The 66,037-nt window shown below is 34.6% G+C and overlaps 3 protein-coding genes, 3 long non-coding RNA genes and 1 pseudogene across 10 annotated transcripts; 3 read left to right on the plus strand and 4 right to left on the minus strand.

Annotated features, from left to right (window-relative positions):
* Positions 1-20,478: 20,478 nt before the first annotated feature.
* LOC145801453 (uncharacterized) lies at positions 20,479-23,015 on the plus strand. The gene is made up of 3 exons (XR_014342997.1): positions 20,479-20,770; positions 22,428-22,579; positions 22,665-23,015. It is a non-coding gene; the product is annotated as an uncharacterized LOC145801453 (long non-coding RNA).
* Positions 23,016-23,465: 450 nt separating this feature from the next.
* LOC114312549 (uncharacterized) lies at positions 23,466-24,693 on the minus strand. Of its 3 annotated transcripts, none has more exons than XR_014342996.1 (2): positions 24,424-24,693; positions 23,466-23,624 (listed from the first exon to the last, which is right to left on the minus strand). It is a non-coding gene; the product is annotated as an uncharacterized LOC114312549 (long non-coding RNA). The 3 variants fall into 3 exon arrangements; XR_014342995.1 differs by having other exon boundaries at positions 23,466-23,657; XR_003646876.2 differs by lacking the exon at positions 23,466-23,624 and adding an exon at positions 23,730-24,288.
* Positions 24,694-26,675: 1,982 nt separating this feature from the next.
* LOC145800912 (protein FAR1-RELATED SEQUENCE 5-like) lies at positions 26,676-29,406 on the minus strand. Its single transcript, XM_082890664.1, has 3 exons — positions 27,076-29,406; positions 26,858-26,989; positions 26,676-26,750 (listed from the first exon to the last, which is right to left on the minus strand). The coding sequence occupies exons 1-3, from the start codon at positions 29,404-29,406 to the stop codon at positions 26,676-26,678; spliced, it is 2,538 nt and encodes an 845-aa protein (XP_082746790.1).
* Positions 29,407-33,650: 4,244 nt separating this feature from the next.
* On the plus strand, positions 33,651-37,697 carry LOC114312550 (putative arabinosyltransferase ARAD1). 2 transcript variants are annotated; one of them, XM_082892945.1, is made up of 4 exons: positions 33,651-34,373; positions 35,972-36,268; positions 36,358-36,453; positions 37,070-37,697. In XM_082892945.1, exons 1-4 carry the CDS (start codon positions 33,873-33,875, stop codon positions 37,493-37,495), a joined length of 1,320 nt encoding a protein of 439 aa, XP_082749071.1. In that variant the 5' UTR covers positions 33,651-33,872; the 3' UTR covers positions 37,496-37,697. The 2 variants fall into 2 exon arrangements, with proteins under 2 accessions (XP_082749071.1, XP_082749072.1); XM_082892946.1 differs by having other exon boundaries at positions 33,692-34,373; positions 37,116-37,697.
* Positions 37,698-38,150: 453 nt separating this feature from the next.
* On the minus strand, positions 38,151-39,037 carry LOC114312688 (sulfite oxidase-like). Its single transcript, XM_082892959.1, has 3 exons — positions 38,831-39,037; positions 38,689-38,789; positions 38,151-38,467 (listed from the first exon to the last, which is right to left on the minus strand). The coding sequence occupies exons 1-3, from the start codon at positions 38,901-38,903 to the stop codon at positions 38,357-38,359; spliced, it is 285 nt and encodes a 94-aa protein (XP_082749085.1). The 5' UTR covers positions 38,904-39,037; the 3' UTR covers positions 38,151-38,356.
* Positions 39,038-43,597: 4,560 nt separating this feature from the next.
* Positions 43,598-47,786, plus strand: LOC145801455 (uncharacterized). Its single transcript, XR_014343000.1, has 2 exons — positions 43,598-43,814; positions 47,506-47,786. It is a non-coding gene; the product is annotated as an uncharacterized LOC145801455 (long non-coding RNA).
* A 538-nt stretch (positions 47,787-48,324) lies between these two features.
* Positions 48,325-52,883, minus strand: LOC114312659 (sulfite oxidase-like; annotated as a pseudogene). The gene is made up of 12 exons (XR_014342992.1): positions 52,232-52,883; positions 51,736-51,851; positions 51,160-51,222; positions 50,911-50,947; positions 50,577-50,658; positions 50,302-50,420; positions 50,115-50,210; positions 49,811-49,921; positions 49,607-49,708; positions 49,164-49,211; positions 48,783-49,007; positions 48,325-48,561 (listed from the first exon to the last, which is right to left on the minus strand). The product of XR_014342992.1 is annotated as a sulfite oxidase-like (transcript).
* Between the last annotated feature and the right edge of the window lie 13,154 nt (positions 52,884-66,037).

The following is a 66,037-nucleotide window of genomic DNA, read 5'->3' on the forward strand; positions in this document are numbered from 1 at the left end:
GACTTGGTCTTAGACTTAGCCTTCGTTTGGAAAGAACTAATTTAGTATGGTTTTTTAATTTTTTGACTAACTTGGTTAAATTAGCTATGTTTGAAGAAAAAAAAAATTGGCTTATTTTGATTTAATGTAATAATTATGAGAGAAAAAGTAAAATAATTATAATTTAAATGTAATATTTTATCTTATTCATTAAAGGGAGATTTATTAGAAAATCTTTTTTCAAGTGTTTGTTTCTAAATTAGTCCATAAGATATTCTTGTATTCTAATAAATCTTATTATTTAAACATTTGATTTATCTACCAAATCTTAATTCTCATATTTAAAGTTTTTGATGGATATTTCTACTCTTACAAATATTTTTTGAACGGTTAACAATTTAGTGATGTGAACATTCACATTGTAAATGTAAATATTATTAGGGATATTTTGATAATTATGTCATTTATAAGACTTATTAAAATATTAGAAAATAATATAAACTAAATAAAATATAAATAGGTAAAAAAGAATTTATGAAAAAATATTCCTTAATTAAATTAATTAATTTTATGTTTTAATACTAATTTAACTACTTTAGCCTTCCCAAACAAGGCCTTCAACTTGATGTAATCAGTATATCTACTTAGTTGACCGTAGACTTACAATTGATCTAGCACGAATTGAAATATGTGTTGATTTGACAAGCTTTTGAAAATACAATGCGCATTATGGCTTAAATTTGGTTCACTGGTCTGTAACTTATTTGAAGCCCGCTTGCGGCTTGGTGCCGTCGTGCGGTCTAATTTGACTAAGCTCTTTTAAGTGTGAGTCTAAGTCTAACTCAAGACCTTAGACTTGGGCCGTCTAGCCTACTGACCCTAAGCCTGGTCTATCGATCCGCTCAAGGCTCTGTCCGTTCGAGATCTAATGTCATTTTTAGTGAAAAAAATAAATTAAAATAAACAAATGGTTAGGTTCGAACTGGGTCTACTGGCCCAGTTCGCTCGAGTAACCTTTGGGTCTGGGCCTAATTTTCTGACCCGTGACAGCTCGACTCGATTTTTAGCTAGAACTTGTGCGGTTGACAATGAGCCGGCCTGAGCTTGGGCCTGGGTGGGCAAGGCACAATTTGCACCCCTAAATGCACTCAAACAAGAGTTTTCATACAAATAAGGAATAAGATGTATACAAAAATCTTTTGAACGTGGAAATCTTTTATGTAGATTTCCACTTACTTCAGTTTATTTCAATGAAAAATATTTTTAAATTTTTTTTGGTGTTTAGTATGAGGGAAAGCAAAAGTTAACGAATAACATTTTCTATTGTCAACAGAAAACAAGTTTATTTGAGCGAAAAATGTTTTCTATTATTAAAAGGTTGAAAACATTTTCTGAACTAAACTTTTACCAATGCCACCATATTGTCACCACCACCATCACTTCCACCATGCCGGCACCACCACAATCACTGTCGTTGTTGCCATCATCTCTACATCACCATCACTACTATCATTTCCACTTTATCACTATGACCACCACCACCAATTACCACCGCCGTCGGCACTATTATCGCCCCCTCCACCACCTCCATCTCCCCAATCACCTCCTTCTCCTACATCTTATCACTGTTACTACTACCGTCATTAATGTAACTATTAATGCATTAATTTCAAAAATAAAACCAAAAATAGAAAATAAAAAATAAAAATTATTTTTGGTCAAAACAAACGGAGCGTTAATATCTTTATTTCCAACATGTTGAAAAGTTATTTTCTAGGATATATAATTTGATAAGGGTAAGGTATCATATTTTGGGGTTATAATCCTATAAGATAATGATTTGTGATAAAAAAAACTTTGCAGAACATAAACTAAAAACCATTAAAGATTCAATTCTATACATGAAAACTATATGAATTTCTACTATACAAATAAGTGTATACATACCTTGATCTATGATAGTATGAAAACCTCTTTTGAGAAAAAAAAAAACCTTGAATAGAAGACCTTGATCTTCAAATTTTTTATTTGTTTAAGATTTTCAAACCACTTCTCTCTCTTTAAGCGATAGGAGCCTTCTTGTGGTGACAACTTGAGTTTTTTGTGATGGAGAGTGTGGTTTGGGATCTTACACTATTTATACTAGTATTCTTCCCATCAAAGAATCCATTCATTCAATGAACTTCATTAAATAGATTAATGTATCTTTTATATTCATGATACATAATGCATCTTCTATATTAATGAACTCATTAGATAGATTAATGTATTTTCTACATTCATAATAGATACATAATGCATCTCTAAGATTCATTCATAATGAATCTATCACATTCAATGTATTGATACTATCTCCATTAGTCTTCTATACATTATGTATATATAGGTGTATTCATCAATGATTAGTCACCATCTAATTGATGTACATGTATCTTATTTAATGAGATGAATCAAGTATAATCATGTATAAGCCACATTAAGCCATATTTAGGAAAAATTCTTATAATCTCCCACTTGGCTTGCATGATTATATTATGTCACTAGATTATCATAATATGGCCAACGTTCTCCTAATAGAAGATTGCACCAGCACCATTAGATTCTGTTCAATGAAATTATTAGCACCAAATCATTGCAGTCAGTGATTTACACATTGATCAAGACTGTACAATGGTTATAGTGTTAATATTTTCCATCAATATGAATAAGTGAATCTTAAATCACAGAGATGAAATTAGCAACATAATGGTGATTAATGCTAATTCATCTATAACAGTCCCATTGTTTACATCTTTTTCTAAATTGTGCACAAGTATGAAGAATGAAAACAACAAACATAATCATTACTAACATAAGATGATTATAACATAACATTTATCACGAACATAATACACTCATTTTAAGTCTAAACATGATAAGCTTTCTATTAAGCCCATGCATGCAACATGTTCTTTAAAGAGCTTAGGTGCATGTGAGACCTTTAGTTAAAGGATCTGCTAACATGAGTGTAATGCCAATATGAGAGATGGAAACAGTCTGATTCAGAACCCTTTCTTTAACAACTAGATATTTGATATTGTAGACACCCCATTTTTTATCGTCCTCAAGACTAGGATGTCACTGTTTGAATGCTCGGTGATCATCCCTGTTCGTGTTTGTTTTGAGTTCCCGGAGGTCTCGGCTACGCGCCTTGCTTTAGGATCTCTCGATTTGCTTGTTCTGTGCTTGGTTTTGCACCAAGGACTTGTGTGTTTTTGTGCCTGAGGGTAGAGAGTAGCTTGTTAGCTACCCCTGACCCCCACCTGCCTTGGCTTGAGGCCACCGGCCGTGTATTCTTGCTACCGGCCATTGGTGAAATATACCATTGGCAGGTCGGCCCTTGGTGTGGTCGGCCGACCATCTGTTTGACTGATGGCCTCTTTCACTGGACAGTGCCACCTTTTTGCCTTTTACAGACATAATGCATGCCAACTGTGCCAGCTGGAATGCACGGACCCTCCTCCCCATGCACGAGTGTGGCTGTTTTGCCCCTTTTGCACCTTTTTGGTCTAGTTTCTTGAGGAAGCTTGGACCTTTGTCTTAGCTTGAACCCTGTCCTAGCTTCCTCAAGAAACCTTGGCTCCTTTGCCTTGCTTCTTTAAGAAGCCTTGGTCCCTTTTGTTTGATTCTCTTGGAAGTTTAACACTTTTGTTGGTCTATATAAGAGCCCCATCCTCCTCCTTTGTGGAGGTTGAGAAAAACCAGAGCAAAATACATATATATATATATTTGATATACACTTTCTCTTTATATCTCCCTCTCTCTCTTCATTTGTGTCGGTTTGCGGGCCTAAAAGGGTGATTTGTTCTTACTTTTGCACTAAGACACACACCATTACACCATACTTCGACTTTGGGAGGTGTTGAGGGTTTATCCTTGAGATTTTGAGCTGGTTTTGATCAGAAGGAGGTGGCTGGACTTGCTGTTCTTGAGGTGTTCTTCAAGGGTAACACTTTTGCTTTAGATTCCCCAATCTTGCACTAGCTTTTGACCTGCTTTGCATACTGATTTGAGCTTCGTGTATAACTGAAAAAATTCTTGTATTTGCATGCTTAAGATACTTCATTAAGGTCATTTTGTTGTTTGGGGTCGATCTCCCCCTCTTAGGCCTTGTTTGGCCCTTTTTGTACTCTCTTTGTTAAGTTTTGGAACCCCTTGTGTATTGGCCTTCTCACCACTGAAATCCCGTGGATTTTCAGTGGTGAAGAAGGGGTTTTGAGGTCTTGCATAGGGGAGGGACACCCCTCTCCCTTTGTCTCTCTTTTGTCATTGTTTTTGGCTCATAAGGGTAGCATGCATGATTAGTTGTTCTTGGGTTCATTTCAGAGTTTTTTGGGTGTTGTTGGGTCATATTATGCCTCTGTTTTTGGTCGGATTAATGGCCCCTTTCATGTTTAATATACTTGCTTTGCATTCCTCTCTTTGGCCTAGAAGTGCATCATGAATTTAACCTACCATGCTCTCATGTTTTGGCCTAACTTTGTGAAGTTCTTAGCCATATCTTACTATGCTTGAGGCCTGTTGGGTGCTGTTTTGATCATATTTGCCATGTTTGGTATAGTCTCTTTGCATTTTGGCTTGCGAGCCTTGAGGGTGTGAGCCATGAGCATGCTTGAGTTGGGTTGTTTCAATGGTTTGGAGTCATTTCCCATGTTATTTCAGTCCATAACCCATGCTCGTATGATTGCATTTGTCATCCCTTTCATGCCTTGAAGAGTTGTTTTGTTGTGCCTTGAAATGAGCATTGTGCATGCTTAAGTGTTTAAGTTTTTGGGGCTGCCATATCAGTGGATTTTGGGGACTCATTTTGCATGTTGAAGCTCTGTTTTTGGTTGTTTAATTCGTACCATGTGTGGTCATGATAGTGGTGGTAGAATGCTCTTTTTTTGTGCCTTAGTCTTAGGCTTATTGCTGTGCATGTTTGCATGAACATTTGTCCACCCTTTACACCATCTTTGGCCACTGTTTTGGAGAGGGCTGAGGCCTTCTCATTTTAGTATAAGTCCATCCTCGCATACTTTACATGTTTGGCATGTTACGTTGTATTGGTTGCATGCTTACATTGCATTACATTTGCATGTTTGCATGTTGTTTAGCTAGTTACATTGCATGTTTGGCCATTGCATGCTTGCATGATAGATTGCATTGCACTTGACATGTTTTGCATCTTAGCCCTAGGTTACATAACTTGAGCCATGTTTGTATACATGCATTGCATTGCTTGGTTTGTGGTGTCAAACCAAGCACGAAGGATGAGGTGTGTTCGTACTCAAAGTGACGAAACACGTCTCAACCCGTGGGTCGCCAATGCTCTTGACCTCAATATGATAGGGTGTTGGCATTCATTCGTTTGTTCCATGCATTTACATTAAGAGGCAAACTTGGTCTCTTAGGCCATCACGCATCAAAATGCATAATTGATGGCCCGAGGGTCGAGGGTCATGCTCCCTTGAGTCCATTGCGTGATAGGGAGTGTGGTCATGCTCACATTTGCTTGCGAATTCTATGCCATACACTGCTTGTCCTTTGTTGCTGTCAACTGCAGGATTCTGCAGGAAGAAATAGCCGGCTGGCTACTTGGAGTGCCGACCGACCAAATACAATTAGCCGATGGCTCAACCGATGGTCGATGACCATTCCCTTCGGCCGGTGGTGTTCCCACTTGGTCGGTGATGCTCCCCAGTGTTCAGAGAAGCATCATTGGGACTGGCGCAAATTTTCAGAGGAACAAGGCAGTGTAAACAGAGGCAACAGTGGCATGGTACGGGTTTCCGGGCGAGACGAGTCAAACATGCATCATTCGCGCATTCCGAGGCAGGGCTGCGGCCATCTTCCTTCTATATTTAATTCATTAATTAATTAGAAGTTCTGTAATAATTAATTTAGCAGTATTCATTTGGTTGTGTAATATTCTTTTGGTCCCTCCGGGCGAGGGCGAATTTGTAATAAGTGTGGGTGACTGTGTGTATGTCTTTTAACCCCCACTTCTTTCTCCCTTTTATTTACCTGCTTTCAATGGGTACTCGGTCATATTTAAATTAGCATACCTTATGCTTTGCATGCGTGCGTCCATACATTTGTCTTGCATGCACCAGGCTCGGCGCATTAAACTAACTGTATTGTATTTCAATTCCAAGTTGAATACGTGTTAATTGTAGTATCATCATATGCCATCTTAAAAATAGCCGAGCCTATTGTAATTGTATCTTGCCTGTGTTGCATTAGCCATCTTAACATGAACTAGGATCATGCGTTTGATTAATTAACTAGTTTCTGTTTTGGCTTGGAGTACTAGGTAAGCATTTACGCTTTAGCATCCTTGCATGAGTGTGAGTGTTGCCATGATAGCATGCTTACCATGAGGCTATGTGCTTACGTGTTATAACTGCCTGAATGCCTGTGGGTAAAGGTTGAGTTACTTAAATTGGAACAATGCATTGAATGCATTGAATGCGAGTTTTAAGCCCACTTGAGAGTGGTAAAACCATATTTTTTAAGTCCACTTGAGGGTGAAAAAATTCATGTCTTAGCCTACTTGCGGGTAGCACCATCAAACCATTTTCAAACAAACAAACATGAAATGCTTTGTTCCAATTTAGGCGACTTAGTCTATACTTGTTTGCTGTGCGCATCACGTAGTAAATCTAGGCTAATAACCGGAATAAGAACGCATAATGTTTTCAAAACAAGATATCATGGTTAGTAGATGCCGATCTTTGATCGGGCGAGCGAGGGTGCTCATAGCTGACCTTCCCCAATCGTACCCAAGTTCCTGAGCCGAGGCAACTTTGGTGATGACGGACACGTGGCCTTAGGCAAACGAGTCAGGGTTTCCTAAATTTTTCCAAAATAAAACATTTAGGTGGCGACTTTGTATCTGGCAAAGCAGTCCATGTTTGACACTTCTTTCTCAAAAAACCTATTTTTTTTCAAATTTTTTTTTTGCCAGACTTGGACTCTTCGGTGATTTATCAATCTCACATTGCACATCGTGAGATCAGATTAAGAACCGACACAAAGGGAGTCCGAACTGTAGCATGAGGCCCACGGGCGCGTCTACAGATATTAATATACTTTGATTCTCCTGAAGTTTTGTTATTATTGGAGAACCGAACAACAACATCATTATTATAGTAAATCTATAAAGGCCTCGAAATTAAATCGACAAGTTGTAATCCAGAAATGAAATTCTTTAGCCATAATGCATGACATGTGGCTTCATAATATGCTATGAACTCTGCCTTCATAGTGGAAGAGGCTGTCAGAGACTGCTTATGACTCTTCCATGAAATGGGTCCATTAGCAAGTATAAAAATGTACCCAGAAGTGGTTTTTTGAGTGTTTTTACATCCAGCATAATCAGCATCTAATAACCAATTACTTCAAGGCTGTCTGCTCTTTGATAAGTGAGCATGTAATCCTTAATGCCTTGTAAATATCGCAACACTTTCTTAACTGCTTTCCAATGATCAAGTCTGGGATTGCTTTGGTATCGACCAAGTATACCAACTACAAATGCTATGTCAGGTCGTATACAAACTTGAGCATACATAATGCTCCTAACTGCAGAGGCATAAGGAATTTCTTTTATTTGTTCCCTTTCTAAATTATTTTTGGGACACTGAAATTCAGTAAATTTATCACCTTTAACTATAGGGGCAACACTACTTGAACAGTTCTGCATGTTGAATCTTTTAAGAACCTTTTCGATATAAGCTCTTTGGGACAATCCTAAAATACCGCGAGACTTATCTCGATGAATTTCTATTACAATGACAAAAGAGGCTTCGCCAATATTTTTCATTTCAAAATTCCTCGAAAGGAATTACTTTGTCTCATGTATCATTCCAAACTTATTGCTAACAAGAAATATATCATCAATATACAAAACTATAATGCAAATATTTCTCTCACTGATTTGAAGGTAGACACATTGATCAACCACATTATCCTTAAAATCATATTTGGTGAGAACTTCACGACATTTAAGATACCATTGTCGAGATGTCTGCTTTAGACCATATATGGACTTCGTAAGCCTACAAACCATATTTTCCTTGCTTTCATCCTGAAAGCCTTCAGGTTGGTCTATGTAGACCACTTCATGCAAGTTACCATTCAAAAAACCTGTTTCAACGTCCATTTGATGTAACTCTAAATCATAATAAACTACTAAGGCCATGACTATTTTCAAGGAATCCTTATTAGAAATAGGAGAATAAGTTTCCTTATAGTCCATCCCTTCTCTTTGAGTGTATCTTTTAGCAACTAATCTGGCCTTGTATCTTTTGACATTGCCCTTAGGATCACACTTGGTTTTCAAAATCCATTTGCATCCAACAGTTTTGGCTCCCTTAGGCAATTCTACAAGATCCCAAACATTGTTGTCTTTTATAGATTTTAACTCATCTTTCATGGCATTTAACCATTGAATTGCATTTCCATTTTTCATGGCTTGGGTATAAGAAACAGGATCGTTCTTCAAGCCTATATCACACTCATTTTGATAAACCTGATAGTCATCTGATATGTCTTGTTTCTTTTCTCTTTGTGATCTGCGTAAAGATTGTTCTACAACTGGGACAACTTTTTTTTCAATGTGAGAAATCTCTTGAGTACCAACATTATCCATAATAGGTTTAGGCACTTCATTTTCTTGGATAATCGTGAAAGGCGTAAAAACACGATTTTCCTCCAAAAAAAATATTTTTGAGATTCATATTCCTACTAATGTTTTCATCCTCTGAGAACACAGCATTTCTAATTTCAACAATTCTTGTGCTATGAGTGGGACAATAGAATCTAAAACCCTTTGATCTCTCAGGATATCCAATGAAATAACAACTTATAGTTCTAGGGTCTAATTTCTTTATTTGTGGATTAAAATTTTTTGCTTCAGCCGGACAACCCCATACATGTAAATAATTCAAATTAGGTTTTCTACCAACCCATAACTCATAAGGAGTTACAGGCGCAGCCTTACTAGGAACCCTATTAAGAACATGTACAACAGTTTTTAAAGCTTCACCTCACAAGTAATCTGGCAAAGAAGAGTTACTTATCATGCTTCTCATCATGTCCAAAAGAGTACAGTTTCGTTGCTCAGCTACACACCATTTTGCTCAGGTGTACCGGGCATTGTGTAGTTAGAAATAATACCATTCTCAGCTAAAAATAAAGCAAAAACATTTGGATTTTGACTCGACTCAGTGAATGTACCATAATATTTACCGTCTCTATAAGATCTTATACTTTTAATCCGTCTATCATAAAACTTATTGCTATATTTATTATACTAATCATCTCGGTTGTTCAAACATACATAGTGTTGAACCTCCGTTGGGCTTATCAACAATGTTTCAACTCATAAGGTGTGCAACAAAACATTATAAGTGCATAAGACATTATCTTAATTACCACTTGTTCAATAATTTTCAATTTTTATTTTAATATCAATAGAATAAAAGATTGGCCAAAAATAAAAATAAAATTGGACAAGTGTAAATCAAGGATATGCACTTGTTACACAAAACATCATCATAAAATGAAATTCACACTTATACGTTTCATGCATCAGAATTGAGAACCATGGCTCTGATACCAATTAATAGAAAACGTTGCGGAACATAAACTAAAAATCATTAAGGATTCAATTCTATACATGAAAACTATATGAATTTCTACTATATAAATAAGTATATACATACTTTGATCCATGATAGTATGAAAATCTCTTTTGAGAAAAAGAAATCTTGAATAAAAGACTTTCAAGTTCTTTATTTGTCTAAGATTTTCAAACCACTTCTCTCTCTCTCTAGGCGATGAGAGCCTTCTTGTGGTGACAACTTGAGTTTTTTGTGATGGAGAGTATGGTTTGGGACCTTACACTAGTTATATTAGTATTTTTCCATCAAAGAATCCATTTATTCAATGAACTTCATTAAATAGATTAATGTATCTTTTACATTCATGATACATAATGCATCTTCTATATTAATGAACTCATTAGATAGATTAATGTATCTTCTACATTCATAATAGATACATAATGCATCTCTAAGATTCATTCATAATGAATCTATCACATTCAATGTATTGACACTATTTCCATTAGTCTTTTATACATTATGTATATATAGGTATATTTATCAATGATTAGTCACCATTTAATTGACGTACATATATCTTACTTAATTTGATGAATTAAGTATAATCATATATAAGCCACATTAAATCATGTTTAAGAAAAATTCTTACAATTTGCACTAGTCTTACTTTCATCCATTAATAAATCAGTTCAATTTCTCTTTCTAAATCAGATTCAATCTTAACGTAGAGCACACTTGATCCTGCATCTCTTCTCGTATTATCGAGTAATAAAAGCCTCTTACATAACTTTCATACTTCAATTACTATTTTTTTATTTTTTTTGGTGCAAAAATCCTCTTTATGATTTCTGAGAAATGACAACAAAAGAATAGAAGAAAAAAAACTCAAAAAGACAAGACTTCATGAAAAGTTTTCAGGAAAACTACTGGGAAGAATCTTGATAATAATCTAGTATGGTAAGGTCATAACACGACAAATTTTCTAGTCCCTTAGGTTTTCATAAATAGCAAAGTAGCCCAAAGTTAATAATTATTCATAGTCAAAATTAAGTTTTTCTTATAAGACTTTGTGAGACCTACAACTTGCTATCAAAACTTAGAAATCAGGGGTATAAATTGGGCCCTGCCCAGTCCATGTTGGGCCTCCTGGGCTCCCGTCAAAATTTGAGCCAGACCGGCCCGATCCATAGATTAGAAAATTAGGCCTAGGCTCAGGGGTATTCAGGCCTTAGGTGGGTCGGGTCTGTAACCCTAGGCTTGGGTTTGAATAGTTTTTTTATATTTATTTTATATTTTTTTTTATCAAAATTTTATTCTTTTTCACTAAAAATGACAATTGGCTTAGGACGGGTTGAGCCTCTAATCGGGTTTTGAGTAGGCCTTGATCGGACCGATGGACCGAGCCCACAGGTCAAGTTGAGCTTCAAAATGATGACCCAGACTAAAGCCCAAAGTCATAGGCTGGGCTTGGGTCTGAACCTAACCGGGTCGGGACCACCTCGAGCCCCTGGTGAGCTGTAGGCCACCTAACCACTTTTATATCCCTAGAAATCGAATATAGGAATAAATCTAAACATGAAAACTCAATATTTTGATATAACAAATGTAAGAAATCTTATGCATTTTGATCACGAAAATAGTAAAACTGGAATTACAAGATTGGTAAAGTTGATTTTGTATTATAGTGTTTAATAATTGGCTGATTGTAACTGTTAACACCATAAATTTGCAATTTTTATTATTATTTATTATTTATATAATTGCAGGACACATGGCATCCTCTTATTCATTTGGAAGTTAAAAGAAGTTATAGAGATAATGGAGAATATGAAGGATAAAGTGGGTGAGTGGGAGGACAAAGTGGATGAGTGGAATGACACATGGCAAGACAAGAATGAAGATGGAAGAAATGGGTAGTTACTAAGTAGTTATTGCTGTATTTTTTCTTCTATAAATAGCCATTAATGGCTACATTGTAAGGGGCAGAACATAAATCAAAGACAATTGATTTCAATATTTCTTGTCATTTTCTTTATCTTAGGAGTAGTTTAACATAGATTTATATTTCGAAGCATTTATTTTCAGTATTTCCATTTCGAAGCATTTTATGCACTTTCTTTTCGAAGCATAGGAGTAGAGGTAAGTAATTATTACTTCGATTGTTCACTCAATCGTCTTTCTCTGTTCCCCATTCTTCTTTTAATTTTTCTTTTCTTTACACTTGGCAATCTTGAAGTCCTCTTCGTTGAGGCAAAAGAACCGTCAACACAATCGTTTGATAATTGGCTTGAATTTAATCTGTAAGGATTTTTCAATCCTTACTGACACGCTCGCATTTATGATATTTTCCTTCGTAGGAAAAATAAGCCAACAATAACCTATCACTTGTGCACACAATAAAATACCAAAAACTCAACTTGTGACTCGGATTGCTTGTGAAGAAATTCCTGGAGCTTGTCTCGTGAAACTTAGCACTACTGAAAAAAGTTTAAAAATGGTAGGTCACGCAGGTTGCCTTAGGTCCCAATTCATCTAGAGTTTCTCAATCAACTAACTCAACTTTTTTTTTTTTTTTTGAGAAAGATGCAGCTACTCTTTATATAAAAAATTACCAGTCTAGCCCTTCAAATCAAAACAGTGTGTTGACAGATTAGTTGATCTTATCACTGTAACTTGACTGTAGATCACTCTCGTCCAAAACGTCCATAGGGTAGGCAGTGGCTTGCCTCCAGTCTGACACGCTGGGTTTATTTTTGTATTTTTTTTTTATAATTTAAATTGTTTATATTTTAACGTTTGTTAGGTACATTATCTTTGTAAAAAATCATATCGCTCGAATAACGAATATTATGTATTCAAATTATTTTTTTATGAACCGTTAATTTTCTGACCGATATTTTTTTTAGACAAAAATTATGTGAATACATAGTATTCGTTATCCAATTGATGTGTTTTTTTACAGGTATAATGTATTCAATAGATTCTAAAATATGAATGATTTGAATTATTAAAAATGAACCTAAAAGTAAGCCCAATAAGCCGAACTAAACTAAACTATCCCAGATTTAAACTGGAGACTGTCGAGGCCCCATAGGATAAATAGGTATGCCTTAATGTATGATAACTATTAATAGTTGAATATTAATGAGACTTTCATATTCACTACAATAATTTTGATAGGCGTTACACGATATTATTGTTTGAAAAATGTTATGGATTCTAAATAAATTATCAAATTTTTTATTAAACTTCTTATATAGGTGTGGGACCCACACAAATCACATGTGTGTGGATTCCAGACCCATGTGAGAAGTTTGGTGAAAAATTTGATAATTTATTTGGAATTCCTAACATAACTCTTATTGTTTTATGAGTTAATTATTTAAAAGTCTTATTTTACAAATATTATGATAGTTCAGGTCATATTTAAGATTTTTTAAATCAACAAGTCATTAAAGTAAAGCTGAGAATATTAGCAGTTTTTCCTAATTTTTAAAATTAAGAATATTATCTTATTTATATAGTAATATCCCAGATAATTGTTTCACTAATTGATTTAAAAAAAAAAACAGAATATGAGATTAAACGATTTTGCCCTTCTATTTATTAATTTGATTCAACTATCTAATCAAACTGAGAATATTAACAATTTTTTTAGTTTTAAAATAGAGAACATTATCAAATTTTTTATAATTTTTTTTTTCAGTTTTGCACATCAATGTTCTATTATCATGCTTCTTTATAAACACAAAATTTTCAATTTTGCACAAAAAATAATCCAGTTTTTCCAATTTTTTTCAAAAAAAAAAAAAACATTCAGCGTGTTTGGTTTCAGTTTTCTAAATTCAATTTTTTAAAAATTGAGTATTTTGTTTTTCGTGTTTTTTGTTTTTTGTTTTCATTGAATATTTTTAAAATTTTAAACAATTTTTTTATTTTTTACTTTTTTATATGCACCTTACTTAGATGTATCTAAATAGTAAAATATTTCTGAAAAAATATTTTAAATACACAAAAATATGAAAAACGCATTGAATTTTTACATTTTTTTTTGTATTTTTGGTATTTAGTGAATTTTTTAATTTTTTTTACAAATATTATTTTTTAAGTATATTTATGTTAGGTGTGTCTAAAAATTAAAAAACTTACTTAAAATATTAAAAAAATTCAGTGAAAATAGAAAAATATGGAAAACAAAAAAGTAGAATTTTCTAAAAAGTAAACCTAAAAACTGAAACCAAACAGAGTTATTTTTTTTCTTTTTTATTTTATTTTTACACATAATTTTTTTTTTAATTTTTTCAATTTGAATGTTGATGTTTTAAAGTTTTGAAAATCAAAATAAATGTTAAATTATCATATTCCTTTCTAGATAATCATAAATAATGAATAATTATTTTTTAACGGACAATTCTAACTATTAAAAATTTAATGAGACTTGAAAGTCTAAAAAATTTTAATTAAAACTTAATGGAATATAAATTTATAAATTATGACTTGTGTATGAATATCCCTAATTAATATATCAATTAACACATTAATTAATTTATTACATATATACTCGTCCAAGTGAATAGGATTGGGGGTTACGCATGACGAGATATCGGAACACTTTGTGCCCACCACATGCGTTTTGGTTGGTTCCCAAATAAAACAGTTATTTTTTTGAGCATTGACAGAGATCCCCTTTAATCATCACCCCCACCACCCCACACACACGTGGTAGGTGGTGATTGGAGGAGAAGGAAAAGAAAAAAAATAGAAAAAAAAAAATTGACCAATGGGAGAGAAAGGGAGTCAAAGGGGGTGGAAGGGAAAAGGAGTTTCAAACATTTTTATATTTTTTTAGTGAAAATTACATTTCCGTGGTTGAGTGAATAAATATTTATAGTGGTATAAGTTTTTTTTATTATTTTTTTGTATGTGGTGTAAATTTTTTTTTGTGTGTCAAAGTTATACTACAAAAGATTTTATTTATAGTGCAATTACTTTGTTATTATTCTACTAATTTGCTATTTTTCTTATTTTTTATGCCTATAAAAATCAATTACAAAGTCAATATAATTTTTTTTTGTCTTAAATAAATAATTCAAATAGTGTTATTTCAGTCCGTGAGGCTCATTACGGATTAACTTTAATTATTCAAATTATTTATTTTTTAATTCTTTAAAAAAATTAGATCGATTCAATAACCATAATCTTGATCCCCCACCTCTCAAAAAAAAAAAAAAAAGAAATTTGGGGGTCAATAGATAGGAGAATAATTACAATCATGCAAAATATTTATATATTACCCACAATAACTAGAAAGTCTAACAATCAAAACTCTTTACATAATCGAACAGACTACTAGTTATGGGTGCAACTCGGTCGGGTTCGGTCAGGTTAGGAGTTTGCCCAAGCCCAGCCAGAATTGTGTTTGACAGCGCCCAAACCCGCCCAAGCTCGACCGTCAACCCGAGTATGGTTGCCTAAGCTCGAACCAAGCTTTATAATTTGAACTCGGGTTAGCCTAAACTGCCTGAATTACACAAGTCCATTAGTCATAAACTTTCAAATCTGGTGCATAAATGCTAGACATGCTAGAAATACTAGACCAGCCACAAACAAACACTGGTACATATAAAACTTCAACAAATTTAAAAGTTTCTTCAATTGCAATGTTTTCTTTTTAGATTTCTAATGGTCTAAATAAAAGATGTTAATCCAAGGGTGAAAGACTAGCCAAAAATAAAAAAATAAAAAAATGACAGCTATTTAATTTAATTTATACATATATTATATAATTTATAAAATATATTAAATGCAATTCGGGTTCGGATTGCTCGAGTTAGCCATTAATTCTGCCCAGGCCCAGCCCGAATTACAATTCGAGCATAAAAAATTTGCCCAGGCCTGCCCAGATTACAAGATATCGTTGCCCAAGCCCTAAAAAAACTCGGGCTGGGTGCGAGTTGCTCAGGTTGAGCCCGCTCGAGTTGCACCCCTACTACTAGTTCACAATAACTATAAAAGGTTGTTTTGATAAAGGTCTTATAAGTTGGGTTTTTCACTTATTACGAAAAAAAAGATATAAAAAATAGAGAAATGATATAACTTAAATAAGTCAATAAACTGACGTATAAGCTTATTTCCAAAATGGCCCAAAGTCTAACAACCAATAATTGTAACCACATTAATTTATGAAATTTATTTACAAAAAAAAAAAAAAAAATTGGAACGGTAAATATTATTTAAAAATGAATTAATTCCCTAAAAATTATATTTACAAATGTTATGGTACCTCAAGTCCTATTTAAGATTTTTTGAACCAATAAGTTCTATTTAGTAAAATTGAGAATATTATCATTTTTTTTTCAATTTTTAAAATTAATAATATTATCAATTTTGCATAGTAATGTTTTAGATAATTGTTTCACTAACTAATAATAATAAAAAGAATATGAGATTAAACTTTTTTGCCTTTCGACTTATTGATTTGATTCAACTATTCAATAAAATCGAGAACATTAAGGTGGTGTTTGTTTGGAATGATTCAAGTATGGGATAGGACTAATAGTCTAGCATAGGATAGGACTAATAGTCCATCTGAACTAATAATCTATTGTTTAATTCAAAATTTTTGTACCAGACTATGAATTCCATATCTATGGGATTGTTCTATCCCATGGAGGGTGGGTGGGTGGGTGGGTGGGACACAATCCATAAGATAACTCATCCCATGGGATTAGGTAGTAAAATTACATTTTTAACCCTCTACTATTTAATATCTTTTTAAAAATAAAATTTATTTATTAAATTATTTAGACTTTATTAAATTATTTATTTTGATAATCATATGGTCTTAATTATTCTTAGTAAAGTAAAATAAAATTTAAAAATCTCAACTATAAATTAAAATAAATTTATGTAATTTTTATTAATATTCTATTTATTTAAAATTTTTTAAAAGTTCTAGTAAAAAATTAAATAAAATTTATAATTCAGATTTAATATTCCTATTATTTAGTAAATAATTCAAAAGGGAAAAATAGTTTGTTTAACATTTATCTTTTTCCATAATATTCCAAACAAACATATAGTCCAATCTAGACATCTATCTCATGACTAAACAAACATACGATACAAATCCAGTTCAACCAAATAGTCCGAGGACAATCTATATCCTAAGACTAACAGTCCGGTGGATTACATCCCCCTTGTCCAGTCCGTCCAAACAATGTATCCCCGGACTAACAGTTTTTTGCAATTTTAAAATTGAGAACATTATCAATTTTTTCATTTTTAATTTTTTTTCCAGTTTTGTACATTAATATTCCATCATCATACTCCTTTATAAATACAAAATTTTAGTTTTGCAACAAAAAAAAAAAAAATTCAGTTTTTTCAATAAATTAGCTTGCTTGTTTTTTGTTTTCTAAAAAACTTTTCAGAAAATTCTACTTTCTTGTTTTCCTTGTTTTTTTGTTTTTACTTATTTTTTTTCAACATTTTAAGCAATTTTTTTTAATTTTTAGACACACCTAACATAAATACACATAAAAGTATAATTTTTGTGAAAAAAATCTTTTAAAAATTCACTAAATACTAAAAATATAAAAAAAATGTGAGAATTCAATAAATTTTTTGTATTTTTATATATTTATTAATTCTTTAAAATATTTTTTTACAAATTTTTTACTTTTTAGATACATCTAAATAAGGTGCATCTAAAAGAGTAAAAAAAAAATACTTAAAAATTTAAAAATTTAAAAATATTCACTTAAAACAAAAAAAAAATGTGAAAAACAAAAAATTTAATTTTTAAAAAACTTAATTAAAAAAACTCAAATCAAACACACATTCAATCTATCTAGTATTATGTGTGTTTCATTTGAGTTTTTTTTTTTTTTTTTTTTTTGACAAACACACACAATACTACTTGCAGTGAGTGTAAGAATTCAACAAGATTTTATAAGATTTGTGAATAAAGTCCACTTTTCATCGTAGCATTTCCTAGTTGAAAGTAATGTTGTCATCATTCTCAAGTCTCCTGTGTCGACTGGGCTAGGCGATTGGCATCGGGTGACTTTTTTTTTTTGTTATTTTGGAAACATGCCAAGTAGATGATTGGCTACAAATGGTTTAAATTGATAGTAATTTGTCCATCCTCTTTTTTCTACTCGTGAATAAGAAAGGCACGGATATGGATTGAATGTAACAACTTAAAAAAAATTAGAATACCAATAGGGAAAAGACATGATAAATATAAATAAGTTTTACATTTTTATTTGTTGTAGATATAAATTTAAAGTACGAAGATATAAAAAGTATCAATAGATATAAGATTTATGATAGACCTAACATAACCATCAAGTTCAAAATTTAAATTTTAAAGAAATTTATTCTAATAATGGCCCTATTTGGCAAGTGAGTTTTTGTCTTTTTTTATTTTAAACTAAAATATATAAAAATATAAATATGGTAAAATAGTTAATAAGACAAAATATCACATCAAATCTATAATCATTTCACTTTTTTCTTTCATAAACATCGCATCTAACTATAAAAAAATCTAATCATTTTCTGAAACATAAAATTTTTACTAAAATAGTCAAAAACTAAAATAGCTAATTTCTCAAACGAAGCCAAATAAATTTTAAAGAAATTTATTCTAATAATGGCCTTATTTGGCAAGTGAGTTTTTGTCTTTTTTTTTTAAACTAAAATATATAAAAATATAAATATGTTAAAATAGTTAATAAGACAAAATATCACATCAAATCTATAATCATTTCACTTTTTCTCTCATAAACATCACATCTAACTATAAAAAAATCTAATCATTTTCTGAAACATAAAATTTTTACTAAAATAGTCAAAAACTAAAATAACTAATTTATCAAACGAAGCCAATATATATCAAATTATTCGACTTAAATATCCACCCCTAGTCTAGACAATGTTTATTCCGATAGACCCATCACTCAAAATTCAAAATCATATGGTCAACTCTGGTCCCACTAAGACGGACGTAGTAATGTAGAAATTTTAAGTGCAAGCCAAGCACCATATGCAGGTTATTGCGATCTAAAATTGGAATTATTGACCTTAGTTTCTACATATGTTTGGAATTTGATTTATGGTCCTAGCTCACTTCCTTTTGACCCCAATTCCACATGTTAAAAGGAACCAAACAAAGTTATGATGGAATCACACATAGGTAGACAATGTTCACTCCGATAGACCCGTCACTCAAAATTCAAAATCATATGGTCAACTCTAATCCCACTAAGGCGTGTCTAGTAATGTAGAAATTTTAAGTGCAAGCCAAGCACCATATGTTGCGACCTAAAATTAGAATTATTGACCTTAGTTTCTACATATGTTTGGAATTTAATTTATGGTCCTAGCTCACTTCCTTTCGACCCTCATTCCACACGTTGAAAGGAACCAAAATTAGGATGGAATCACACAGACCTTTTGGGAAAAGGTTAAAAGCTATTTTTTAGCTTTTAATCTATTTTGTGTCACATTATCTCTCTATTTTTTTACACATTTTTTTTTAAAATAATAAAAAAATTAATTTTTAACCTACTTCCCAAAACAACTCATAATAATGTTTAAACTGATTAATTTTATTGAAAGTATTTTTACGTTATTATAATTTGTAAAATATTACACTAAATGGGACCTAATGAGATAATCAAAAGGGTAATTTGGTCTTACTACACTGAATGAGACCTAATGGGATAATCAAAAATGGTTTGGGTTTTATGGTATAAAAGTCTTAGAAACGGGTTTTATGAAAAAAGCTTCCTCATTTATTAGATAATTATTATTATGGAAAATGCTATAAATCCCAAATAATTTACCTATAGCATCACTCTACTATTATTAACCTAGAAGTATTTACATAATTATAAAATATTATTTAGTCAAGGCTTAAACTTCCTATTGATTTTTCTCATATTTTTAAAATTTGTCTCTACAAATAATGTTTTGGTGATTGAGGGGGTCTCAATCACTTCTCTTTGCAACAAACTTACAAGTAAGATTGATAAACTTAAACAATAAGTTGACACTAACATTTTTATTAATAAATTTATTTATTTTTAACTTTTAAAGTTGATTTATTTTTTTGACTTTATCATTTTAATTTCCTCCAATTTTGCCTCTCTCCATCTCTACTTGGGTTAAGTCCTTTTGTGTAAATATTGCAAGTTCGCAATACTTGACAACTAAGCTCTAATTCTTTAATTTGAACAACAAGCACAGCAAAAAAGTAAAACTTCAATTGCATTCATTTCAAATGTGTAGTAATTAGAAAAATTAAGATAGTTTTTGAAACAGTTAGATGAGAGTGGGGGATATTTTGAAAGTTAAAAATACGAATAGTTATGTGAAAGCAATTTTGATAAAATAAAAATTGTGACAGTATTCATGTCAACATTGGATTACACACATACATCATGAGTCATAGGTGTTGCAGTGATGGCATTGATGCAAACAGAGGTGGCCAAAGCCTCTTTGAGGCCTAAAATAAATAAACAAATTAATAAATTAAGTGAGGCCCTTTAAAAAAAAAATTATTTATTTATTTAAAATTCTTTTTGTTTTTACTATTTGAGATGCAAAAATTACAAATTTAAATTTTATATTCAAGAGTTGGCTAAACAGTAAAAATTTAAATAAAATTTAAGATCTTAAATCCAAATCACCATACAAAATATTATAAATTTGTTCAACTTTTAATTTCACGACTCTAAAATCAACCAATGTGCGCACAAATTGTCCTAAATATCCGATCATCAAAAGTAGTTCAATGGAAAGTAATAAAACAGTAACGGTGAGGGTCTGCAAAGTGCGTCCGGATCCTCTAGAGTAACTCTCTAGAGTGATCCTCTAGAGTGGATGATCCGACGGTTCAGAATCGTCCTCACCAAAACGACGTCGTTTTGGTGAGGACAAAAAAAAAAAAAAAAAACTTTTTGCCCGATTTCAAAACAACGAACGAGGGTTCCTGTTGAATGCAAATCTGAAATTAGAGAGAGAGAGAGAGAGAGAGAAGGGCACCGTCGCCGCTGCCGCTCGCCACCGTCGCCGCTGCCGCTCGCCACACCGCTGGGTCACCATACTCAACAGATTGAAAGAAAAAACCACAGGTTCGTTTCATCCTCTAAACTTCAAAAAATTTAGGGCTTTGATTCAAAAAATTAGGGAAAAAATCAAAAAATATGATCTTACGGTTTTGATTTGAGACCTTTTTACATGATTTATTTCAGATCTATGCTTAGAGGAACCGAACTGTAGATGATTGGAATCATCAAAGAAATTTATGAATATATTTATATATATATATATGCATCTGTGTGTAATGGGCCTGAAATGGGCATTTAATCTGTGTGTAATTTAAATTAACGACACAAAGCTGTAGTATTTAAATTCCAAACATGGGCATCTGTATGTAATTTAAAATGACCCTCTATTTGTATAATTTAATCTGTGTGTAATTTAAATATAGTATTTCTCTGGTTGATCATGAAATAGGCATTCTGAGTTTGGAAGACAGGAATGTAAGAGAATGTAAGAGTTTGGAAGACAGTATTTCTCTGGTTACTCAATATTTTTTTTTTAAAAAAATGAAAGGTTTATCAAAATAGGACTTGAAATATGTCTCACAAGCTACACAACAATTACTATTTTGCACAATGTACAGTACTGACCCCAAGTCTTTATATTAGAAGGTAAATTACATTGATCTTCTTTAAGGTTTGGAAAAAAAAAAATATAACAAGTCTAAATTTGTAGACATTGAATTCTCTTTTAATAAAGTCAAATGGATCATATGTAATGCAAATATTGTGAAAATATAAGGATAATAAGATAAAGTATACATTTCAATATAAAAAAGATAATAATATCAATTTTTTCATTCGCATAACTAGTGAATGATCGATGAAAAGAGGTCTAAGTATTATGTAATTTAAAACATTGAAGAACTCCATTCGTTAGATTTTTTCTTACCCATTTAGTTTCTTGTAAACAAAAAATATTAGTTCTCTTTTTAAAGTGTGGGAATCCTTGCTTATTTTTCACCACACCTGAGCAGTGATGTAACTAGTGACTTGGAAGAACTCCGTTGTTGATCTGTGATGCACGATCCACATTAGGACTGAAATAGGGTTTTAGCTTATGTCACATGGGAAAGGTTAGATGTCACTTCAACTGTTCTGGTTGGTTGGGATGTTGCAGAGTTGTGTGATTGTGTTTTGAATATGTCATGTATACTCGAGCTTTTTAATTCATAGTTTACTTGTCATTCAATTCATAGGGTTGCTTTAAAGTTGGTAGTGGGAAGTTCCACCTTAATATAATCTTCTTTGATAATATCTGACATTATTAGTTCTGTGAACTGTCTTGTTGACTTGGGCTTGCGAATTAATAGTTCTCTTTTGATTTCAACTTGGCTTGAATGCACCAGCAACTGAAGTTGGACACTCCTAATCAGTATGTGTTTTTCAACACTATAATTACTTGATTTGTCGGAAGTATATGCTTCACATCAATATCAGTTACACTACATATTTGCTGCAAAACAGTAATGCACATTTTCAACAAGTACTAATATAGTTGGTATTACAATTTCTTGTAAATGCTTATTGCTTTATGTATAAATAATTGAAGAAGCTTTTTATTCTTTTTTCTTTTTTCAATTTTCTTTTCCTTTTCCCCCCCCTACAAACCCAATATCCTAAGTATTTTTCCACACCCAAACATAAAATAAAATTAAAGATGAATCTGTTGGTATTTTTTATGCAGATAAACAAATGACTTCATCTTCTACTAATAATACGAACTTGACATTAAAGCCAAGGTTTTGTAATTGTGGAAGAATAGCTTCCGTGCGTATTGTGCGAACCAATGCAAATGGAAATAAAGGACGTGTCTATTTTGTTTGCCCAAGAAAATATGTAAGTACCTGTTTTATAAATGAATTTGTTAGTTTTACAAATTTCGTTTGTCCTTTATTGATTAACTAATTCTTGTCCATTGTAGTCTACGAACAACCACTGCAATTACTTCAGGTGGTTCGCAGACGACGACGACGACGACAACGACGACATTACCGCATCAGCTTCAACCAATGCTGGACCTCGGTCAACAACAGAAGAAATTAATGATCTGAGGACAACGCTTGGTGAGCATGATAGAAGGCTTGAAAGGATGGAGAAGATGTTCAAGGCAATGACTTATGTCATTGTATTTTGTGTATTTTTGTACTTTATCTTGTAAATGACTCAATGTAAGCTACTTTGTGTATTTTGTGTATTCAAGAACAATGTACTTTTGTATTTTAGGTTTTCGAACATGCTATGAATGTAATGTACTTTTGTTCTTGTTTTGTAATATTTTTTTGGTGCTTTAAAATCTTATGGCTTGCAAAAACAAGTGTATAACAGGTTTGTTTGAGATGAAATCTGTTTGAGATGTATGCTGCCAAATAGAGATCACTCTACTTGGCAGACCTTGTTTTTGACTTTTCAAACAATACATAGATACTTTTCCAAAAACAGGTTGAAATGTATGCTGCCAAATGTATGCTAAAGTTGAAATGTATGCTGCCAAACAAGTGGAAATGTATAACAGGTTGAACGTTTGAGATGAAATCTGTTGAATTATTGGTTTGTGAAATCTATTGAGTGTATAACAGATTTGTTTGAGTTGAACATGTTGAATTGAATAACATGTTCAATGAAACTGTCTCACTGTATTCCAAATTGAACCCCATTTGGCTGGAACAAGAATCAATGAAACTGTCCAAATCTGGAAATTCTACTACAAACCAACACCATGATGGATATAAGTATTGTATTCATGCTATCATTCTATTTACAGGCCAACACCACTCACTGAAAATGACGATACCAACCCAGAGGAGAGGGGGGCTCATTTGTAGATTCACGCTGAGGCTAGGCTAATGATAGGAGGGCTCACTTGTAATTCCTCGCGCATTGCCTAGAAGCCAAACAGATTCAAACCCAGATCCAGCTTCAAAGAAAATGTTTCCAAAAGTGAATTTTGGACAAATAGACATACCTTTAAACTATTGCAACCAAAACATGTCAAAGATCACAAACAATTTTATTACATTTTGCAAGTACACTGGCTTTTTTAATGCTACAATCTAAACAATTCAACATAGTAGTCTATGTTGTTCTGTAATTGTATATGAACACATTCCAAATGCACCCAGGGCAATTTCCACTACTTCAGTTATTATTAGAACTGCATGAAATGATGGAAAATACAAACCTCACTCTTCTATGATAACTACAAACCATAAAACCACTACAAATTTGTAATGAATCACAACTAAGAGAGATTGATACAGTAACCAAGTCAATTTACAAAGGACGAAAGCTATGATATTTCACCTACCACCAAACATAAGTCATATTATTGCTTTAAAAAGATGTAGTATCGTCTGCAAAAGCAACTTTGTCTCCCCTCAATACACAACTTTTTCTGAACAATATTTAACTGGCAGATTCTGTTCCCTTCTATTCAATTACAAAACCAAACTGAGGTACAATCGAGCCACAAACATCAGGACTATCAAATTTTACAATGCATGCTGAAACAATTCTCCAATAACAAGGGCACGCAGTCATGAATGGAACTTACAGATGACAAGAAAAGGGATGCCTCTGCTGAGCTTGTCTCTGCTGAACTTACAGATGAAACTAGATCTAGCAGTGAAACAGTGAACATGTCAATTATTCACAAGATAACAAACCAAGGGTTGTTAAGGTACCTCTGCTGAGCTTGAAGGAACAAAATCAATTTCTGAAGAACCGTTAACATAATTGGAAATTCTATATATTCCAGTTTGTGCAGGTAACCTCCTCAACCTGCTTGCTTTGATACTGCAGGACATTTGCAGACAAATGTCATAAAAATTCTGGAGCTATTAAAACCCACAATTTTTCACCTCATAAATACATAAAAGAGAGCTGGGTGGCAGAATTAATAACTAATCTTTTGTCCTTCCATTCATATTTAAGGTGTCAGCACACTTACTCATCAGTTCGATGGATAACATAAGAAAACTAACAATCGCTTTGTTTTGAATGTTGCGAGCACGATTTGCATACTTCAAAGTGTTTACAGTCTCCTCTGCATTTGTGTCTGCTGGACTTACACAAGCTACATTTGTAAACAGGGAAAAAGAAAAAGGACACTGGGGCATTAGAAAGCAAAAGTATAAGATATCTTAGGTAATTTAAGTTCATTACTAACTAAAACATAAACACAAAATATATGATAAGTGTACCTATCATAACTGTTTTTCTGTTTCCTCCAAGGGAATCCTAGAATATCACATGCCAGATTAGTCACACATATTTTCATTACTTGAATGAAGTAAAGCAGCAATCAAATGAACAATAACTGTGCTCAACAGCCAAAAATGAACTAGAGACTATCTGGGATCAATTTGCAAGGCATGTCTAATGAAAGCATATAAGAAAAACCATATAATCAAATTTAAATTTTCACATTACACCGGAATTTTCTGTGCTTTCATATTTCATATTTATTAAAAACTTTTTTACTTCATAAGGTGTTCACAAGCTAACATAGGGCATGTAATGCATAAAACATGAGGCTTATATTAAATAGTAAACTCAACTACTTAGAAATTCTTATCAGGTGCAGGTTCAACTATATCTCAGACGCACTATATCATATAGCTTTACCCAATTATCAAGTGCCTAACACCAGTACTTCACAAATTTAGAAAAGTTCATGTAACATAGGTCAAACTTTCCAAATGAGAACACATAACATGAGGAGACTCCCTAATAGGAATACACATCTTGGGCTGAGTGCTACAATAGGAGTGGAAACAATAGCTCAACACAATTACATAACTCTATTAATTACATTGACACGTGTGATGTCATGCAATCATATCTGAGCTCTAAAGAAGATTGCTATCAGATTGAATGATAGTGATGCAGCTGGTTACATTAGAATCTAGCAATGTTGAGACTTGTTTATGGAAAACTAGAAATCAAACTAAGCTAATTTTGCAAAAAACTAATAAATACAATACTTTACCATTTCAAATCTGGCATTACGTGCAGAACCATGCCAAGTGTTGGGATTTGAACTTGGGAAAATCCAATGGGAAGTGGTGTTCATGTCATCAACCTACATACCATTTTTAACAGAATTAATACAAGAAGTAAAGAAAATAATTACAAAAAGAAATTTATAACTTGAAATTTAGCAAGGAGAACCTGTGCTCAGGAGGTACATTGTAGCTCAGGAGGTACATTGTAGTCCTCAACACAGTGCTTCAAAAGCAACAGATCATCCTCCTTCCGGAAATGGAGATATGGGATGTGAATAACACACCCATGTGAACCTATGCTGCTGTTGTGCCCTTACACCAGCAGCTGCATCTGTTGTGGCCTTACACCAGCAGCTGCATCTGTTGTGGCCTTACACATTATCTTGTGCCCAAGACAGGTACTTCACAATTTGCATGAGGCAACAGTAAATAGAGTGAAATATTATTCCACCTTTCCTAGAATGCTGCCACCAGGAACTAAGATATATGCATAACTAAAATACTTCACAATTTTCTGTTGAATCCATGCTGTTTGTATGCTTCATATATATGCATAACTAAGATATATGCATAACTAAGAGATATGCTTCAACAGATTACATATGCTGCTGCCCAACACAATACCAGCAACATTATCTTACTAATGCATATATATGAAGCTCATTCGCCTAATTCCTAATCTGTAACACAGTACGACCATCCTTATCGTAGTTATGTATGAAGCTCATTCTCCAAAGTTTCAGCAACATTTGCACAGAAAATTCAACAAAAATGAAGCAAAAACTAATCAAAAGTTCATCAACATTTGAACATAAATTTTAGGAAAAATTTAAGCAACAATTGAAACAAAATTTCAGCAACATTTCAGGTTTTGAATATTACATATCCAACAAAATGCCCTTCACAAAAATTCCGAAAACAAAATAACACTAAGATGTTCGCTTGTGATCGACATCCCCATGCCCACGGCCACAGCCACGACCACGACCACGACCGTATAGTACCTACAAAAAAGAAGATATTAATATTACATCAAAGGAACCATAAATTAAAATGGAACTTTAAATGAATTAATGACAAAATCAATGAGGAAAGGTGAAAACTAAATTACTTCACTACAGGCGGGACTATTTGAAGCTTGCGAGTGATAACTACTTGCATTGTTAAGCAATGCTTGATAGGTTCCATGGACGGAATACATCGATGGCATTGAAAAATGCATATTGTGATGAAGAAAACTTGGCTGCAACAATAGCAAACACATATCAATCTAAAATGATAATAGTCACCTACAAATCCGTACTAACACTTTTTATTAAACTAACTTACATCATAGGCGGGATACATAAATTGAGATGGAGAAGCTCTAACTTGAGGAACACTCGGGGAGAATGGAGGAAGTTGAGGAACACTTGAAAATAAAGGAGCCGACTGAGGAATTAAGGGAGGTGCTTCAGGAGCACTTGCCGGAAATAAGGGAGGACTTTGAGGAGTAATAGACATGGAAGTTTGAGAAGCATTATGTGAACTTGTTTTATTTTTCTTTGCCAACGCAAGCTCCAAACCACCTTTTGTCCGCCTCCGTCCCTTGCTAGTGCACTCTTTTCTCTTGAGTCCTTTTGCTTGGACTACATTTTTATCCGCTACACCATCCACTTCAAAGCTTTCGGGGCATGTGTTGGGGGGGCTTTCTTGTTGAATAGTATCTGAACAAGGCATATTGAATTTTGCGGTTAACATGGTTTCAATGTCTGCAATTAATTCTTCCGCTTTCTCTACCGTCAAATTATATGTTTCCTCACTTTCAGAAGCTCTACACGTTACTGATCTGAATATTGCCATCAATGACCTATAACGTGAAGTTTGATGCAACCTTACATCAACCTGAATATCATGCCCACACCTATCTTTCACATTTTCAGATCTTGCTTTTTTAGTCCATCTCTTCAGAATATATTGTGAAGGAATCTCTTTCAAATTGAGTCTTTCTCTAAGGATCTTCAAACAATGACTACACAAAATGCCCTTCATTTCAAACTTCCTACAATTGCAAGTGACCGAATCATCACACTCCTGCCTCACCTTCCTCACCTTTATACCATCACTATCAAGAACCGTATAAACGGTACTCTCACCATCATTTTCAATTTCTTCAATGTTGACTTCAAGGGACTTGACATACTCATCCTGAAATTCTTCAAAAATTTTATTTGTGTAAACAGCTGCAGCTTGCTCCATAATCTTCACTTTAATATTCACCCTGGGCAACTTTTGGCATAGAGCATATTCAGCTTGTAACTCTTTGTACCTTTTCTCAGACAGAACTCGATCAAAATGCATGAAAAATTGCATTAAGTTATGATCAGACCGAATGAAATCCTTCAAGAAAGCATTAAAGGATTCACTAAGTTGGGTGCTACTCATGCCCGCACCCCATGCATTTCTAACATATGGCCAACCCCATTTTTCCTTGACCCCAAATGTTAACTTCAACCAATGATTATCTGTTACTTCATACTTGTCAAGCATTTCCTCCCATTTTAACATAAACTCTTCCTCATCCTCAATGTCGTACATAAACGTGTATAAAACACTCTTCATCCCCTTATCCTTCATCGCCTTATCCTTGAAAATAGAATTTGCATGCCTTAATGCATTTTGCATCAAATGCCAAGTGCAAAGGCGGTGGGTTGTGTTAGGCATGACAATAGGTATGGCCTTAGCCATTGCAGCATCCTGATCCGTAAAAATTGTTTTTGGAGCCTTACTTGACATTGCCTCCAAGAATCTTCTAAACAGCCATACGAAAGAATCTGCGGTCTCATCATACATCAAAGCTGCACCAAATACCACAGTTTCCCTATGATGGTTTAATCCAACAAAAGACGCAAATGGTCTATGTGCACTATTTAACTTGTAAGTAGTGTCGAAAGTGACAACATCACCAAATTGCCCATAATCCATGATCATCTGAGCATCGGCCCAAAATATGTTCGTAATCTGCTCCTCGTTATCTAATTGGACCGAGTAAAAAAGAGATGGATTCTCCAATGATTTGTCACGAAAATATTGCAAAATGCTACCTGCCTCCCCATATGCTAAACTGTTTTGCCTCTTCGTTCTCAAATAATTTTTTTGGTCAAGTTTTGTAAACCCAAGCGACTCCCTTCCACCAACTTCATTACCCATGAGCTCAAATGCAGCATTAAGACGGATTCCAGATCTTTCGGCTAAATCTATTTCGGTTGCCTGTGATGCAGATATCTTCCTTTGGGATGGTAACATATGCGTACATTCTGCTGGTACGAAGATATGATTATGTTGTTCAACAAAATCACTAACAAAAAATTTCTGAATATTCCTATCCCACTTAATGACAACTCGGGCTTGACAACCAGTCCTCACTTCCTGCCTAGGATTTTTTGTTAATGAATCTCGCTTGTCGACAACCCGAAATCCTTCCTTATTACAAACAAATTGCCTTGAAGTGATTTGCCCGTCTTTGCTCTTGTTTACATAACCCCTTCTAATACTAAAGCCCAACCTTCCTCCATAAGTATTATAGAAATCATATGCTTCTTGTTCTGTATCAAACGTCATGCGAACTCTAGGCTTCCAATCACACTCACCCCCGTCATTCTCATGATTGTTAGGTTCCATTTGAATGTGCCAAGTCACTTAAAAAATTAAGAAGTGCTCCATATTAGCATAAAAACTGTATACAAACTGAATAAGATAATCAACGAATAACAAATGTACCACTTGAATATATATAAAGAAACAAGGAACATTATAGATCAAGAAATGGTTTAGAAAATGCAATTAACAGTGCATGGAAAAAAAATGAGAGAGGGCATGTCTCATGTTATTCATTTTTATTGTTGATTGGATTACAAAGTTCAAAGAGAACAGTCTCTGCAACATACTGAACACACTGAAAGAGAATCAAATTCAAATCTATATATATATATATATCTAAACTATTGTTCCAAATATATAATTAAAAATATGTTACCTAAACTATTTATGTTGCTTCAGTCAATAAACAGTGCTGTATACTCCTGGTGGATTCAATTTTGACTTAAAGTTTAAATTCTACTAGTACATAAGCCACTGCAAACTGTTTGGCCATGCCTCCTTTAAGGATCAATGTATTTCTTTTGTAGTTTTGTTCCTTTTTTTTTTTTTTTTTTTATAACTACTTCACTAATACTTTCAATAAAATTCTGAGTGTGCCTCTTATTAAAATCAGTTTGAGAGTTCAGTTGTGTTTCTTTTGGGCTTCAAAGTTTAAGTTCCATATACTAATGATTCTTTCAGGGTTCAATTATCAAACATGGAATTGATTGTTAAATTTACAGACATGAATTCTAGCCTAAGAGAAACTTCGATTCACACAATCCCTTCTAAAAAAACAATCCTTCTTCAGATACTAAAATTGATGTCTGAATCTGTAAAGAGCATCAATTCGTTCGTGTACAGCTTCATACATGATTCACTACCTATACTACTTAGGCCTAACAGGTGGTTCACCTCCTAACAGATGATTCACTACCTATAATTATATTCCTACAATCCTTGTTCAGACACTAAAATTGATGTCTGACATGAATCTGTGGGTTTGGTCTCTTCTAAAACATGAATCTGTAAATTTAAAAACAATCCTTGTTCATATATGCGATTTAGAAGAGATTCAGAAACTTCGATTTAGAAACTTCGATTCAGACACAAACCCACAGATTCAGAAACTTCGATTTAGAAGAGACAAAAAAAAACAAAATCGAACTATACCTATATGCGTTTCAATCGGTTGGAGCAGAGCAGGGAGCAGGGGCGATGGCACGACTGCACGACGGCGGGGCAACGGGGACGCAGGTATCGGCCTCAAACAAACTCTTCTTCACTCTCTTGTTTCGCTCGCTTCTTCCCGCCGTCTGTCTGTATAGTTCTTCAATATGTGGGGGGAAGTTTGAAATCACCGAATCTGTTTTTTTTTTTTTTTTTGAAAGTCCTCACCAAAATGACGTCGTTTTGGTGAGGCTTAACCACAGCCGTCGGATCATCCACTCTAGAGGATCACTCTAGAGAGTTACCCTAGAGGATCCGCTCGCAAGAAAAAGTGCTATGATTCAAGTTCAAAAGTCCTAGAGAGAGGGTGAAGCATTACCTACTATGTGGTCCCACGTGGAGAAAGAGAGAAAAAGAGGACAGGTGTGGTGGGCTTTAAAAGGGCCAGCCCAGTGACTTTTTAAACCATTCCTTTCCGGGCCTTTTGGCTAAGTTTTCATGTCTTTAACATCTCATATGTGGGCCTTAAAATTTCGAGAAGCCCAATTAAGAATTGGTTCGAATGTTTTAAAGGTCCAAATGGGGGTTTTTGGTTAAGATTTGCTCTCAATAGTTTAATATCTGATATGTAGACCTACAGGAATCCGGATCCTCTGTCACCCTTACTGCGGAGTGTCCCTGTCGTTTTGGAAGGTTTTTTTTTTTTTTTTCTTCTTCTTCTTCTTTCTCTCTCACTGATAACTCTCTCTCTCTCTCTCACTGCGGCGCATCCCTCTTACGGCCTGGGACCAAAAAAAGATTAAGAAAAATAAGATTTTGTTGATCAACATCAATAAGGAAGAAGGAGTAACATCAACAAAAAAAAAAATAAAAAAAATAAAAAAAAAATATCTACAAATCTAATTCATAAAGATTACCATAGCTGTGTTGAAAAAAATTACCATAGCTGTAAAATCAAATCTGGTTTTTCTTACAAATCTAACTTCAGAAAGATTACCCAATCTACACAGATTTCTAATATTATTTTTTCAAATATGGAAAAAGCCAAATAGAAATGTTAATATATATATATATATATATTCTGAAAGATTTGGCGGTTTTGGGGTTGTAGATCAAGGTTTTGGGTTAGACATGGTTTCAAGTGCTGGGAATTTTATGGAATCTTTGTTTTGTTTTCAAACTCAAAAAATTATTTCAGATTTCTATTGTTTTGGTAAAAAAAAATTCCAAATTTCATTACAAATATTTTTAATGTTTAAAAACATCTAAATTTGTCTGTGAAAATTTTCAAAAATTGAAATTACTCCCAAGAAATGATATCAGAAGAGGGACGAAGAATGCTGGTCTGGTCAACATTTTTATATATATATCTCGCATTTAAAAAAAAAAAAAAAAATCTACACTTGAAGTTTACAGATCCAGGAAGAAGAAGAAGAATAAAAAAGAAGAAGAGGAAAAAAAAAAGAAAGAGTTATCTCTCTCTCTCTCTCTGCAGCAATGAATCTGGGTTTGATCCGAGCAAGAAAACCAGAAGGGAGCAGAAACAGAACAGAAATCTGGGTTTTCTTCATCTTCATTTTGGTCTCCCCCTCCGTCCTCATCTTCGCAACATCAGGATCAAACCCAAATTTACGAACTTCGCCCCGCTTCAGCTCCTCTGCTCCTCCGCCTTCCGGCGACTATTGGCTGCTTCTCCGCCATCTCTCTCTCTCTCTAAACTCTCACTCTCTCTATCACAACGAAGATCAGATTGCATCTCCCCTTTCCCTACAACTTTTGAGCCCCCTCCCATGACTTGGGCACTGAGAACCGATTGAGAGAGAGAGAGAGAGAGAGATCAGTGAGAAGAAGAAGAAAAAAAAAAAAACCCTCCAAAACGACGTCGTTTTGGAGGGCGACAGGGACGCGCCGCAGGAAAGGGCGACGGAGGATCCGGATTCGGACCTACAGGCCCAAATTGTCTTAAAATTTTGCATAGCCCAATTAGGAAATGGGATTGGTTGTTTTAAAGCCCAAATGGGGTTTTAAATTTTGTGAAGCCCTAATGGGTCATTCTATTTGAACTTAAATAGTAACTCGGTACATTCAATTAAAATTTCGAGATTTTAATTCTTATTATATTTTAATATAAATTTAATAATAAGTATAATATGTATTAAATTTTAAAATAAAATATTTTTTTTTTCCCGCAGAGCATCTCCAATCCACTAGGCATATAATGTTTGTTAGTTAAAATGTTTAGTATGACTCCCTTTTTTCAGGATTAGGCATTTTAGCTTAATTCGTATTCACTATCTACATATAACTAGCCTTTAAGGTTAGACAAAATGTATTTAATCATTAAAAATTATTTTTTTTCTATCTTTGTTGTTGATGTGACATTTTATAACGTTATTATTATGTGTATTTGGTTTGAGTTTTTTGAATTAAGTTTTTTGAAAACTAAGTTTTTTTTAAAATTTTTTTGTGTTATTTTGTTTTTAGTGAATATTTTTAAAATTTTTATTATTTTTTTAATTTTTCAAACGCACTTTATTTAGATGAATCTAAAAAGTAAAAAAATTGTGAAAAATATTTTAAAAAATTTAAAAAAATATAAAAATATATTAAATTCTATTTTTTAATATATTTTTGGTATTAAGTGAATTTAAAAAAAAATTCACAAAAATTATACTTTTTATGTGTATTTATATTAGGTGTGTCTAAATATTAAAAAAAATATTTAAAATATTAAAGAAAATTCAATAAATATTAAAAAATGAAAAATAAAAAAATAATTTTTTAAAAAAATGTATTTTTAGAAAATAAAAAATAAGTAAGTTGGAAAAACATGAAAAATAAAAAAATAAAAATTTTAAAAATATATTTTTAGAAAATAAAAAACAAGTAAGAAGTTATTATTTTAAGACGGAAGGGTAACTATTATATTTGGGAACCAACCAAATAAGCATGTGGCGGACACAAAGCGTGTTTCAAGATCTCGTCATGCGTAAATAGTAATGTATATATATATATATATATATATATGTATTAATTAATGTATTAATGAATAATATAATATAATATAATATTAAATATTTATAATTTATATAATAAATAAAATTAAAATTAATAATAATATTATAATATATATTAATATATCAATGATGCACCGTTTCAGTGCTCATCTCTCCAATTACCTCTCGAACTGGAACTGCTCATCTTCTTCTTCTCACTTCATAAGCTCACACTCACTCGAAGAATCCAACACACATTTATGTATGTCTACGCATGTCCACATCTAGACAGGGAGGGACAAACACAGACACAGATACAGACACAGTTTCTAGTGAGAGAAAATGAAAATAGTTGAGAAAAAAACAGTTATTATACTCTCTCTCATCTTCATTCTCATTCTCCTCATCACCTACTCCATTTTCTCCGGAACTGTTAATGTCAGATCAAATTTCTTCCCACTCCTCCAATCCCTACCCAACCACACTACACCCTGCATCACTGAATCGCCGCTCAAGGTCTACATGTACGATCTCCCTCGGCGATTCAATATCGGCATGTTGAATCGCCGGAGCTCCGACGAGACTCCGGTGACTTCCCGGACTCTTCCGCCGTGGCCCTGGAACTACGGGTTGAGCAAGCAGCACAGCGTGGAGTACTGGATGATGGCTTCGCTGTTGTATGATGATGATGATGATGATGATGATGGGAGACGAGAGGCGGTTAGGGTTTCGGATCCGGAATCGGCCGATGTGTTCTTCGTACCGTTCTTCTCTTCGTTGAGTTTCAATACGTATGGGATCAACATGACCGATCCATCCACCAAGTTCGATCGGCAATTGCAGGTGCTGTATTGGATTTTATCAAATTCCAGCTTCGTTTGTATGTGTATTGACTGTTTGATTCGATTTATATGAATACTGAAAGTTTTTTCATTGAATTTTGTGGTGTGAATGGTTTGAATTGGAGTATGTACTGTGTAAAGAACACATTGTAGGCTCTTATTTGTACTAGTTATGTTATTGTTACTATTTCTGGCTATAAATTAAAATCCAAATTTAAATTGTCAGTTGTAGTTTTAGGCAATGACAGAGCCAGGATTTTGGCTCGTAAATTATTCTAAGATTATACATGTTGTAACCTTGTTCTAGTTAATGATGTATCGAGTTTGTTGAAAGAATAATGAAAAAAACCTAGTAGTTTAAATAAACAAAATCTTGAGAATTTTAACATCTCTAATGGCAACAAAGAAGTTCTATTTTATTTGGACGGACATAAAAAAACTTCACTGTATATGTTAAAGAATTTTATAGTACAATAAAAAATTAAATGGGTAAATTGTAGGAATTTTGTCGACAAGATAAAAAGGGGTTGGTTGCAAACAAATTTAGGGGCATATATCTAATTGTAGGTGGGCAATTCGAAAGATGTTTTTAAAATCTTAGACTAAAAAGTAAATTTTGGAAGTTGATAGTGGCTCCACCATTGATTCTAGTAGCAATAAATGTCCATTTAAACATTGCTCCATTTGCTACTAAAGAGAGGAAAATTTAATTCTTTGTTTATTATAGCATTGGATGCAGAAAATGGTAAAAACAAAATTTCTGCTATTTAACCATTTTTAAATTTTAACTCCTTTTTTTTTTTTTTTTTTTTTTTCTGTTCCCTTCTTTTTCTTTGTCATCTCTTTATTTGCACAACCAAAATAAGATTTGAGAATCAGACTTGTTATCAGACGACATTAGGCAGGTCAGGGAGCAGAGTTTCTTGGAGCTATTTCGTTGTAATACAAATGACCAAACAAAATTTATGCAAATTGAAATTGTTTATTAAAGAAGACAAATATAGCTTGGAGTCTTTGAAAAACCTTGATTTGCATGAGACAAATCAAGCTCTTTCTATTTGGATTGAGTTTACATTGGCATTTGGAGATCTTTGAAAGTGGTTTACTGCTAAGACTTGATTTCTTCTTAAACTCTGTATATACACTATTACATGTTTAAATAAATATAAAACTGCCGGCCAAGACCTTTTCCCTTGATAACATGATGTGCTCCTAGTCGTTGACTATTCATAAATGCAATGGTTGGTGGAATTTTGTGATCTTTTGTGTTTAAGTCAAATCAAAGAGGGGTTTTAGAACCATTTGATAGTTTACTATCAGATGCCTAATTGTCTGATGCAGTAAGTCACGATGAGCCTCTCTGCAGGATGAATTTCTTGCATAAAAGTTTTAATTATTTGGTAAAAAATGCTGATTTCTATGGTTATCGATTCATCTAGTTGTTGTTTCTTCTTGTTTTACTTTCTTATTTTTGGCTGTAAAATCAGCATTTTAATAGTTGTTTTCTCGAAAGGTCTTAACATCATTTAGCTATGTTAACACCACTACTTAATTGCACCATGTATCTTTTTCGGAGCTGAATATGTGTGTCTGGTTTAGGTTGACGTACTTAAACTTCTGAGGCAATCCAAGTACTGGCAGAGGTCAGCTGGCCGGGACCATGTAATTCCCTTGCAACATCCAAATGCTTTTAAATTTCTTCGAGAGCAGGTGAACGCATCTATTCTCATTGTTGCAGATTTTGGTCGCTACACTAAAATCACGGCAAATTTGAGCAAAGATGTGGTGGCCCCTTATATGCATGTTGTGGATTCATTCACCGATGATGACCCTCCAGACCCACATGAGTCTCGCACCACTCTTCTTTTCTTCCGGGGAAGGACAGTGAGGAAAAATGTATGTCCGTTGGTTTTAGAGTTGATTTTCTTGTAATTTTCTTTTATTTGGACCTGAATATAATCTTTGGTATTCCTTGAATGTTGCAGGAAGGAAAAGTTCGAGCTAAACTAGCAAAGATATTAGTTGGTTTCGAGGATGTCCACTATGAGCATAGCTATGCGACAGAAGAAAACATAAAAGCGGTATGATATGAAGTTATATGAATGATCTAAGATGCTCTGTCTTGTTAAGTGCAAACAAAACTACAAACAAAAACACACATACCAATCTAACCCAGTGATTGATTTTTTTTCCTTTACACTATTGTGTTCAAAAGATGATACTTTGGGCTCTGTTTGGTTAGAAAGAAAAATGGTGGAAAGATAGAGAAATTTGATTGGGATGAAAATTTTGTAAGAAATTTGAATTTTTAACTATAGGCAACTCTTTGTATGGACAAATTTAAATTTTCTAGTGTTTTCATATGTTTTTTTTACAAGAAATTTAAAACTTAATTACAATGATAATATGAGTTGTGCAAGAAAATTAACTTTATTATATTTCCATCACTTTCATAACAGACTCAGAAAAGTTGCATTTTTTTTCTCTTTCCCTCAATTTCCACCACTTTCATGCTAAACAAACTCAGCCTTAAGACCAAGTCCTACATGATTCCAACTGGTAGGGCAATTGTATTGTCTTTGAATGGGGAGATGTATCTTGTTTTTGGGTTGCCATGTTAGCCACTTACTATGTTTATGTTCTCTGAACTAATGTATATTTAGCATCTCCTCATTTCTCTCTCTTTTGTTACACCAGTCTTCGCAAGGGATGCGTTCATCGAAGTTCTGTCTAAATCCTGCAGGAGACACGCCTTCCTCTTGCCGCCTGTTTGATGCTATCGTGAGCCACTGTGTTCCTGTTATTGTGAGTGACAAAATTGAACTCCCCTACGAGGATGAAATCAACTACAAAGAGTTCTCTGTTTTTTTCTCTGTCAAGGAGGCGTTGGTTCCCGGTTACATGGTTACAAAGCTGCGGGAATATCCTAAAGAGAGATGGCTCGACATGTGGAGGCGGCTCAAAAATGTCTCCCATCACTTTGAATTCCAGTATCCCCCGAAAAAGGAAGATGCTGTGAATATGCTATGGAGACAGGTAAAGCACAAGGTTCCCGCGGCCAGACTTGCTGTACATAGAAGCCGGAGATTGAAAGTGCCAGACTGGTGGCGCCGAAGGAGATAGCTTGGAGGCTACTTTTGCAGACATAGGTGTATCGCTTAGAAAAATAAATATAGGCAAGGATTTTTGAATTACAGATATGCATGCACCAATACTTCATGCATATAAAATGCAGAGCTTGAGTTAAAATATGTATAGCAAATGATAGAGCACTTCAATACATTATTATATCTTTGAATCAAATTTGTCTTCAAAATTTTTCTCATTCTCGTAATTGTGTAATGTATTTATATTCTTATCTCACCATCTAGGCTTTAGTTTGCAACTTTTTAAGTTTGACACACCAAGTTGCCACATCAACTCTTAACTACTTAAGCATGCTTTGTTTCTATTTACCATAGCAATTTGAGTAGTGATGTGAATTGAAGGATTGAGAGACACCCTTCCCATAGTGCCCCTGTGGATTGAAATCCAACATTCTCAAGGAAAAGTGTGTGTGTTTTAATTTTTTATCATTTAGTTTTTTTTTTTTTTTCCAAGAAAAGTTACAATGCAGTTATATTAAAAGAAAAGCAAGCATCATACAAAACAAGAAATTTACACAAACTGCAAACTGAAAGAGTTATGTTGTGATGTTTGAAATAAACTCCACTTGCTAGAATTTCAGGAAAAAGGTAAACGAAGAGTATTTCAAGGTAGGGTTTGAGATATAAATACAAGAGTGAATTTTTCCATTTAGTTCAACATCTTAGTTCACTTCACTGTCTTATGTAGAGACATTATTCCCTTGACAATTAAGCATTGGCACATTCATTAATAAAAGAATTACATGGAAAATAATAATAAAAAAAAACAATACAAGCCTCTAGTGATTAAAAAATTCTAAGTGCACATGTAGAAGAATTGCTAGTAATTTTGTATTATCTATTTGTCTTGGACATGAATTTGGATCCGATGCCATGAATTGTTGAGTATCCCTCTCAGGTTCCATATGACTGCCACATTTTCAGGCTGGACATTTGCGGCTGTGTCAACCTGCCCCATTATTGTAAGGAAAGATAAATCATGCATCAACGAACAATTGCGAAACATTGTAAACACAAGCAAGAAATCACTTCACAAAGGACCGTCAGGTTCGGTTGCATGAAGTGTCAGAAGGTTCTAGCATTTGCAAGGTTTGGCTTTGACACATCTGTGGTGGATATTATACCTTATATGTGGGTTGTGTGAAAAAAGTATAGCTAGCAATTACTTACAGCTTTGGCAACAATCTCTGTATTGTGGAGGACATCACCTTCAGCTTCAAAAAGCACCCATGCCCATTTGTCACAGTTTTTATCATCATCAGCAATAGCATTTTATGGAATTCCACTCTTTTGGTGTCTGGATGCTTCCACCCATGCCTTGCCGCCATCAAATGATACATTGAGTCTTTCAATGCTGCGCCCACCTCCAGACACTGCATATCCATGAACTTTGACCTGCATCATGACAATGATGAAGACAAGGAGGAGTATCATATTGTCCACAAAGTAAATTATGTTGTGGAACTGACAATTGGGTGATCAAAATAAAAATTTTCAATCATACATAATATTTGTGTCCAATGGAACCGTGTTTGAAATATGTTACAAACCTTTCCGTGCTGCACTGTATTATCATCCTCCAGTGAACAAATTGCACTCTGCAAATTAGTCAAGGATGTTACAAAAGTTCAGCAAGTAACTATTGTTTCAAATCTACTAAGGATTGTAGGCAACCTTTTCAATGGATTTGAAATAATTAATTCAAATTCTCCCTAATCTCACACCTCAACCTCGACTCTTAACGCGCATATTTAAAGTTTTTGAGTCGAATCTTACCATGGGTAGAGGAGCACAGGGAAGTTTTGTCAATTTTGAGTTTTGATCTATCTTTTTTATTCAACAAAGGATTTAAAATACCTAAGTACTTGAGGGAAAGTCTATAGTACATTTTGTTCAAAAAATGTACGGTACATAAAAAATCAATAGCTAGGATTGAGCCACATCATTAAAAGTGACCTGCTAGTTATGAGTTAAAATCATATTTTTTTCATAACTATAATCAAAGTGATCATAACTTAGTTATAACCACATCTCATAACCAACACCATTTTGTTCATAACTAATATCACATATTTCATAATCATAATCACATATCTCATAACCAACACCACTTTAAACATAACAAATATCACACATCGCATAACCATTGATCATATATCTCATAATTACTACCCACATAAATCATAACCACATCTCATAAGTAGTCCCTTTGAGTCATAACCAACATCACATATCTCATAACCACTAGTCACATATCTCGTAGCCAATACCTTTTTGTCATAACCAACATCACATATCTCATAACCACTAGTCACATATCTCGTAGCCAATACCTTTTTGTCATAACCAACATCACATATCTCATAATCACTAATCACATATCTTATAATTAACACCTTTTTACTCATAATCACACCACTTTGATCATAACCAACATCATATATCTCATAACCACTAGTTACATAACCAATATCTCATAACTCATAACCATTAATACATATAGCATAACCTCACCCTTTTGACACCACTTTGCTCATAACCATTACCCACATATCTCATAACCACTAACACATATAGCATAACCAAACACCCTTTGACATCACTTTGCTCATAACAATTACCCACATATCTCATAACCACTAACACATATGGCATAACCAAATACCCTTTGACACCACTTTGCTCATAACCATTACCCACATATTTCATAACCACTAACACATATAGCATAATCAAACACCCTTTGACACCACTTTGCTTATAACCATTACCCACATATCTCATAACCACTAACATATATAGCATAACCAAACACTCTTTGACACCACTTTACTCATAACCATTACCCACATATCTCATAACCAACATCACATATATCATAACTACTAATCACATATCTCATAACCAAACACCCTTTGACTTGTAACTATACCACTCTGCTCATAACCAAAATCGCATATCTTATAATCACTAATCATATATCTCATTACCTTTACCCACATATGTTATAACCACATCTCATAACCAGCACCCTTTGTTTCATAATCAATATCACATATATCATAACCATTAATCATATATCTCATAACCACTACCCACATATAGGGGTGTAAATTTGGCCTACGAGCTCGCGGCACACCCCAAGTCTACTCGTGTCCTAGGTAGGCCCAACTAGGCTCGAGGCTAAACCCAACCTAAGATATGTGTTCTAAAGCCCGGCCCGACCCTGGTGTGTTATGGAGTGTGACCCATCTCGTGAGCTCGTCCCGAAATTTTCTTCTCCATCTGGCTCGACCCGACCCCAATGGTTCCCTACCCCCTTTGTCAGTGCAATGGTAAAAAATTTAAATCAAAACAATTTGAAAGAATCATATAACTGTTAATTCCACCAACAATCAATTTTTATTTTATTTTATTTTATATATATATATATATATATATATATAAATTAACTCCTCCCTCCCAAGTCCTATAAATTCCACCCCTCTCACATTTTATTTCTCACAAACAAATCTGTCTCTCAAACTCTCATTCTCTCTAAACTCTCAACTCTTTCAATTAATTTTGAAGTGTCATCCCTAAGTGACAATTGCAATTGATCACCTATCTCTATTTTAGATTTATTTTTAGTCATGGTATCTTCATTAAAGATAATAAAAATAATAATATACAAACGATATACTTTTTAAATATCTATATACATTTATAGACATATATATATATATATATATATATATCATTTAATTAAATTTTAATAAAAAATATGCTGATAAAAATTATCTATGACGTGATTTTATTTTGTTGCACTAAATAATTTTTCTCCTAAATTTTTTTCCCAACTTTTCTTCATTTTTTTCTCCACTCAATTTTCTTTCTCTTGATTTGTCCTAGTTGTGCCTGAGCTCTCTCTATTTCTTAATCAGACTTCTCTATTTCGCTGAATCATCGAACAACCATCGTTGATAGTTCTTCCTCACTGGATTCTTCTTCTCTATACTCTTGTGTCTCTGCAATAGATCCTTGAACTCGTCACTATTTTCTTTGTCTATTTCAACACTATTCATTTTGGTGACATTTCTTTATCTAGTAAATGCATTTATCTCAAAACTCTGGCTCTTTCACATTAATATGTCATACATATACAAACCTTTGGCCGTAGTTATGATTTTATCAATTTGTACATATGTTATAGAACTGTTGGGATATTTTTTTCAATTAAATTTTTGGGATATTTACCGATAAATCCCATTCAACAGACAGTTGCACCAATTGGTCCCAACGTTGCATCTGTTGTTCTAATTAGTCCTATGGGCATTGCTTCCGACCCCTAGTGGCACCCCCAGTGATGTGGCAGCGTGTGGTTGGCTGAAAAAAAAAAAAAAAAAACTGTTTTTGCACCAATCAGGGACGACCCCCAGCACCCCCAGCTGGGGGTCTAAGTCATTTTCCTTAGTCCTATTAGTGGAGAAATATCTTCCCGTTTGATCCTATTTCTCTTTTTTGGTAACATTTAGTGGTCAATTATACCCTTCCTTTTCTATTGGGATGTTTTTGGTGGGATTAGTTGTGCATATTTGCAAGTCAAAAGTTGTAGTAGAAGATGTTTCCTCCATTACGTTAGGGTTTTGTGATTGTTGTGACGGGGTGTGTGGGAGGTGCTTTGTGTGCCGGACTGACGGAGAATCGAAATTCCGCTGTTGACATTCATGGAATTCTGAAGGCATGGTTTGTTTTTGGTGATTGCGTGTTAGGATAGCTATGTTGCGTACATATGTCAGTTCAATTGTATGGTGTGCCACACCGAGGTCATTTGTCTATGTTGGGCACATTCGTATTCAATGTTTTTATTGGGTTCATGTGTTTAAATCAGTGTGTGTGGTGCCACATTGGGGTCATTCATTTTAAATGGGTTGTTTCAGTTCAATGCAAAAAGTACAACAAGCCTTAGTGTACTTACTAATGTTGTGGCACCCAACAAATACCTTGAGCATGCCACGTGGCGAGCCATACTCCAAACCTCTAACACACGGGTTGTGGCAGGTGACCAACACCTATTTCAAAAACATAATACAACACCAAATAACACGGGCACACGCGTAATCAACTTAATGTTATGCATTCAAAAAGGAATAAGCGGTGGTATTTGTGTCATTCAACAACAGAAAGGACCAAATAGATCATAAGAAAAATTATAGCACCAAATGGAGCACAATTTCAACATTTAGGATTTATTGGTAAGTTTCCCTTAATTTTTTTTCAAATAATTTTTTTTGTTCAAATATTTTTTTTAATTAATCTTTTTTTTCAATTAATTTTTTTTCAAATATTTTTTTTCCCAATTAATTTTTTTTTCATTTTTTTTCAAATAATTTTTTTCCAATTAATTTTTTTTGAAATATTTTTTTTTCAATTAATTTTTTTTCAAATATTTGTTTTCCCAATTAATTTTTTTTCAAATTTTTTTTAAATATTTTTTTTTCAATTATAATGTGTATGATCCCATTGTCATAAATAATAAAAATAAATATAAATATTTTAGACCTGAATAAACATATTTTTTAGTTTATGTTTTTAAATTTTTTTAAACATTTTGTTCAACCAAATGCGTTTGTAATTTATGTTTTTCTAAAAATAAACAAAAACCAGTTTATAAAATTTTTGTAAATATAAACAAAAAACGTAAAAGTTACCAAACGCTACCTAAAATTTTGTCTATTATGTTTACGCCAATTTATGGTGTGATTATACATTTTGTAGTTGATGAGTAAAATACCTTTTTTTTTTTAAATATTGATTTTACTTAATAAAAATAGATGAGGATTTATATTAAAAATAATAATAATAAAAAATTTGAGTGTAAATTAATAAAATTATAAATTAATAATTTATTTTATTATAAGACTCTAAATGTTTTAATTTTTTTATTATGATTATTACATAATTTCCCCAAAATAATTTCCTCCAAAAATTTGGAACAAACATCCAAATTTTGTGAAAATCAAAATTCCCTCCCTCCATGACGAATCCCTCAGACTCTTGAACGTCTTCAAAAATTTTCACAAAATTCCCTCCTTCCATGACAAATCCCTCAGACTCCCAAACATCTTCAAACATTTCACTCTCTCTCTCTCTCTCTCTCTGTCTCTCTCTCTCGATCGTTGCCACCGCCCTTGCCACCGCTGAGACCTGTTTTGCTTTTGCCGTCGCATCCTCTACCACGGAGAAAAGCTCCCAAAGTTGTTGACGAAGATCTCTATAGGATCTCGCCGGAGCTCCTCCTTGCCAAGCACCGAAGAGTGAGTTTATTCCTCTGCCCTTTACTTTTCCCCGTTTTAGCAAGCTACATGCCTTAATGTATGTCTCTCTCTCTCTCTCACTCGCTCTGCAACTTGTTTCTCTCCCTTTCTCCATCTCCATTCTATGAAACCCTAGACCGAAATCCCCTTCTTCGAAATTGCCCCTTTCACCTTTGTGAACTCACTGGGTTGGTTTATAAATTAGGAAAATATGATTTGAATAGGTTTAGGTTTTTTATGTTTGTTAGTTGTATATATATACACACTTGAAATTTGGCTTGTGTGTGAAATCTAATGTGTGGGCAATTGAATTTTGTACTCATGTAACTGATATGAGACTAATTTTTTATTTGAAATATGTTTATTTGATTTTCTAACAATTACTTGAAATTTTTTATGTTTGAAATTAGGAAATTTTTTATGTGTGAAATTTTCTTTTCTAACAATTACTTGAAATCTTGTGTGTGAAATCTGTTTATTCATGTAACTGATATACTTGAAATTTTTTATTTTTCTAACAATTACTCTTGTGGTGGGTTGATTTTCCTATGAGAAACAAAATTAAAGTGGTTTGGATGTATTACCTTTAGCAATTTTTCTGGGAATTGTATAAACTGAGAAATGAATGGATATTTGGATGTTACTGTATAAACCCATTAAGGTTTTATAGTTCACAAGCTCACAGACAAACAATTGGATATTGTAAGTTCATGAAGATGCATTGATAATTCTTTGTCACATTTCCCTTTCATTTCCTTTCCTAAATCCCTCCTAAAATACTAGATCCAAATACAACCTTAGTCGATCAAACAATGGATATTGTCAATAGTAGAATACCTGTAATCCCCTGGTAAGATGGGTATAATTTTCCGAATTGGCCAAGTAATTGAATCTTCAATAGCATTTTGTATCATGTCCTACATAAATAAAAACGATAGCTTCATGTTACGACACACCTAAGGATCCAAAAACCCTACATCCATAATTGTAAAGAATATATAATCCGTCTAAAGATAAGTTAGTCAGTTACACACGAGTGTGAAACAAATAATAATAAAATAAAAATATAAAATTTCTCAAACCTCAATAGCATCAGAAATTTCGAGAATTGCTGATAATTCCCCACCTACAACTTTGAGTGTAAAGTCCATGTTTTTCTGTGGCAGAATCATAGGGGGAATTGTAGTATCAAAAATCAAGTGCATAGTAATTTTTCAAAATTTTATATAATTCTGTTTATGATGACATGATAAATATATGAATATATGCACAAATTTGCGTGATTTATCATGAAGATGACTTCCAAAATGTTGGAAACTAGACTAATAAGTTCAAAGAGTGACAAAGATACAAAGTACCCACCTTTTCCATCAAAGAATAACAAACAGCCCCAAAATATGGAAACTCGTCAACTAGTGGTTTGAAAATTAATTTGAAAACTCCCGTGAATCCAATATTTTGACCTAGATGAAAATATATATGAAAAAATATTAAAGTGGCATCTTATGGTAAAATTCCAATAACCGAACATTCTTTACTTTATATCATGTTATCCAATTTTTTAGTCACCTATTATTCTTCAGAGAGAGTGAAAGAGAACACATTGATTATCTATAAAATAAGTATTAGAAGTACTATATACACAAAAAATAAATAAATAAAAAGTGAAAATAAAATAAATTTCAGAGTAGTTTTGTAATAGTTTTGCTACTAGGAAAAAGTTTTATTGATATGAGAAATAAGTTGAAGATCACCTATATAGGTAATCCAATGTCGACTGTAGTTTTAACATCAAGCATGATACTTTCCATCCCATTGCATTTTCAATTCCAACGTGATTCCCTTAGCATCGCCTTCAATAATTGGAACCCCTAAAAAGATCAACAATTTTCTATCAATACCTTAAAAAAGATTAAAAATAAAATAAAATTGATGGTCCAAATAAATTTAAATCATTTCCTTCAATTCTTGTGTCTATTCTTGAAGATGATTGGCTCTACCTCTGGCCATAATAATTCTATAAAGTGAAAAATAAAATATATATATATATATTTTTAAAGATTAAAGAAACAGAAGTTGTGGAGTGAATTATGACTTGCTAATGTGCAATAACTTTAGACCAATCCAATCTGATAGGCCATTCTTTTCTCATTTGATTTTCTCAAAAGAATGTAATTGTAAATTGAGAAGTACAATTCTTTCCAAAATCTATGAAAGCATTGGGGTAAAAATTAGTTAAACTTCCTCATCAAAGATCAAATAGAAATCAAACAAACATGTGAATTGTGCAGCCACAGCACCAAGAGTCAACTTTGAAAACTTGAGAGATGATAAGATAACTGATCTATATTGTTCGAGAATTGGCTTAGTAGAACTTCGAATTAGCTCTGATGCTGCCTATGCCACCATGTGTCAAAAATGAAGTAATTTAAGTAAAAAAAAAATAAAATGCTTTCATTATCATCACATTGAATCGAGCAACAAATAAAAGGGTAAACTACCAATATGTCCTAATAGCTCTCATTATTAGCATCATCAATGATCTTCATTGATATAGTGTGTGGTCCACATCACATCAAGTTAAATCTACACCAAACATTCAAATTCTAGGAACTTTTCTACGTATTAATAATTTATGTTAAGCAAGAATTATAACCAAAGCCATAGTTGCTGTCATTTATAATTACTCATTTTATGATATATAACGTCATGTAACTACAACATATGGATTGATGTTGGCTCAAATCATTTGGAAAATACACTCCCACATTTTGATTATATTTTGAATTTTTTTGGAAAATAATAAACTAGCACAAAAGAAGAAGAAAATTATATGAATGTGCTTTGCTTTCTATAACGTTGAAACCATCATATTTCCTTAATGTTATGTTTGGATCATGGATTTAGCTAGGGATTTGGAAATGGAAAGGGAAAGGGAAAGGGAAAAGGTGTGTTGAATGTAATTATAGTTCATTGACATTTCACCCACATTTTTCCATTTCCTTTTCAAATTTCTACTCATATTCATGATCCAAACACAGCATAAAAGTTCTATCAAGATCAGAAAATCCAATAAAAATAATCCAAATCCAATAGTCCAATAGTTATTGTTTATGCAGTTTGTTCATGTCAAAAGATGTGCAAAGTAATATTTTTCGTACATAGATTCTTTCTTTTCTCCCCACAATCATTAATTTCCTTACGTATTGTCTTCTTTGCTAACTCTATTTCGGGAACCTTGTGCTTTACCTGTCTCCATAGCATATTCACAGCATCTTCCTTTTTCGGGGATACTAGAATTCAAAGTGATGGGAGACAATTTTGAGCCGCCTCCACATGTCAAGCCATCTCTCTTTAGGAAATTCCCGAAGCTTTGTAACCATGTAACCGGGAACCAAAGCCTCCTTTTTACAAAGCTAAAAATCAAAATTACAAAAAGAGGATATCATAAACTAAAATGGCATCAAGAGTTCTCTGTTTTTTTCTCTGTCAAGCAGGCGTTGGTTCCCGGTTACATGGTTACAAAGCTTCGGGAATTTCCTAAAGAGAGATGGCTCGACATGTGGAGGCGGCTCAAAAATGTCTCCCATCACTTTGAATTCCAGTATGCCCCGAAGAAGGAAGATGCTGTGAATATGCTATGGAGACGGGTAAAGCACAAGGTTCCCGCGGCCAAACTTGCTGTACATAGAAGCCGAAGATTGAAAGTGCCAGACTGGTGGCGCCAAAGGAGATAGTTTGGAGGCAGCTTTTGCTGACATAGGTGTATCGTTTTTTCATTTTTTTGAACCGTGTATTGTAAGATTTTTTTATGTTTTTAAAAATAGGTAGAAAAATAAATGTAGGCAAGGCTTTTTGAATTACAAATATGCATGCACCAATACTTCATGCATATAAAATGCAGAGCTTGAGTTAAAATATGTATAGCAAATGATAGAGCACTTCAATACATTATTATATCTTTGAATCAAATTTGTCTTCAAAATTTTTCTCGTTATTGTGTAATGTGTCCATATTCTTATCTCACCATATAGGCTTTAGTTTGCAACTTTTTAAGTTCCCAAAGTTGCCACCTCAACTCTTTAACTACTTAAGCATGCTTTGTTTCTATTTACCATAGCAATTTGAGTAGTGATGTACATTAAAGGATTGAGAGACACCCTTCCCATAGTGCCCCTGTGGATTAAAATCCAACATTCTCAAGGAAAGGTGTGTGTGTTTTAATTTTTTATCATTTTATGAAAGAGTTTTTTTTTTTTCAAGAAAAGTTACAATGCAGTTGTATTAAAAGAAAGCTAGTATCATACACAACAAGAAACTTTACACAAACTACAAACTGAAAGAGTCATGTTGTGGTGTTTGAAATAACCTCCACTTGCAAGAATTTCAGGAAGAAGGTAAATGAAGAGCATTTGAAGCTAGGGTTTGAGATACAACTACAAGAGTGAATTTTTCCATTTAGTTCAACATCTTAGTTCACTTCACTGTCTTATGTAGAGACATTATTCCATTGACAATTAAACATTGGCACATTCATTTATAAAAGAATTACATGGAAAATAAAAAAATACAATACAAGCCTCTAGTGATTAAAAAAATTCGAAGTGTAGAAGAATTGCTAGTGATTTTGTATTATCTATTTGTCTTTGACATGAATTTGGATCCAATGCCATGAAGTGTTGAGTATCCCTCTCAGGTTCCATATGACTGCCACATTTTCAGGCTGGACATTTGCGGCTGTGTCAACCTGCCCCATCATTGTAAGGAAAGATAAATCATGCATCAATGAACTATTGCGAAACATTGTAAACACAAACAAGAAATCACTTCACATAGGACCATCAGGTTCGATTGCATTAACTGTCAGAAGGTTCTAGCATTTGCAAGGTTTGGCTTTGACACATCTGTGGTGGATACTATACCTTATATGTGGGTTGTGTGAAAAAAGTATAGCTAGCAATTACATACTGCTTTGGCAACAATCTCTGTATTGTGGAGGACATCACCTTCAGCTTCAAAAAGCACCCATGCCCATTTGTCACAGTATATATCATCATCAGCAATAGCATTATATGGAATTCCACTCTTTTGGTGTCTGGATGCTTCCACCCATGCCTTGCCGCCATCGAATGATACATCGAGTCTTTCAATGCTGCGCCCACCACCAGACACTGCATATCCATGAACTTTGACCTGCATCATGACGATGATGAAGACAATGATGAGTATCATATTGTCGACAAAGCAAATCATATTGTGGAACTGGCAATTGGGTGATCAAAGTGAAAATTTTCAATCATACATTATATTTGTGCCCAATGGAAACCGTGTTTGAAATATGTTACAAACCTTTCCGTGCTGCACTGTATTATCATCCTCCAGTGAACAAATCGCACTCTGCAAAGTAGTCAAGGATGTTACAAAAGTTCAGCAAGGAACTAATTATTTCAAATCTACCAAGGCTTGTAGGCAACCTTTCAATGGATTTGAAATAATAAATTCAAATTCTCCCTAATCTCACACCTCAACCTTGACTCTTAACGTGCATATTTAAAGTTTTTAAGTCGAATCTTACCATGGGTAGAGGAGCACGGGGAAGCTTTATCAATTTTGAGTTAGTCTATCTTTTTTTATTCAACAAAGGATTTAAAATACCCAAGTACTTGAAATCTGTCAATTTCAAATCCTTTCTCAAATCTAATTCATTTCCAAACACAGTGCATCTATTATGCTCATAATGGTTCCGTTTGTGAACGCTATGTAATTTCCAATGTCAAATACAGAGAACAAACCTGGACTGGAAAATCCATTCGAGGCTTTCAAGTGGACCAGTCAATATTTTTCCAGTTAACTGAAGGAGGAAACATCTTGTAGTCCCTTTGCATGAAAAAACCCTGTTTATTGTCGTTATACATTAGTGTAAGATATAATTTAATTTACAAGTGAAAGGTCATAATTATAAGAGAACTCTAATTTTTACATTTTTCAGAACCAACCTAACATTCTTCTCCGATTATGTTGATTGAATCCAACCATTTTACAGAGCGGGCACCTATAACACCGGGGACAACCACATGAAGTGGATATCCATGATCTCTATTTAGAATCTTCGGTATGGTAAACCAGTCAAATTTTGATAAGAACAAACAAAATGGAGGAAGATTAGTCGAGAACAAGAGGATTCAAGAAACTTAGAAGATATTACAGTTCATTTCTTCCATGAATTTGCTATCCAAATCCAATGCTTGAATTCCATGCTGCCAAACGCAACGCATGCAACAATGCATTAAAATTTTCCACCTCTCCGTTCATCTCGTATGCAAGTAGAACATCAGCTTCAGAATTTGTTGATTGAATTAATGGAATTGATGCCTTATATGGACCTCCTTTCTCCTCCTAGAAGTCCAAATTACTTGGAATTGAATTAATCCACCAAACAGTGTAATTTCTTTATAATTAAGATTAAATGAATTTAAGAAATTTTCACCTTGCACATATCAACGCTTACAAATTCTACGTGCTTTCCACCCAAAGGAGTGGTTTTCGTCAATTTAGGTATTCCCACAAGTTCAAGAACATCAGCGAGTTTGGCTCCACCCCAAATGGCTTAAGCAAATATGTGCAGAAGATAAAATATCAACAGAGAGAGAGAGAGAGAGAAAGAGAGAGAGAGAGAGAACAAGAATGAATATAGTTTTGCAAAATGTTTTGGAAAACACAGAAGCAGTGAAAATGTACAAAAGATAATGAATAGAAGCAAACCATTTCCAATGGCAGAGATATCCCAGCCAACACCTTTCACTGCTCTTACTTTGCTCATTGCAGTCCTTCTATTACCTGCACACTGCATAACTTTAAATGAAAAAGAAGCAACAAATAGTTCAAATTGGGTAGCCACACAGCAATTCGGTTTAGCCCAATGGCCAAAACACGTGTATGCTAGAAGTCAAAATAGTTCTGCTACGAGCACATAAACTAATCATAGAATTGAACACATAAGGCATATTATGTAAAATCTAATCCATCCATATACATTCTGTGTCCATTTATGTGTTCTTTGACTTATATTGTATGTAGTAGGTGTATGTAAACTTACTTGTAAGGTGGCTGTCACATTGTATTTTGGTAGCTTCCTGTAATATAAACCAGTAGAGAAATTCCAATTTCAAATAAATTCACAAGGACATCCATGGCATGATATGAAGATCACTATAATTTCAATGAAAAAAAATATGAATTTTCTTGAAGGAAATGGAAAGTTAAATTGATATTAACATGTGCTCTGATACATCAATCTTTCCTCAAAGCCAAGAACATTGTGTTTATGAGAGTAGTAAATACTTACTTGATATCAGCCATAGAGAGTTCTATGGGCTTTTCCACCAGACCACCTATACATACTCTGTAGCTGCTCTGCCAAACAGTCCGTGAAAACATTGGATGGTTTCAATATTTTTTTATTTTTATTTTTAAATATGAAAAGAAAAAAAAAGGAATTGACTTTCAGTGAGAAAAATTCAAAATAATTGTACAAATATGAAAAAGTAAGTGGGATAATGTGTTCTAGTGCAGGTAAGGTCAAAATTGTCAGTTGCCCCATAACACATACCCATCGGGGTCATTCTACTTTCATACAAAATTTTCTCTCAGTAGACATATTTAGTGAATAATTTTTTTATTATAACTATATCATTAAGCAAAATGATTAATTTGGAAACAAAGTATTTTAGTTATTTTTTAACTTTTTATGAAAAGATGTACAGAAAAATAGAAAGAGAGATGTGACAACTTACAGTGATTTTTTGGCTAAAATTGGAAGTTGCGAAACCAGGTCACATTTTGCAATTATTTTCACTAAAATGCAATTTTTTCAAAAATAAAAACAAAAACAAAAACGAAGGAAGTGAAAACAGAATTATACCTTTCAATGTCATCAACAATGGGGACTGGACCATGGTTTCGCTTGTAGAAGAAATCCACCGGAGTTACATAAGAGGAAATCAAGGACAAACGAGGTGGCTCAGCATTGAAAGGTTCCTATATGTACATATAATAGCAAACAAGAGTGAGTGAGTAAGTGAGCTTTACAAATCCCAAAATCCAACAAGTGAGGAATGCGAATTCCACAAAGTTAATTTCAATCTTCATTGGGGGTATTTGACGGGATTATGGAAGCAGTTTATTGCTTATTTTAATACGGAAGTTTGTGTCAAATTGTTTGATACAACTTCTGTTTGTAACTTATTAGACATAAATAATTTGAATAAACAGAAAAAAACTGATTTTTCAGAATTTGAGAGAGAGTGCTTTTAGATTTTGTTTTTTGATTATCAACATTTAGTTTAAAATAATCTCCACCAAACACCCCATTGTGTCTTTGGAAAAAGCTTTTTCAAAATAAAAGAAGAGAAACTTGCCTTGGAATTGATTAGCAGGATTGGATGACGAGGTGGTTCTTTCGAGTAATCGCAAGGGGCTCTTAGTCCTGGCATTCTCACCTTCGATCTTCCCTGCAAGAATTGTAGAGAGAGAGAGAGAAGCAAAACGGTGCGAATGAGAAATGCAGGGTTGCTTTACGTGTGGCTAATGGTGGAGGAGAGTGAATATATTCATTGAAGGAGAGCCACAACAACACAACCTCAATTTGGTTGGCACATAACAGTTGATCTCTTTCTTCCACGTGGCATTTCTTGTTAGGAATCCTTCCAACAAAGTGGAGAAGTTATTTGGTGGTCGGGCACGGCGATATGGTGTCCCAGCTCTGAGAAGAAGAAAAAAAATGGTGTCCTAGGTGAGTCGTAATTGGTGATAGATGTAGAATTTATAATTTTATATTGGGTGATTAAAAATAATAAAAGACATGATGAATTGTGATTGATCCTAGATAGAGTCACGTGGTGTTCCTGAACCACAATGTAATTTTTCAACAAACTGCCTCTCTTTCTCTAATGTAATATTTTATAGTCCGAATTATCATGTAAGATTATTTTACATGTCTTAAGTTAATTATGAAACAAAAAATTTATAAGTGAAATATATTAATTCACTTTTACTAGGGAGTTAAGAAATAGAAAATCTCACTTTGTGTATGTTGTAATTTCTTATTTGACAAGATAACTTCTATAATTTGTCATTAATAAGAGATTTAATGTTGTCAAGTTACACTTCCTTAAACAAGAGAAAAGATAAAGTATTGTATTGTTTTTTTTTTTTTTTTTTTTTTTTTTTTTTTGTGAATTTGACTAATCATGATTAATTCAAATCAAATTTAGGGATCATGAAATTTTTTTCATAAAAATGATCATGAAAGATTTATGATTCTTGGATTACCTTGATTAGTGTGTGGTGCTTTATTCTAAGTGTAATCCAAGGATCACAAAACTTGCATGATTATTTTCATGAAAGATTTTTCATGATACCTAACATTGCTGTAATTTTCTATCTCAAACACAACGCACTTTTTATTTTTTAGAAAGAAATATGGAAAGCTTTACAATAATTATGAAGAATATAGGAAGTGAGAAGTTTCAAAAGCACAACAATAAAATTGAAATCGAAGGATGACACCTAGTAAGTTAGGAGGCCAATCCATTGGTCGTCACATTCACACAACACATAGTTAAGCGTATGAATAGAATAGAATGATTTTGGTTAATATATTTTATTTTTAAACACTTTTCAAATTATTATTATTGTTATTTTAAAAGTCTAACATTTATGATTTAAATGGGATATTGATGAATATAAATATGTACGTACACGTGTGTTCATGAGCTTCTTCTATGAAGAATGCCCAAGTGTTTTTAAAAGTAAAAAAACCTCCATGTTTAGACGCATCATCAGTTTTATAACAAACAAGCTTTTATTTTTGGGTTATACATTTTCGTCTTTTTTCAAAGCCAAAAAAACACAAAAACAAACACATTGTGAGAAGGCTTCTCATCTCAGCCATGGGAGACCCATATGTAAAGAGCAGCCTCCTAACTGAACCTGTCGCGAAGGTTAGTTTCTTATGCTTTTCATTTTTTCCTATTGGATATATAGTTTAATTATAATTATTTTTATATTTTCAATGTTTTAATTCACTTATTTTCCAACTCTATTTATTTATTTATTTATTTTAATGCACATAGAAATCCTCACCCATTAGTATTTGTACGTCAAGGATCTCTTGCACTTAAATTTGTGTCTCTCTATCTCAACGCTCTCTCTCAATTTCATGATTGTGTATTGAAACTTCTACAACATCATGCAATAGTGCAAAGCATTTCGTGCCATGTTTGTAGGTGAAGGATGTTTGGACTTTAATTTTTGTCTCTATGTTCCAACGCTCTCTCCATTGCATGATTATCTGAGATTTCTACCACATCATGTGATTGAGAGTGCGTTGATGTAGAGGATTGTGTAAGGGTGTAACTTGGGCGGACTCATCCCGAGTAATCCGACCCCAGTCTGAATTTTTTTAGGGCTTAGACAAAATATTTTCAAATTCGGTATGGGCTTGGGCAAAAATTCAGAAGTCCGAATTAAATTTGGGCTGGCTTGGGCAAAGACGTCAAACAACCCGAGCAACCCGAAACCCGAATTATACATATATAGATATTTAAAATATTAAATATATATATAAATTATTAGTCATTACATGATATTAAAGTAATTTATATTATTTAATCATATTGAATATATATTATATATACAAATATCATAAAATCTTACTTTTTTTTCCTTTTATTTTCACTCATAAATTATAAGGACTATTATAGTGGCATCTCTCTTACATTATATAAATTATTTGTTTTGATGCTATTAATGATTTTCTATAAATAATAATAATAATAATAATAATAATAATAATAATAAATTGTAAATAGAGTCAAATTTTAATAATTTAATAATGTAGCTGCAAAAAAAAAAAATTGAAATTCATTTACAATTCGGGCAACTTGGTCAATTCGGATTTAACTCGGGTCGGGCTTGGACAGACAATCTCGGGTTACAATTCAGGCTTGAACGGGTTTGGACAGATCTCAACACAGCTTGAGATGGACTTGGATAACCTTCCAACCCGTCCAAACCTGCTCGAGTTGCACCCCTAGGATTGTGTGCTGTGTTTATATGCCCAGATACAAGTCCAACTGATTTGCATAATATATATATATATATATATATTATAAATATTTCATCACTTACACCTGCAAGTATAATTTTAAAACTCATGCTCAAGATCTTTAAAATTTGCTTTTGCTTAGGGATATTTCGGAAACTTACCTCATTGGTATTGTTTTTGTTTTTCACATTTTTATTAAAATTTAAAATGTACGTCGCTTTCATTTTGTGAGAAAATAGTTCTTGAGAACAATTTTTTTTTTTTTTGTGTGTGCGCGTGTTTCTTAAGCCATTTGTTTTTAAACTTTTATTTATTTATTTGTTTTTCAAAAAATGAAAACAAAAAACTGAAAATGATACCAAACATTTGAAAGAGAGGTGTCGGATAAGAGATGAAAAATATGGGTTGGTTTTAAACTAGCAATTCCTTACAAAGCGGCTTTGGCAAACCAACGTTGAATTGGTTTGCAATGCAGCACTTGGCAAAGCAAAATTTGGCTGACTTATTATTTAGGGTTGTTCAAAGCCAGTTTTGTGGACTGAATTTATTTATCAAAAAGTTATAGTATTCAATTTTAAGTGAAGACGTTATAGTAACAGTAGCACTTGTCCTTGAAGAAGGAAGGAAGGCCGGAGGATGAGAATCACCATAAGTGCCAGAGCGAGTATCAGAAATTTCTAGCACATCCACCTTCACACCATTCTCAGAGGCGCACCTCATCTCTATATTGCTTCTAGAAGCATGGTCTGCGGCATCAATTTCTGTGGCATCAGTCCCTTCAGCAATCTCAACATCAGAATGGTGAGCCCCGACAACCTCGTCACCAAGATAGCGCTCCTCCTTAGTTACGATAGGATGGTAACGACGCATGCGCGGGATAAGGTCACAAAAATGATTAGAGGACTCAGCCTCATCATCATCATCATCATCATCTATAACCGCTATACGAGGGGTGCGCATCTTCACAAGTCTTACAGACAAAAGGAGGGTGTCGTCCAAGTCTGAATCCGGCCTGGTGGAGGAAGCATGGCCAGTAGCCACGGTACTGAGAACATCAGCAACTGTAGGGTCCTACACAACAGGGGAAAATAAAAAGTGTTCATTTAAGAAGGTCTAGTCGCAAGAAGAAAAGTAACTTCAAATAAAAAAAAAAAAATTCGGGTACCTCATGGAGCCTTTTGGAAAGGTGAGGAGCCGAAGGACTGGCATCAGAAGCCCTCTTGTGAGCCATCTTCTTAAGGCGGGTCATCCGAGGACCAGAGGCCTTATTCAAAGGGACTGGCTATGGAGAAGTAATTGCCAAGCTAAAAGTAGACACCCGAGCCGAAGGGTTAGTTGGAGCCGATGAAGTGAAGAAACTCTCGTCCATGTGATCAGATTTCCGGCTCTCGGGCAGCCGAAGAGAAGAGTCCTTCTTATAAATCAGCGGAGGCAAACATATGATCAGTCTGCTCTGGTCAAATTCAATAAATGCATCGATAGTCTTCCGCCAATATCGCTTGAAAGAGGGGGTGAAACCCCCTACTCGGCTCAAGCCTGACATCGTCAAAGAGCCGGATATAGAAAGCATGGTGTGTACAAGTCTGCGACTGAAGCGCCCGTAGCTCTCTGAAAATGATAACAAAGGAGGTGCTGGCCCCGGGGCACATTGGTCAAACCCGAATTGACATGCTACACGGTCAGGTCTATAAACGGCACTATCAACGCCTTCCTTATGCCATACCGGTAATAAACTCTGACGGGTCATTATCAGCATAACAATAAAGTGTGCAGGGATGTTCTTCGGCAAAGGAAAGGACACCGAGCGGGAGAAACCGTGATAGATAAGTGGTGTTGCCACACCCACCGGTGGGCATACATATGGCCGTGCCACAAAGCGCCGGGGATCATCCACTAGAGTATTCAAAGATAAGGTGGAAATGGTACGTGACCAACGTGTAATCAACGGTTGGTAAGACTTCGCTTTCTCAAATGTCCGAGACCTGTCAGTACCGAGCACGGGAATACCATCTTTATCTACTATCTCCCGAAGAACCTCTGCCTCGAATGCAGTCGGAGTAGGGACAAACTTTGAGAACCTCTCGAAGAAGAAACAAAGCAGAAACTGGCTGTGAATAAAGGAGGCAGGCTCATATCGACCCACAGAACGAACCATGTCTCGATGTAGTAGATCCAGCTGGTAATAAAGATTCCCAAGAAATAGCGGAGCCAAAGGAATCCGATCCCCTCTGAAGAGCCTAACTGCCAAGGGGAAGACGAAAGGATTGAGAGAATTCGGAGGTGTGCTCGAAAGAATGAAGAATGAAAGGAAGCAAGCCAGAAATCCCAAAAAATAGAGCCTAGAGTCATACATCGGGCCGACCTCATACTCCCGAGAATCAAGGTTAGCATCTCTAGTCAGGGGCTGAAGATCTCTGAAGAAGTGACGGATCCATGCGGTGTAGGAGGCACGGTCCGCCCTCACTCGACTGGTCCTCCTCACTGAACCATCAAATACGGAACTCCACCGACCACAAGTTTGCAGATTTAGCTTTAGAGATTGGATCAAAGAGTCATCCTCGGGGGGTGTCCGCTCAGGGTAGAAGGCATCAGGGCCGGTCACTTCCAGACGCAGTAACATGAACACATCCTCGAGGGTGGGCCCCATCTCGTGCTGGCCAAGTATAAAGGTGTGTGTCTCGGTGCTCCACCGAAGAGCCATGGCTTCAAGGCTAGCATTGTTGCGATGGATGGATAAGGATCGATATATTTTCACCGGGATCAATAGCCGGGCCTCCTGAAGCTGCTGACAGAGGCTCCTGTCCGAGAAGACATTATCCACCCACTCTTGCCAACCAAAAGAAGGGTTCGAGAAGGCTTTGAACTAGGGATAGCAGTATGGAAAGTCCTCTCGCTCAATCCTAAAATGTAACACCGAAGAAGGGGAAATAAGGGCCTCTTGCCTGGGGTCAGTGTCCTGAGAGAGACATAATGGAGCTCCCTTCGGAGACAGAAGAGAAGTGGTAGAGGTAGCCGCTCGCCAGAACGGGTCCTTCCGACCAAAATAAGGAGATTTCCTCCACTCGGATGCCGGAGGTACATTCTTCTCCTTCATGAGAGCCGGTTCTGATGACCCCGAGACAACGAGTTTGTTTTGAGAAAACATATGGCTGAAATAACAGGTATAAATAGCAAGGAGTTGACCGTATTAAAATTCAGAATATTTGAATTGAAGCAACACATTCAAATGAAATTTCGGCATCAACTATTCTAAAGATCGCAACAATCAGTTATTTGATAATAAGATTTACATGCAACATGATGGGTTTATCAACAAATTCAACCTCGGATATCATCAAAAATTTATTTTCTCGGGGTATCCAGGAGCCTATTGAATGACCATATATGGTTCTAAGAGTTATCATGACGTAATTATTTCAAGTAAAGTGTTTACAAGATTCAAAGTGCTGGAGTATTTTTTTGGTCAAATATATATGGTTAGAGTATTTCATTATCTTCCTCAACACTACAATGATCAAATACTCGGCAACAAAATTTATGTTCAACATTATGAGTTTCATTACTGAAATCATTCCATCAAGCATCAACAACAACAACAAAATTTTTTGTTTATTCTACTCTTTTCAATACTATCAAACATGTAGTGATAAATATATATATATATATATATATATATATATCAGCAGCAAAGCTACAAAGTTTGAGTTATGGATTCAAGATTCAATGGATCGTTATGCAAATTACAAGAATGTCCTTTCTAAAGTCCATATTCATAAGCCGAAGGTTTTCTCTCTCTATGTCAAAAATGGAGCTCAATACTAGTCAACAAGTTATATTCGGCCTTTTCTAAGTGATAAAGTTCAACAAATTATATTCAAGCCAAGCCCCTCAATAAGGTTTCAAGTGCCACTGCATACTTCAATATGGCCAAAATCACAGTGCTTGAGCTAAAAAAAATGTCATTGGGATTTTAGATTTTTTTTTTTTTGAAATAAGACTTTTCACAAAAATTGCCACAATATATATATATATATATATACAAGAGGAAAATGGAGCCAAATTTCATACTCACAAATTTGGATAGTTAGAGGGGTGACGTCCGAAGCTAATGTTGGAAATTTAAGTTGAAATCAGAGAGGCTTTATAGACTGTAATCAACAAGACTGAGCAAGGCTGGGCAAGACCACACGCGTTGCGTTGAGCAAGCGAACGTGCGTGGTCGGCGTTGGACAAGTTGAGGCCGGAGGCAACAATGGTGTCAGAAAGAAGTTGGCGACCACCCACGTCACGTTGAGTGGGCAACGGGTGTGGTCGATGCTGGAATAGTTGAAGCCGGTGACGAACTTGCAGCAGAGCAAAGCCAACTGTGTTCAACAGTGGATAGCCGAGGCGGGCGACATAGATTGCAGCAGAGGAAAGCCAATAATGGTAAAACACCGATGGTGAGGTTGGGGAATCAGCGTCACAATGTCGTTGCAGTGACGTCACAGAGGAGCAATACGTTACCGGTAGTGGCTCGCGAAAGCTGGAGTTCACAAATTCAAAATGTATCAGAGCATGGATTCATTTTTTTTTTAAGCACAGAAGTTCATTAAAATAATAAGAGAGAATGGGTTTTCCACAAAAAGCTTCCACCAAAATTAAAAAATTCTGAAATGCTAACCCACTGGTCTGAGAAAGCAAAGAGCAGATGCAAAGCAAGCAACAATGATCAAGAAAAAGATGGTGAGTATTATAATGCAAAGCTGAACGATGATAGGCAGGACCACACACGGCGTTGAATGGACAAACGTGCGTGGTCGGCGTTGGACGAGCGAGGCCGGAACCAGCGGTGATGTTGTAACGGAGTTGGTGACCACATACGACGCGTTGAAAGGGCGACGTGTGTAGTTGGCACTGGAGCAAGCAGCGGCATCCGTGTTAGTCAGTTGAGGCCGGCAATGGCAGTAGGGCCACAGAAGAGTACAGTGTTGGCTTGACAACGTTGTCATGACATTAATAGTAGCCGAGGCTGTAGCCGCCAACGGTGTGCAAGATGACGCTGGACAGACGAAGCAGGAGCTTGGTCGAAGTTGGGACAGGCTGATGGCTGGGTTGCGACGCTAGGACAAGTCGGTGACGGGCCTGTGATGTCTGTGGCAGTCGGAGTTGGGTCTTCAGTGACGACGGCGGCAACGGAGCCTGGAGTAGCGATGAAGGTCAGTGCGCAAGCAGAGCCATGTGGTTTGTTGAAGAAGGAGAGCACGGCGGTGGCCTTTGGCAGTGTAGAAACGAAGCCTTCTTGAACAAGAAGAAATTTGGCACCTCAGTCTAGAGAGAGAGAGAGCGTCGTAACGGCTATGCAACAAAAAGAATGATGAGCTATAGAATAGGGTTTTGCCCTTTCCTGAAATAGAAAAAAAGGGGAGCATTATCCTTTGAATATGCCCTCAGGATATTCTAAATATGTGTATATATGTAATTGGTCTGCTATGTTTGCTAAACAACAACAAAAAAAAAAAAACGTATGTGAGCCTTGTATTCTATTTGTTAAGAATATAAAAAAAAATGCTTTATTATTCTTTGGTTAGAATAAAAAAATATATATTTTTTTTCTTAGATGTTATAAAAATATATTTCAGTAAAAAAAAAAAATTTAACCAAAGGCTCTGTTGAGTAAAAAATTTTTTTTTGTGCGTCATCAACTTTATCCATAGGCTCTGTCGAGACAACATTTTTTTTTTTTTTTTGACGTGATGCGAAACAGGGCCGAAGAAATGACAATATGCGTGTCCGAGAAATTTAAAATTTCTCATACATGCAAGGGGAAAATGTAAGAGGAGCTAATTTAAGTCCGCTAAATTAATTAGGCCCAATAACCCGAGATTGGTGGGCCCGAATTTATCGCAAGCCCAAGATTGGTGGGCCCGGATTAATCACCATTAAACGGGCCAAATCGCTCTAAGCCTCGAAAGGGTTCGGATCCACGAACTTAGAGACTTACTCGGGCTCAGACTTGAAATGGTTCAGATCCACGAACCTAGAGAGATCCGAAGCACTTAGCTTCGAACGGATTCAGACGCAATCTAGAAGCCGCTCCATTAATGAGTCCAAAAACACTTGCGGGCTCAGAGCTTTCCGGGATCTACGCACTAGAACCATGGGCGTAATGGAGTTCGAACAAAGGACCCAATCCCGAGGACGGTGAGTAGAGATAAATTCACTCTTCGGTTAAACTAGCCTATACCCTGGTCGAGGTGGCACGACCCCGGGGGGTCCATGAGACTCGGCAATATTTCGCGGCAGGACGTCCTCTGGGACTACCCCTGATCCTTTAGAATGATTGGGGATCATTGGTTAGGTGTGACTAAGAAGAAGGGTTCGCCGAGAGGTCGATCTCCTCTTCGGGGATTTCCTCATCCTCGGAGAGGTCACCTCCTCGGACAAGGTGATTAGTGAGAATATTTCCCATGGGCTTTGCACATGGGTTCCATCCTACATCATGAGGTGCCTATAAATAGCACCCACCCATAGCTTTACAAGGGATGGATTTTGGAGAGAAAACTCTTGGGAAAGAACTAATTTCCCTTCTCCATTATCAATCTTGAGAGTGAAAGTGGGAGATCCATGGGAGAGCCTTGCCATTATTCTCTCTCTAACTATTTTGCCTTCTTCTTCACCCAATCTCTTATCTCCATCATCTCTTTGCTATTGTGTTCTTAGTTGAGACTATTGAAGAATCTAAGCCTCTCATCATCTTCTAGAGAATTCGAATTTTTCTTTAAGGATCTTCGAAGATCTTTGAATTGTCACGACCCAAACCCGCCCCGAAAAGGGTGGCATCGTAACCGGCTAGTAATCCTAGATTACCACAGGCCTTTCTGTACAAAACATACATAACCGGGGCTTGCGGAAGCGAAAACAAAACACTAATAGTCCAAAGAGCTGTGCATTTATATGAACATACATTACATGCCAAAAATGTTAATTTACCCACTACATTACATCACATATAATCAAAATTCATATACAAGACACAGGCTCACACCACATGTACAACCAAACCAAGCTTCCTAACGGCCTAGCCCCAACTCAGAGGCACCAAAACACCGGGTAGGCTTCAAAACGGCGGCTCAGCTCGGACTCCGCCTAGGCTTGACTCCCAGAGTGCTCACCTATAATTACATATATACAAACAATGAGCTAAAGCTCAGCAAGTAACATTAGAGTAAAGGGGTAGTGAACGAATCCCACATTTCATATATCCATAAAATAAATCATTCATAAACATAATCATCTCATATCAGAACATACATAATGGCATACTCCATAGAACATAACATTTGTCGTCCAACGACTAGAGTAACCGGTCCCGGACACCGATTAAACACATACCGAGATCTCGTAAACTGGTCCACTTAGGACTATCTATGGATGCCATACTAGATTCGCAAACTGGACATTCGTTCACAGAAAACATTTATCATTTCAAAACCATAGCATAACGTAGCACTTTTAAACATAGATCATACTAACATATCTTTACAGAAATGTTACTCACAGTGGGTTTCCAAAACCGGTTGCACGGTCTTCGCCTCTTGACCTGCAATTATCAACATGGTAACACATTTCTTCAATACACATTATCATTAAATCACTTAATTCATGCCATTTTATTCTTCCCTTATTAAATTTCATGTTCATGAGGTGCCAAATGATGCCAATAACATGATAAAATCAAGTAATTCATGCCATATATGAACTGAATACAACCTTCAAAATTTTCCTGAAAATAAGTCCCCTGCTCGAGCGCCACTTTGTCCGCTCGAGCGGACTGCACAATTTTCCAAAACTGCTGGGAGGCCGATTTTTACGCTTGAGCGTGAATACCTCCACTCGAGCGGACTGCGCGAAAATCTGAAATTCTAAGCTCTTCCAAAGCTTTAACCTTTCCTTTAACAAAAACAACTTCAAAACGATGGAAACCAAGCCCCAAAACACTTGAAAACCACTTGATTTAGACCTTACAACTTCTCAACAAAACCCACATGCATCATGTACAAGATCAAACCATGAATTGAGGTGAAGAATCATAACTATTCATGTAAAAGCTTCATTTCTTCATATTCATGTAGGTTCTTCCTCAAGAATGCCAAATATAAACATAAATCATCTATTCATGCCATACATGCTCAAATTAAACATATTTCTCCTTTCAATCCTCTTATTTAACACGAGATCATTGATGATTCAACCTTATTTCAAGAAAGTAGAGAAGAAATTCTTACCTTAAGCACTTAATTGGAGAAGTTGTAGCTTGATTCTCCTTTTTCCCCCTTCTTCCCCTTTCTCACGAATTCTTCTCTCTCTCTCTCTCGCTCTCTCTCTCTCTCTCTCTCTCTTTCTAGATTTTTCTTTTCTTCTTTTTGAGTCAAAGAGTCAACATCCTTATCTATGTATAGATATATCACAAAAAAAAAGAATTGTGCCATAATCTTGAGCCAAACAAGGCTTAACGAATCAGACGAAATTCAGTCTTCAATTTATTTTCCCAAATGGGTCTAAAAATTCCCGGTATCACATAGGCGTGCCCAATTTCGTTTTCTGAACCCATTACAGTCATCAATTTCAATCCCAAAGTTGCAGCCTCAGCAGATATTTTTTCTAATTCAAACGGATATTCTTCAATTAATTTCATATGAACACATAATTAATTACTGATAAATATGACACATGTTTTGGGGTCATTACATGAATTTTCCAACAGCTTTCCTGAACCCTCTCATACAGTTATACTACTCATCACTCATTTAACTTATTCATTTTTACCATTCTTACATGATCTTAACAAACTTTGAGATGTGGATTTCAAGTCTTACCATAGGTTTCACTTCCCGCCACCCTTTCCTTTTTTCACTAAATAAAAATGTTATTAATGTATATAACACTAAATAAAAATATTATTAATGTATATAAAATAATAACAAAAACTATGTGTGCACTTTAATCTCTCAAACTTTCTCACATTGTCGGTCAAAAAAACTATCACATATTGTAATTCTAATTCTAACATATTGATTCTATATACCGTTCTAATTTTATCAAATGTCCTCGAAAGGACCTAACATTTTTTCTTCTTCTTCTTTTGGATCAACAAATGTTAGTTATTAGTTGTTAGATTAGCACCTATGGAAGAAAATCTCCTCACCCTTAGTAAAGCACGTAAGTGCTTGTACACCCTTAATTCAACCCCTCTAAGGGAAATTGACTCATGACCTTTTTAGGATTAAGCTCTAAGAAAGGCATGGTTGCCAACTTTGTGTTGGGTTGGGTTTCCATCCTATGTGGAGAAAGGCCCAAAACATTTAATAAGCCCATGTGAATTCCAAAGCCCACATGGAGAGGTTATGTTTTTTGAAAAGATCTGGCCCATAAGTTTAGGATTACAAACCCTTTCTCTGCACACAAAAAGAGACATAGAAGCTGCCACCAAACAGAGAGGAGAGGAGAAATTCTGTCCAGCGGTGATCAAGCTATCCGATCAACAAGAATCTGTGGTCCGATTGAGCTGAAATCTGGTAGGCGAGTTCACAACTCAAGACTCTAAATTCTGGACGGTGGAGATCAGATTTGGAGTTTTCTACTGCTAGTTTTTGGCCCATGAACAGTACCATTTTTGGTGAGATTTTTCCTAAACTTTGTAGTTTGATCTTTGGTTGCCAAGGAAGCTTATTTGTAAGTTGTTCTTGATTGTTTGCCTCTAGTTCTATCTAGAGAGAACTCTTGTATACCCATTATTTGTTTATAGTGGAGATATTTGGCGGACTACGGTCTCGTGGTTTTTCCTTTCCACATCGGGAAGGTTTTCTACGTTAAAAATTTGCTGTCGCCTTGTTGTGTGATTGTTGGATCATCGCTTTCAGATTATTTTCAGATTATATTGTGCTCTATTAAATTACTTCCTAATAGGTTCACACAAAGAGGGAGAATAAACTACTTCCGTTATTTTTGTGCCGGATTCGGATATTTCGAATTGGTTTTTTATTTTGTTTTCTCCCAACATAGTGGTATCAGAGCTTGGTTCATATTTTTGTGCATCTTGTGTTGAATAATGGAAGCAAATTTGAGTAGAATGGTTACCTTGAATGGTTCTAATTATCACACATGGAAAGGAAAAATGGAAGACGTCCTTTATGTGAAACAATTTCATCTACCGGTGTTTGCTACTGAAAAATCAGAAAATAAATCTGATGAAGAATGGACATTACTACATCGACAAGTGTGTGGGTACATTAGGCAATGGGTGGATGACAATGTTTTGAATCATATTAGTGGAGAGACACATGCCCGTACACTCTGGAACAAACTTGAACAATTGTATGCTCGGAAGACTGGAAATAATAAAATGTTTCTAATAAAGCAATTGATGACCTTGAGATACCAAGATGGAACCCCATTGACAGATCACTTGAACACTTTTCAAGGAGTAATTAATCAGTTGGCTGGAATGGGTATCAAGTTCGACGATGAGGTACAAGGGTTGTGCTTGCTTGGTACATTGCCGGACTCTTGGGAGACATTTAGAATGTCATTATCTAACTCGGCTCCAGATGGTGTAATCAATATGGATCTGGCTAAGAGCAGTATTTTAAATGAAGAGATGAGGAGGAAATCACAGGGATCTTCTTCACAGTCAGAGGTTTTGGTTACAGAAAGGAGGGGGAGAAGCAAGAGCAGAGGTCCGAAGAACAGAGATAGAGGTAGAAGCAAGTCCAACAAGTTTGCTAATGCTGAGTGTTATCATTGTGGCATGAAAGGGCACATCAAGAAACAGTGCAGAAAATTGAAGAGAGAGAACAAGGAGAAAAGGATTGAGCATGATGGAAAGGATAATGATCAAGTTGCCACCGCTACTTCCGAAGACTTTCTCATTGTTTATGATGAAGATGTTATTAACATAGCATGCCATGAGACCAATTGGGTGATTGATAGTGGTGCCTCTATTCATGCTACATCTCGAAAAGATTTCTTCACATCCTACATACATGGTGACTTTGGTTCAGTAAAGATGGGTAATAATGGCTTGGCCAAAATTATTGGTGTTGGAGACGTGCACTTGGAGACGAATAATGGCACG

Source organism: Camellia sinensis, chromosome 10 (genome assembly GCF_055761805.1).
Source record: "Camellia sinensis isolate YWXY chromosome 10, ASM5576180v1, whole genome shotgun sequence".
NCBI lineage: Eukaryota > Viridiplantae > Streptophyta > Magnoliopsida > Ericales > Theaceae > Camellia > Camellia sinensis.

Excerpts from the sequence above, each read along its gene's own strand:
- LOC145800912 (XM_082890664.1), bottom strand. The coding sequence starts at position 29,406 with ATGGAACCTAACAATCATGAGAATGACGGGGGTGAGTGTGATTGGAAG. Across the intron at positions 26,990-27,075 it reads TTATGTATCCCGCCTATGAT|CCAAGTTTTCTTCATCACAA; the intron begins GTAAGTTAGTTT and ends CTATTGTTGCAG. Across the intron at positions 26,751-26,857 it reads ATAGTCCCGCCTGTAGTGAA|GTACTATACGGTCGTGGTCG; the intron begins GTAATTTAGTTT and ends TCTTTTTTGTAG.
- LOC114312550 (XM_082892945.1), top strand. The coding sequence starts at position 33,873 with ATGAAAATAGTTGAGAAAAAAACAGTTATTATACTCTCTCTCATCTTC. Across the intron at positions 36,269-36,357 it reads GAAGGACAGTGAGGAAAAAT|GAAGGAAAAGTTCGAGCTAA; the intron begins GTATGTCCGTTG and ends TGAATGTTGCAG. Across the intron at positions 36,454-37,069 it reads CAGAAGAAAACATAAAAGCG|TCTTCGCAAGGGATGCGTTC; the intron begins GTATGATATGAA and ends TTGTTACACCAG.
- LOC114312688 (XM_082892959.1), bottom strand. The coding sequence starts at position 38,903 with ATGGATATGCAGTGTCTGGAGGTGGGCGCAGCATTGAAAGACTCAATG. Across the intron at positions 38,790-38,830 it reads TTTGATGGCGGCAAGGCATG|ATGCTATTGCTGATGATGAT; the intron begins GGTGGAAGCATC and ends GAATTCCATAAA. Across the intron at positions 38,468-38,688 it reads CAGAGATTGTTGCCAAAGCT|GTTGACACAGCCGCAAATGT; the intron begins GTAAGTAATTGC and ends ATAATGGGGCAG.